At 40.6% G+C, this 60,948-nt stretch overlaps 2 protein-coding genes across 4 annotated transcripts; both read right to left on the reverse strand.

The window, feature by feature from the left end:
- Positions 1-9,546: 9,546 nt before the first annotated feature.
- Positions 9,547-25,706, reverse strand: FKTN (fukutin). Of its 2 annotated transcripts, none has more exons than XM_005154888.3 (9): positions 25,345-25,706; positions 24,025-24,084; positions 20,511-20,714; positions 19,072-19,349; positions 17,510-17,642; positions 16,219-16,348; positions 15,009-15,142; positions 14,001-14,128; positions 9,547-11,720 (listed from the first exon to the last, which is right to left on the reverse strand). In XM_005154888.3, exons 1-9 carry the CDS (start codon positions 25,447-25,449, stop codon positions 11,507-11,509), a joined length of 1,386 nt encoding a protein of 461 aa, XP_005154945.1. In that variant the 5' UTR covers positions 25,450-25,706; the 3' UTR covers positions 9,547-11,506. The 2 variants fall into 2 exon arrangements, with proteins under 2 accessions (XP_005154945.1, XP_030910191.1); XM_031054331.2 differs by lacking the exon at positions 25,345-25,706 and adding an exon at positions 25,200-25,332.
- A 3,456-nt stretch (positions 25,707-29,162) lies between these two features.
- FSD1L (fibronectin type III and SPRY domain containing 1 like) lies at positions 29,163-59,207 on the reverse strand. 2 transcript variants are annotated; one of them, XM_013130552.2, is made up of 14 exons: positions 59,169-59,207; positions 54,351-54,446; positions 53,267-53,398; positions 49,850-49,951; positions 45,888-45,910; positions 43,938-44,059; positions 40,921-41,130; positions 40,535-40,633; positions 38,699-38,825; positions 36,791-36,823; positions 33,206-33,297; positions 32,502-32,753; positions 32,091-32,179; positions 29,163-30,291 (listed from the first exon to the last, which is right to left on the reverse strand). In XM_013130552.2, exons 1-14 carry the CDS (start codon positions 59,181-59,183, stop codon positions 30,169-30,171), a joined length of 1,515 nt encoding a protein of 504 aa, XP_012986006.1. In that variant the 5' UTR covers positions 59,184-59,207; the 3' UTR covers positions 29,163-30,168. The 2 variants fall into 2 exon arrangements, with proteins under 2 accessions (XP_012986006.1, XP_005154944.1); XM_005154887.2 differs by lacking the exon at positions 36,791-36,823.
- Between the last annotated feature and the right edge of the window lie 1,741 nt (positions 59,208-60,948).

Raw genomic sequence — 60,948 nt, forward strand, 5'->3', positions numbered from 1 at the left:
AGCCTTACAAGGAAATGAAAGCTGGACTTCCTAGAAGAAAAGAGATCCAGTAAAACTTAATCCTTCAGTGGAAATGTTTCAATATAATCACCCAAGTCTAATTGTGAGCCTTTGTTTCCAGGAGCAGACTCGATCCCCACAGCTAGCTCTGGAGATGCTGCTGCTGCTTTACATATCCACTTATTCCTGCTGTATTTGTCTGGGGGTATCTGAAGACCTGCATGACAGCTTCCATTCACAGATACCACCTAAACAGATTTGCGGTGCAATGTGTCTTCCTTACGCCTACCAACAGCAGCATGAATGAATAATGCTGCGTAGTTATCTATTTAAATATGGAGGTAGCAGAGTATCATGAAGCCACCCTGCATGTTTGTTTCTCCATTTCTTCCTCCTTTTCTGAAGCAAGAAAATGAAAACACTTCTGATTTCCAGGTAAAAAGCACAAGGACAAAAGCTGGGAAGGAGCCACTGTATGAGACCACGTGTGTACTGACAGCACACGTACAGCCATCTCCACTGTGAGGTTTTGGGTTTGTTTTCCAAGGAGCTGCAACACAGGGAGTTGCTCTTTTGCTCTATATTGAAGAGAGACCAGAGACCACACCTCAGTGCTGCCTGGAAAAAATAACTCTTCCCAGCTGCTGGCTGATAGGATTTGTCTTGCATAATGTGCAAAACTAGACAGCAAATTGCACCTCTGTGATGTAGCATGTCATGCAAGGTGCCCAGTTTACCACATAGTACATTGATATCTCCATGCTCCATGGTAGACATATCACCAAGATATTTCCATGCTCTGGTATAATTCATGTTCCTGGATTTAGCAGCTAACTCTAGTATCAATACAAAGGGATAAACTGCATCCCGGGACACAAAAGCTCTCCTGCTTTGAGGAAGTTCATCTCTGTTGCTGAACTAATCCTTCGTACTGGCATCTGCCCAGATGTCAAGAAGAATGAGGAACTGACATCAGCTCCACTAACTTTTTTATGCGACACATGCTGTGGGAAACCTTCTTCCTAGAGAGCCTTATTTCTCTATACAGCTGTGGCTTTGTGAGGTCCCCTTGCACCAAGTGCTGAATCTAGACCCTTGCCTCTTGAGCAGAAAAGTATTCAAAAGGGGAAAAATAGAGTTAAGGGAACGTGCACATGTTGATGGATAAAATCAGGCCTCTTCTTTCCTAGGTTTTGTCACCAAAGTACAGGCCTGTTCTGTATTTGGAATTAAAGGCTAGGACCTGTTGCAGATCATCTTGCTTCTCATGGTGCCCCAGGAATGGAGGACATCACCACACATCACAGGCAGACAACAGTGGCACCTGTTTGCTCCATTGTGTGTTCCCAGAGATGGACTTTTATGTATATTCCCCAGAGTTCAGCAGTCTGAACAATAAAACTTTCCCACAGCTGCTATTACTTTTTCCATGCTTCTATCCCCAGAAAAGGCAGCAGAGCTATTTAGCTGCTATCCATTCCCTGGGTACACAAACTTGACCCACAGGAGGTACAGAAAATACATACACAACATGAACACAATGAAGAAATAGCCTTCTTCTGAGCAGTGGGCAAGTTTCTCACGATAAATCTTCAACCTACAAATAGCAGCAGCTTCTCCCTGGCAGACAGCAGCTACACTATGGAGCAAAAAGCATGCAGAGGAAACGCATTTAAATGTCAGGGTCTGGGTCCACTGACAACAGTTACAGGGAGGCACGCAGATGTGTGTGTGAGATCATGCTCTATTCACCATTAGAAGCTGGCTTAAACATAGACTGTTCTCAGAAAGCGAAACAAACCAGGGACTTCTTGCCCCTTTTCCCTTTCCCTGCCCCTCATGGCCAGCTCGGGCTCCCTGCACAGCTGAACAACTGTTTCAAAACATAGGACAGCTCAGCTCTAAAGCCTCTGCGTTATTTATGAGTTTGGAAATCAGAGCCACTCGGTTCACTGCCAGTAAATGGCAATGATTGGAAGGAGGGAGGGGTAGGCTTGTGTGCAGCTCTTCATTCTCTATTCATTGTGAAAAGGGGATCACTCCAGCTAACTGGCCCGTGGAGATAAGGATTTCAGACAATCTGCATTAGCCTGATAAGCCAGGTTTGCATTTCATAAAGATCATTTGTTAAGAACCCCAGTAAAATAAAATACAGTGAGAAGGCTTATCAGCACAACTCATTTCCACTCACACCCCTCTGCCCACCGCTGCTGACAATTTTTCTTCCCTATAAATAAAGTCCCTGCTTGTGTACCAGCTCTCTGGGACCAAGCACAGATCAAGGATGAGAGGCAGTGGGGGGGTGGCTGGGGAGGAAAAGGAAGAATAGCCTGAAACCTTCCAGCTGCAACTGGTCACTGCTAGAGCCGTGGTCCTGGGCTGCAGGATGTGTGAGGGCAGCAATGCCCACCTGGTGGGTGCTTTGGATGCAGCTGGGCTGGCATCAGCAGCCTTACTGCTTTGTACTAGGTATGGAGCAGGTCACAAAGGATGATCTGATATTTCCCTCTACTTCATGTTTCCCCCTTTCTTCACATACAGAAAAAGATAGCCCCAAACTTGCAAAGGACTTGCCAACCCCCAGCAGCTTTCTCTCTTTGCAAGCTGGACTTAGCCAGGCATTTTGCTGTAAAACAGCCTTGCTGAATAATTGAACACTATTAGAATGGCCCCCATGCTCTCCTTTTCCCAATTTCCATCTCCAACATCAGCATTAGCAGGGAATACACCAGACCCACGACTGTTCCGTTTGGACAGCGCTGCCTTTCCAGGAGGTAGATGCCCATTTCTGCACAGAACCTGGGCATTATTCAGGTATCACACAGCAATTCAGATTTACGTCCCTGTCTACCCACCTTGGATCGTGAGTTCCAAGGGAGGGGAAACCACACAATACAAACTATTAACAACACAAAGTCTTCTAAATTTTGACAGCCAGGGCAATTACAAAGTCCCTTAAAGCAAGTAATCTGCTGTTTCCAGCTGCCATTGCTGAACACACTTTTATTAGGGTTTGTTGGCAGAAAGATCTTAGCAAGGCAGAAAGTACTCTGGTAGGGCTTAATATTTCTTAGCTTGTTAATATCATGGAGTAATGCAATGAAGTGGCTGTAAAAGACCAGTAATGGATGAGGCCAACAAATGTCTCATCACATTGTCCCTTAGCAGCATTTTGATCTCAGTAGGACAAAACAGGTACTTTTTCTGAACAAACAATGAATGCATCACAGAGGCATCATTAACCTGAAAAGTTCCTACAGTAAGTAGCCTCAGGGGGCAAAAGGCACCAGCAGAGCAGGTAAGTCATCACAGGTGGTCCCCAAGCTTCTTCAGTGGTGGCATTCTTATGTTCCCAGGTATGTTACATGTCTTAATTAGGTTCACAGAGCAAAACACAATACCCAAGAACACCACAAAGTAACCTCCAACTCCCAGCTAAAAGACCTACTGGTATCCTTTTTCCTCTCCGTGCTAGGGCCACGAGTCAGCAATGCACAGAGCAGGACACCGTGGCTGTAGAGGCGTAGACACTACACTATACACTGCTGTAGGAGTCAGTCTCCAGGCCTGAGAAGGCATGTACCAAGAAAAATGCCTCATTTTCTTCCAAATATTGCATGAGAACCCCCATCATCCCCTTACCTGGGGGATACAAGAGTATAGTCTATACTGGTATGGCCCCTCCTTTGTGGGCCAGAATGTGAGTTCAGATTGCAGGTGTGTGCTTGGTTTACTCCCTCTCCAGGATGTAGCCTGTCTGCTCTGGAACAAAAGCCTGCATGCCAGTATAACATTACAGTCATAATGGGTGTGCTTGGGAGCACTATTGCTTGTTCCAGGCAGTAGACTTTTCAATACATAGACAAGACCTTGAGTTTTCTGTGCATATACTCTATGAATATGCCTGGAAAGGAACATGTAACAGTAAGTTAGGAAGGCATCCATGTGTATAGATAAACAGTTTTCCCAGGGATAAGGCACCGTATGGTTGGTCATGGAGGCACAGCCCAAATCCCCCTATGCCACAAAGGTATCTTGGCTTCCCAAAATAAAATAATCAATTATAGAAAGCCGCCCTGGCCTGGCTCCTGTCTTCCCCAGCTGTCACCTATTTAATCTCCTCTCCCTTTCCATGTTTGTTCAGAAATCTCTCTTTGTCAGTGCACCTGGAAAGGTCGCTACTAATGGGCAGCCAAAGCCCAAATGCTGACAATGTGAGATGATTACAAGTGCCTGAAGAGCAAACACGCAGATTTTTCAACAGAAGATTCTCCTGCTGCCCTGGCAGGGTTCTGAGGTACCACTCAGGACAGCAGCGGCAATAAAAAGGGGCTAGTGTCAACTTGAGAGGAGAGGCCACAGAGTTCAACAGTAGCTCCTTGTGGAAGCTGCTAAACTCAAGAGTTCTGACTTTTCTAACAGGAGGCATAAAAGGCACTGAAATTAGTTGCTTGATGTCAAGGAGGGCCACTTGGTTTATTTTCATTTGAAGTGGTGTGAACAGAAATGAATGAACTGGTAGAAAGCAAACAGACTGAAGCACCACAACTGTCCATCACCCCTCCCTGGGCCAGCCAATGACTGTGGCCTCTCTTCCCCTTATAGCATGATACCTGCAGCAGCAGCAACAAGAGGGAACAGCTCCACATCCCAAGGTCCCCCCAGCTAGCCATAGCCGGTGAGGAGCACAGCCATCTCCCCTAGTTGCCTCACTCACCAGCTGGATCAGGAAGTTACCTTCCACACACTGCAGGAACCTCCAGGATTGTTTCCTGTCTGCTGTGTTGCACTTCCAGCAGACATCTGGTAGGTTGAACTCTCCAATGAGAACAAGGGCAAGAGATCAAACCCCTTCAAACAACTTCTCCCAGTTGTTTGAAGAGCACTTCATTCATAGCTTCATCCTGCCTGAGTGGTCTGTAATAGACTCCTACCAGAATACGTGCTTGGTTGGCCTTCCCCCTCATCTTCACCACAAACATTCAGCCTTCTTGCTCACAACATTTATTTCCAGGCAGTACTGGGTTCACTGATCTACAGTGCAACCCCACCACCTCTTGTTCCTTGCCTTTCCCTTCTGAAGAGCCTGTAGCCATCCACTGCAGCACTCCAATCATGCAAATCATTCCACTATGTTTCTGTGATGGAAATTATGTCATGATTTCCCTGATGAACAATGGCTTCCAGTTTCTCCTGTTTGTTGCCCATGCTGTGGGCATTAGTGTAAATGTATTGAAGTTGCTCTTGGGGACTGGCCTCCAGCGCTGAAACGCCACCCCCTGGCTCATTTCTAGTGAGCCTGGTTTTACTTTCCTCCCACTTCAAACATAGTTTCAAGCCATCTCAATAAGCCCTACTAGTTCCTGGATTTGGATTCTTTTCCCCCTTTGGGACAGGTGTACCCCATCTGCTGCCAGCAGGCCTGGTGCTCTATAGACTGACCAATGGTCAAAACCTCCAAAATCCTGATGTTGACACCACTCCTGGACTGACACAAATCCTGGACATGGCTTCACTAAGGGCAAATTGTGTCTGACAAATTCAGTGGCCTTCGATGATGGGGTGACAGCATTGGTGGACAAGGGAAGAGCAACTGATGTCATCTATCTGGACTTGTTCAAAGCATTTGATACCATCACACACAACATCCTTGTCTCTAAAATGCAGAGGAATGGATCTCACAGATGGATGACCCCATGGATAAGGAACTGGCTGGATGGTTGTACTCAAAAGAGTTGTAATTAATGGTTTGATATCTGGGTGGAGACCAGTGATGAGTGGTGCTCCTCAGGGGTCAGTGTTGAGACTGGCAGTGGTCAGTGGCAGGGACAGAAGGACTGAGTGCACCCTCAGCAAGTTTGCAGGTAACACTAAGCTGTGTGGTCGATACTCTAGAGGGAAGGGTTGCCACCTAGAAGGGCCCTGACATGCTTGAGAGGGGGGTCCATGTGAATGGGATCAGAGCAATTCCAAGCACAAATACCAGCTGGGTGGAGAATGGATTGAGAGCAGCCCTGAGAAGGACATAGGGGTGCTGGTGGATTGAGAAGCTGGACATGAGTCAGCAGTGTGCAATTGCAGCTCAGAAACCAACCGTATCCTAGGCTGCATCAAAAGGAGCGTGATCAGCAGGTCAAAGGAGGTGATCCTGCCCCTCTACTCTGCTCTCGTGAGACCTCACCTGGAGTATTGTGTGCAGTTCTGGTGTCGTCAACATAAAAAGGACACAGAACTGTTGGAATGAGTTCACAGGAGGCCACGAAGATGCTCAAAGGGCTGGAGTACGTCTCCGGTTAAGACAGGCTGAGGGAGTTGGGCTTGTTCAGCCTGCAGAAGAGAAGGCTTTAGGGAGATCTTCTAGCAGCCTTTCAGTACCTAAAGGGGGGCTCCAAGAAGATAGGGATGGACATTTTATCAAGGAGCACAGTGATAGGACAAGGAATAATATCTTTAAACTGAAAGAATGTGGATTAAATATTTGGAATAAATTGCTTACCATGAGGGTGGTGAGGTACTGGCACAGGTTGCCCTGAGAAGATGTGGATGCCTAATCCCTGGAAGTGTTCAAGTTTCCACATTTAGTTCTGCAATACACAGCATGATAGAATTACATGAAGAGCAAAAAGTAGGCCTACACAGTGAGGTAGCTGCCCACAAATTTCTCAAAATGCTATGTGAACTGCCAATGGGTAATAAAGGACAGAATTAAGTTCCTGAAAGTGATTGCACTGTGACAAGCCAGTCCTTGGAAGGAATGTATCTGTACCATTATCCAGATGTTGCTCCTTCGGTATCTGTACTATAAACAGATGTTACCCCTTAAGCATCTCGTTCACCTGTGCAAAACAAACAATTCAACTGACAGTGCAAAGCAGAAACTGTTTTTCTCTTGAGTTGACAGACTTTAAGACTTATGATGGAGAGAATTCTAAAGCAGCAAAGGATGAAACTGTTTCTTGGGAACAAGCATGTTCCAGACTCGATTTCAAGGACAGCAAAATCAGCCAATTCTTTCCATTTGGACAGCAGTGGAAGATTCAACTGTATTTTCAGGACTCTCTCCCATCTGTATCATTACAGTTTTGACTACCTTCCACTTCTGACTTTAAAAGAAGAGTAGGGTGGAACACACACAAGCCCTTTCTTCTACAGCCATATTCCTTCTGGACAAAAGCAAACTACCTTCTGTCTTGGCTGACTTTTGTCTGTGTTCTCAGACACCCTAAAAATCAAAGGCTTTACGCATTTACACACATATACAACACTAGGATTCTGCTGTACAGGCGACCTCAATTTACATTCCTCCCCTTTACTTTCATTTCCTAACAATCATGGAAAGGGAGTACATACATCTCTTCCATTGTACAACCATCTTTTGAATATGGCTTTTTATGGTCCCTTCTCTTCAGGAAACCCTATTTCTTCAATCTTACTTTGCAGTTACTCTGGAGCTTTGAACATCTTGCGACCCTCATCTCAGCTCATGAGCATTCTTTGAATAGGCTCTGCTACCTTTAACAGTTACACATATGTAATGAGCTTTCTTTGCTACACAAAGTCAAGGTATTTCACATGTTGATGCTTCTTAAGACCTTAAATGCATGCCATTAAAAGAATTCTGAACTGGCCCTTGTCTTCAAAGAACTTTCAAAGTGAAGGTAGGTAGTAAGTTAGGAATGTAACACAGAATTAATAATCTATTTCACATAAGGCAATTCAGAATAACCTAACAGGAAACAAATGCCTACATCTGTGTGTTTCCATGGGCATGGCAAGGCTTCAAAGCCTCACAGTGTGCCTTCAAAGAGCACCAGTTCTGTCATGTTCACACCATTCCTTGGGACATAGTCCTACAAGCAGGAAATCTGCCATCAGGGCACTGCACAAAATACAACTGGAGACATGCAGAAGGTAAATGTGTGTGTGCAGTTGAGGGATCCTGTTTTCTACATATGGGCACCTGCTTTATTTCAAGTATCTTTGTGGTGTTTAAGTATCTTTATTTAAAAATAAAAGCTCAAGATAAGACAGTCAATAAGATTGATAAATCAGGGCTACAGAACTGATGGAGTGGAGCAGCTGATGTCATCTACCTGGACTTCTGCAAAGCATTCAACCCTGTCCTGCATGACATGCTTGTCTCTAAATTGGAGAGACATCAATTTGATAGGTGGACCACTCAGTGGATAAAGAACTGGCTGGATGGTAGCACTCAAAGAGATGTGGTCAACGGTTCAATGTCTGGCTGGAGACCAGTAATGAGTGGTGTTCCTCAGGGATCGGTGTTGGTACCAGTCCTGCTCAACATCTTTGTTGGTGACATGGACAGTGGGATTGAGTGCACCCTCAGCAAGTTTGCTGATGACACCAAGCTGTGTGGTTCAGTTGATATGCTGGAGGGAAGGAATGCCATCCAGAGGGACCTTGACACACTTGTGAGGTGGGCTGATGCCAACCTCATGAAGTTTAACCATGCCAAGTGCAAGGTCCTACACCTGGGTGGGAGCAATCCCAGGCACAGCTACAGGTTGGGCAGAGAAGAGATTCAGAGCAGCCCTGCAGAGAAGGACTTGGGGGTGTTGGTTGATGAGAAAATGAACATGAGCCGGCTTCAGTGTGCGCTTACAGCCCAGAAAGCCAACCGTATCCTGGGCTGCATCAAGAGAAGCGTGACCAGCAGGTCAAAGGAGGTGATCCTGCCCCTCTACTCTGCTCTTGTGAGACCTCACTTGGAGTATTGTGTGCAGTTCTGGTGTCCTCAACATAAAAAGGACATGGAACTGTTAGAACAAGTCCAGAGGAGGGCCATGAGGATGATCAGGGGGCCTGGAGCATCTCCTGTATGAAGACAGGCTGAGAAAGTTGGGGCTGTTCAGCCTGGAAAAGAGAAGGCTGCGTGGAGACCTCATAGCAGCCTTCCAGTATCTGAAGGGGGCCTACAGGGATGCTGGGGAGGGACTCCTCATTAGGGACTGTAGTGGCAGGACAAGGGGTAATGGGTTGAAACTTAAACAGCAGAGGTTTAGACTGGATATAAGGAAGAAATTCTTTACTGTTAGGGTGGTGAGGCACTGGAATGGGTTGCCCAGGGAGGTTGTGAATGCTCCATCCCTGGCAGTGTTCAAGGCCAAGCTGGATGAAGCCTTGGGTGACATGGTTTAGTGTGAGGTGTCTCTGCCCATGGCAGGCGGGTTGGAATTTGATGATCTTAAGGTCCGAAAGGGTTACCCTAACTATGCTATGATTCTATGAATAAGCAGCATCAGAAACAGTTCAAAATTCTCAGTGCGTTATGTCACGGTACTATGATCAAGTGTGTTAGATGCTGCCCAAGATGACAAAACAGAGGATGAAACAACATCCTGATTTGCAAATTAGATTCTCTTTTTAGTCAGTGTCTTGTGAAGAGAAACTATTTTAACCTGAAGAATAACTTACAGGTATGTAGGTTAACTTCCATAACTTCTTAAGACATCCTCCCTTTCAGCAATATGCATTTTTTCCATTAGCCTTTCCATGCAAAAAGCAAAAAAATTGTCAGGCGTATAGTTTTCTGATAGTATTTTTTTTCCACTCTTAAACATGTATCACATTTGAAAAACTCATAAGCTTGTTGTACATTATTAAACAAAAGTTGGTGAAAACAGAGTTCTGAACACAAAAAGAAATGTATGAACATTGGCTTTTTTTCACTTTAAGGGAAAAACTACAACAACTTCTGAGAAATTATCCTTTATGATATAAAGTCTACTTTACTGAGTAAATGGCGTTAGCAGGATTTTACATCTCTCCTTTCTCAATTAGACAAAAGCTAACAAAGTTACCACACCAACTGAAGAGCCAACATGACAAGTTGTTGCCAGAAGCTGAATAATTTACTACAGTGCTTCACAGTGGCACTGAGCCTCCTGACTGCTGGAACTGAGAGCGCTGGCAGGAGAAAGCATGCAGCACACTCCAGGATGAAAACAGCAGGGAAGCCCAGTCTGCAGCTGGAACGATACAATAGTAAAACAGCTGCACAGCAGTAGCTATTTCATCTCTCCAGAACTGTACACATTTGAATACACAGCAGAGAATTGCAGATCAACAGAACACAAAACACAGACTCAACCCACCTCTTTCCAATGAAAGGTGGAAAAGTTGCAACCCACAGATAACACCTTTCTGATTTAACAGGGACAGAATGGATACAGGTTTGGTGCAAGTAAGCGTAAGCTCCATTCAGTACCTTGATTCACAAGTACTCCTGGGTCTGTACTGTATATTACAGTCATAAGTCACTAGCAGCTCTAGTGCCCTTGTTTTCCCCACACAACAGGACCACAACAAACTTGGGACATACGTGCTCATATGAAAGCTATTATCCCACTCAAAAATGCTGAAGCAGCAAGCTTATTTCATTGACCAAAAGCACATGCAGAAGAGTTATCAGGCTTCCAATTCCCTCCCACCCAAAGCCTAATGTTGCAAGTAGAGTGTTAGTGTAATTACGCTACTGCACATTTGATGAAACAGTTGGCATCTTTACACATTTCTGTTTACAGAGCCACAGTTCTTCAACATCTCTGTTCTGTGGGCCCATGTTAAACAGAAAACAATGAATATCCCATTTCCATCAGCTTGTAAGAAATCAGAGATAGCTATAATTCTCTAAAATCCAGTCAAAACTGTTACAGGGAGAACACACTGATTGGGACACTAAACCCAGAATGTGTATTTTTTTCATGAGAAGACATCCCTACAGCATACACCTTCATGTTCTTAAAAAAAAAGGCAAATAACACTCCCTGTCGTAACTGCATGCAATAGTTCACAAAAACAAACAAAAAAACCCCAACCTAAAACAAAACAAACAGCTATTATTTGGAATATGCCCAATGTGGATAATTCCTCCTTCCATTAATTCAGTATTACACCATTACCCAATACCCCCTACATTAAACCTGGTGAGTCACATGGGTTCTGTGTAATAGAAACATTCACCTGAGAAGAGCAACCCGTTGTGTATCACAGGAATATACCAGTCTCAGACCAAGCACATCTGAGGTACTCATAACTCTGGTGTTTTAAAGTTGAACATTCAGTGGATCTCCTCTGAAAGAAATGAACTTCTCTGTGATTCTTCCATCCTATCCCTCTATTAACCTTGAGAAGTGAACAGTCCCATGGTTTTGATGATCTAAGGAAAGCCTAAACCACCTTGACATTGTTTATAATTAAATAGTGAATTAAATGTCAAATAGCTGTTAAACAGCCCATAAATTTACTGCAACATTTCTCTCTATTCCCTTTGAGCAGTTTTTCTTTCAGGTCCTCTTTCTTTCAGTTGTCTTCAATCTTTTCCTGGAAAATGCATGATGAAGGTGAAAAAGATGCCTGTTAATAAAAAAAAAATGTAAATAATCTCCTCAGGAAACAGATGAGAAGTTACAAAAGGAATGGATCTTGATGCCTTTGGGAAACGGGAAATTACAAACTGATGGTTCCAAGGATAGTCAGGTGGTCAGTAGATCTGAATAACATCATCCCATTCCTCGACAGGCCAGATACCATTGTACTGTACGTTGGATGGTGAGCTCTTCCAGTCCCATGTCTTCACAGGAACCTTCCAGTCTGGGCCATAGTTGGCTTCAATATACTGAAGGGTTTCACAGGGTACATGTACCCTTAGTTCTACAAATTCAGTCCAACACAGAGTAAACTTTGGAAAGAGATACCTGTGTCGTAACAAAAGAACATGGTCACTTGTAGAAGACTGAAATACAGCTCTAAAGTTCACAGAGAAAGCAAGCAACTGCAGCAAGTGGGTATTCATATTTTTTCTTATTTCACATCTTTCTATCTATGAAATGCTACTTACATACCGACAGTTTTGTGGTGACACTGCAACCTAGAGAGAATTGAGTCAGACAATGGGACTCATTTCTGAAAAAAACAGACACCTGTGCCAAAAGGCACAGCATCAAGTGGGTACATCACATTCCCTATCATGCACCAGCCTCTGGGAAAAATCGAATGGTACACCATCACTTTTCCTGGTTATTAGTATATACATACAGCTATCATTCCCTTAGTCTATGGACCTCCCCTATAAAAGTCTGTTGAGTTCATTTAGTCCGCAACTTTGGGTTCTACCTTTCATAACAGTCTTTTTGGACAGGAAAGATGGCATGACTATGACTCTATGATTAAGAAGTGTGAGATCTAACATGTCATAAATGATATGGAATAAGGGATGGATACTGTCCTGGTTTCAGCTGGGGTAGTGTCAATTTTCTTCCCAGTAGCTGGTACAGTGCTGCTGTTTTGGATTTAGTGTGAGAACAATGCCAGGAACATATCAGGAACACTGATATTTTATATGCTGCTCAGTAACACTTACTTTAAATAAAGGACTTTTCAGTCTCTTATGCTCTGCCAGTGAGGAGGAGCACAGGAAGCCACGAGGAAGCAGAGACAGGGCATGTGGTCCAAACCAGCCAAAGGGGTATTCCATACCACAGCACATCATTCCAAGTATATAAGCTGAGGGAAGTCACCCAGGCCAGATCGCTGCTTGGGTTAAGCTGGGTATCGGTCAGTGGGGGGTGAGCAATGGTATTGTGCATCACATGTGTTTCCTGGGTTTTATTCCTCTCTCTTTTTGTTATTATTATTGTTGTCATTGTTATTACTATTATTAGTAGTACTATTATTACCATCATAATCTTTTACTTTATTTCAATTATTAAACTGTTCTTATCTCAACCCATGGGCTTTAACCTGTTTCTGATTCTCCTTCCCATCCACTGGGCGGGAAGGGAGAGAGTGAGCCAGCAGCTGCTTGATATTTGGTTGCTGGCTGCAGTGAAACCACCACAGTATGTTATTATTATCAACAGTAACTGGTTAACATTTGCCACAGGGTCCTAGCAAGGAGCATTTCTAATTATTTTGCAGTTTATTTCCATATCATTCTGGCACCTCTAGGAAATCACTTAGTCCCTGTCTCTACTTTTTCTCACTTAGAAACTAGATTTAACAGTTACATCATTTAGAATGGTGTCAAGATGATGATACATGGTAGAGAATTGATAAAAGCAGCATTAAATACTTTATTGCAAATCAGGCCTTTCTTAAAATCTAGTTTTTACCTTTCTTCAATCTTGCCAAACAAAGCATGCAATTCCCCTTCAGGACCCATGTTTAAACATGGTGTGCCAGACTTGGAGCAGCTGCAAAGCATTAAAATACAGCTGCTACCCTGTACTTTCTGAAACCTCCTCAGCCCATTTAAATTGAAAAAAACCCAAATAAATTATTCTATGAATCTGACCTGTTGTTTCCCGTAGAAGGGCCAACATAAGCCCTACCTATAGTCATACTTATGCCCATGGAAGTTAACAGGTAAATTTCACAGTCTGATCAGAAAGACATCCTGTAGGATCATAGTGTCAGAGTCAACTTGTTAAACAAGTTAAGCCTATGTACTATTCCTGCAGGGGACTACTCCCACTTCCAAATCTGTGAAGTCTTTCACAGGAAAATACAATCTTAAAATTCCTTTTCACAGGTTAAAATAAAACACAAACAGTTAAGACTTTCTGAAGAAGGCTAAAAGATTTATGCATTTGCATCAATTAGAACCCCCACATGTTCCTCTAAGCATAAAGTTAATTTTACTTCTAAGCACTGAGAAAACAGTATCAGCAAATAAAACAACCTTGCTTTTATGCCTTAAATTGATAGAGAGAAAAAAGCAACCAAGCACTTTCATATATATATATATCCAGAGACTGCTGATTATTTCTAGACTAAACTAAAAAGGAACAAAATGCCAGCTACCAAGAGGAAAATAAGCTAAACTCATCAAATAGCTTTTTAGCTGTTGTCAACAACTGCCTTTCTCACAAAAAGCACAGACTTTGTCAGGCAACAACACACAACACACGAAATGCCAACACTGAACATTAATCGTTCAATTTCCTTCCTATTAGAGGTATAAATCCAGTTCATACTTAAATTTCTTGCCCGATTTGGCCTGAGTTCCTCCATTCCATATGTGGTCATCCTCTTCATAGAAGAAAAAAATATCAAGTTTCACGTCATCATCTCCCTGGAAAGAGAGTTCTAAGCTGTCTTCTACCTGTAAGACAAAAATAGTCAGTGTATATACTCATAAAAACACCAGGCTATTTATGTCAGCAGGTGTCATAAAACAAATTTATTTTGGTCAGGTATGAAGAATGACTCCTATCGTAACTGAAGAAAATACACTAACTCTGCAGGTTTTTTATTTCTATTTTTAATGCCTTGAGAACATTGAAATCTTTCTGCCCTTCAGTAGGACTACCTTCTCTGGCCTCCTTTTAGCTCCAAAAGCTGCAGCAACATCTCCCTGCCCTCTGCCACAGGCAAAATAATCTCAGTGAATAAACACGTAATTAGTAGGTGTCTTCATTTAACACGCTTCCTTTACAATAAAACGCTCACTAGCACCAGTAACACTGTATCACTTGAACTATCACTGAAAATTCATATTCCTGCAATTTCACCCTGAAAAAGCTAAATAAAGATCCACATTAGCTAATAATGAACAAGCCCAGTGCCCATCTCAAGCCATCCTCTCCTTTCTGAACACTCTATTTACAGGGCTACAGATTATCTCAGAGCTATTACCAATGTTCCTGTATAATGACGCCCATCCGATCTCAAAGACTAAATTCTACCCTGATTCTCAGGTTTCCCTGAAATCACTGACACATATTAGACCCCTTTGAAATCTAGTAAAAAATTAATCTGAGGTGGAATTCAGAGGCCCCAAACAGGGCAGACGCTATTAAGAAGGGTATTTTCTCCATCCAAGAGAACACACAAAATCAACAAGATTATATGTTTAGGTAAAACCTTAATGAGTAAATATGTCTGACAAGGAGACTTCAGATACACTTCTACCTAACTGATCTACAGCTGTACTCGAACTTACAAATGTACAGAAACACATAAGAAGCAAATGGTTCAGGTACCTTGCCAAATTTGTGCTTCAGTGGTAAGCCTGCTTTCTGAAAGGCTGGAATGATATCTGTTTTGTAGTCCCTTATAAAGATTCCCAAATCCACATCTCTGCTGTGTGGAATGACATTGCACTGTCTAAACCAACCTAAGGGGATAAAAAACAAAAGAACAAACCCAAACTACTTAATTCAGGAACACGAGGAATACATCAATATAATAAAGGCAACATAAAAATGAACTGATGGAAAATTACCAGGCAGAGATATCTGAGTGAGGTCATAAACAATAATGCTTGTTTTTCCCAGCATGAAATGAACCACATCGAAGAGAAAAGTATTCCTGCACTTATAGCCAGCTCTTCCTCCAGTCACGAAGGAGAGAGAAAATGCTTAACTCTTTCAAAGATACAATATTTTCAGTTTTCTAACCTAAATACCTTTAAGGAAAAGGCATTCTATATCTTGGCCCTAGACTAATAGGGCCAACAACTATGCTTTAATTTGAAACTGTTATTTTAAGTAGTATCTGAGATATTAATCATCTTTCAGTCACTACTGAAACCAGTAAGACAATAAATGGGACATCCTTCTGTCTGCTTGATTAAAGAAGCTTTTATTAACTGTCTATTCAGAAAATCATATTCCCTAGGACTAAACAGATATAAGTCAAATGTGCACACAGGAGTTTTCACAACTTATTTCAGTAATAAAAAACTCTTCACCAGTGATAATACACTACTTCGCTCTTCAGCACAATTTAAAACCTACACTAACAGGCTGACATTTTATTAAAAAGATGTATTTTACAATAAAGAAATATTTGAACAGTGAGTGATAATCACCTAATTGCATGGGAAGAAAAATCAGATGAGAGCATGCATGGACAGCAGGGTATCCATCACTGTGTTTTCCAACTAGCATTTTAGTAAATTCCAACTAACACAATTTGGGGAACAGCTGATTATTTCCTAAGCAGTGATCGCAGTGAACACAACACAGAAAAACGTTAACCACACTAAATGCTTCACTGGAAATTTGCTCAGCATCTCCAAGGCTCAGGTTTCTAAAGAAAATGCATTTTGAAGTAGGCCTTTTTGCTCCTGACAACACACCTAATGCCATGTACTACCTTCCAACATGAGTTAACATCTGAAGCAACAGGGGATGAAAGGTCTAACATTTCAGATGAGTCTAAGAACACAACATAATACAGATGTTTTACCAAGGCATGTTCCACTGCTCAGCCAGAACTTTACCCCTAATTTATTCAGAGTCAGGGCAGCCAGATGGAGCAAAGATTTTGCTTTCTTTCTGAACTCCACTGCATCAAGAGAGGCATCATCAGGATACAACTGAAAGACAAAGAGTAAGCAAGCTATTAAGACAGCAAACTTATCCATTCATTTTTCAGTGTCCTAAGAAAAAACAACCTTTAAAAAGTTACTTTACTAGTACCTGGTCAGTATCTGTTTTTACATATACAGCCCAGTTTTTGAACCTGCACTAGAATGACAAGTTAAAATTCAAGCCCGAGATATCAATCTTAAGTTTTTCAGACTAACATAATGTAAAGCCATAGTAAAATAGAACCATAATATACATATTCGACACTCATTCTCAGTATTTGACAACAAACACAGACGAACCCTTGCTCTGCACATGCCGAAGTCAATACCCAGAGCCCAGGATGAAGCTGGGACAGGATCAGCGACTCGCAGCACATTAGTTTATTTGGCGCCACCAAGTGTTACAACTGGACATTGACAATTTCTGTCCCAGAATAAAACAACGCGAACAGAAAATCATACCCACCTTCCAGCTAAAACCGTGGCACAATCTTTTGGTAATACTAAAAAGATGGCAGTCTGGGCAAACGTTACCAAATCAAACAGAGGAACAACGCACCACACAGCTTCATGACTGGTTAAGAGCTCTCAGGCAACAAACAGCTGAAATTACTACTTTTCAAAACAAGCCAGTTGCTTATTTCAACATTAAAGCTCCAGCAAAGTTCAATATACCTTCTAAGGCACATTTTCTCTGCCTGTGGTGAATACCACCTGACGATTTTCTAGCCAAGGTAGCAACCTGGACTAGTTGGAGGTGTCCCTGCCCATGGCAGGGGGTTGGAACTAGATGATCTTAAGGTCCCTTCCAACCCTAACTATTCTATGAGTCTATGACTCAGAACTTTGAGAATTGCCATAAGGAAAATTTCCAACCACAAAACCTATTTAACAGTAACAACATGTGAGAACTGTGGATGTGTTGGTTACCTCTTTTTAAAGTTTTGAAAATGGAAAAAAATGTGCTAACAACTTAAAAAAACACAGTAATTTTCAGTTACAGTTCTAGTTTTATTAGCACATAAACTGTGGATTGAGTCTCAGAGGCTGTATTTAGCTTTATGTATGCAAGCAGTCCCATCTAAGTAAAAAAAGTAAACTGTAGGTTTGTGTCAAGCAATGAAAACATACATTACATCTCAGAGACACTACCTGATTACCACTAACCTGAAAGAAAGCCCGAGCTTCTCTGTACCTACATTCAAGAAATCTAGAGCGTGACATCTCCTCTAGAAAACTGGATGGGTTTTTGGGAATTTGAACTTTTAAGTCATCAATGGAAACAAGCAGAAGTTCTGGCCTGCAGGGAGAGAAAGATGATCTATTACCCCTTTCAATTGCTCTACAAAATCACAAGCCACTTTTTCCTCTAGTTTAGGTTAAAATCTTAATGCACACAACTGGCAGTGACATCTATGTCCAAATACACCCAAACCTAATTATAAAAGGAGACAAACAAGAGCTTCAACAAATTCCCAAGCAATTCAAAATTTTGTTTAAAAAGAAATTCCATGCCTGAAAGCCCATAGTTACCTTGTCAGACCACTGACTCCTTTACTGACTCATGATTTGCACTGAATTTATTCAGAGCTGTTATGCAGTGCTGTTTATTTAGTTGTCTAAAGATGGGATGCATTTATGAACCAAGTTTTACCCTGTACTTTGAGGTTATTTGCATTTAAAATCTAAAAAATGATCAGCCTTCACAACTAATGAAATGTGCTATTTAACAGTTTACACAGTTGACTTCAAATGTTTAGGCACATAACCAGCACAGATTGCATGTTTTAAAAGGAAGAAAGAATGGTGTCAATTTTAAGGAGAAAGTTTAACACATTTAAGTTTGACCTGTTTGTCTGTTTTTCTCTAATTTATGGTACATAAACACATCCTACAGGAACACTGCTCCCAAAGCCTAGTGGCATATGCTTGGATTTGAAAACGGCGACAAGACCTGTATCTCCTAAAATACTCCCATTGAAAGCATTGTAAGAAAAGGCAGACATTTACAGTAACTTTACCAAAGTAATGCAAAGTTTAAGCATAAGACTATGGACAAATAAACCAGCAATTCAAACATTTATGCAAGAAAGGACTCCCCTCAGCATGTTACAAACATAGTTTAGATGCAATTGCTGGCACGTGTCTTTGTGGTATTAGAGTCACCTTTCTTCATTCATGTTCTTTAACACTGATTATTTGTACTGTTATGGAATGGATGCCTGTTGCTTCTCCTTTTTATTTAATGTTCAGTACCTGTATTCAACTTTTGGAAATGTACTATTATAGAATGAACATTGAATATCTATCAGCTAGTACTGAATCTCTTGCCACTTCTACTTTACCCCTGCACTGATAGCACATAGCTATCAACAGATTTCAAACTTTGAAATACATTAATGATAAACCACTGATTCAAGCAGAAGATCCTGTGGTACACTCAACCTCAGCCATGACTTCCACATCCTTCTCCTTGCTTTGACCTGGCTAAATAGCAACTTACTCTAAAATGCACTTCTTAATTTACGAATGGTGGGAGCTCTTGCTGCCAGGTAAACAGAACTGGATTTACCTTCATGCCTTAGCTTACATGCAGTTTGAGGGCTGAATCATACATAAGCTAAATTCTACAACTTGACTTCAGGAAAGAGAGTAATTTTATATACAGGAGAAAGGACTTATTTTGGAAGTGTCATTATGGCTTTTTCTCTCCCTTGTTTTGAACTCACTTTTCATATGCTCCAGGGTAGCGACCAAAGTGGAGTTTCCGGAAAGGCACAAACTTTCTGTCCATATGTTGCTTGAGTCTCAGGGGGCCATGCCAGAGATAATTACCACTCCTCTCATAGAAGACCACCAGGTGAATGGCATGAGATGCCAGTTTAAATATGTAGTGCAAAGGAATTTCAATTCCAGACAAGTCATCCATCCCATCCAAGCGGGGGTCCTTGTTTATAATTTTTAGCCACTGGAACCCCATTTTCTCAGCAGTTCTAAAAAGGCCCACCTGTAATTGAGAGAGAGGGGTTAAAGTTTAGAGAAACCAAAATTAAAAGCTTATTGCTTATTAAGTGACATTATTTGCCATTGTCACTTTCTAATTAGACTTAAGCACAAACTACTCAAAAATATACTGCAAAAATATTCTTTTATGATGTACATAAATATTTGTCTAAATCTCATGAAACACTGCACTAGGTAACACGCTTTCATATTTCCATACGAAAAGGGAATTAAATTCTGGCTGACAAGAAAAGAACCAATCAGCATCTGAACATCCTTTCAATTACCCCCCTTGAGCTGTTTTATTCAGGCACATCAGCTTCTCCTCTGGATGCTACAGATATTAACAATGAGCCACAAAGGAATGGGGAGATGGATTTAAATTAGTGTGCTACATACAACCTTATTTTCAGTTTCTTTAATTTGTTTACAGCTATGCAGTAAAAATAGTCACAGACCATTTTAAGGTCTCTTGCTTTTTCCTGTTTGCCACTGGTATATTTAGTCTGTATAGAGTAATAAATATTTCCAGCTGATGCTTAACTGATGACATAATCTTGGATTTCGCTCTGTCCTTTACTACCTGCTACACCTCTATTTTTAACACACCCATTTAAAAATCTTAGAACACCAAAGAAAAGCAGAAATAACAATATATTGAGTAAATAAAATGCTGTCAAGTACAAGGACGTACTAACAGAAATGTAAACTGTAAAATTATGGTTTAAATGTCTTCTAAGACTAAGTTAATCTTTCCAGCCTTGTCACATTAATACCTGCATTCCTCCTTGAATCGATTCCCCAAACTCAAGATTTATTACAGCTATATCTAGAATACAGACTTAAGGTTTTCCTCCTTTCCTAACAGACCACTTTTTTATTTCTTTCTGGTGTGGCCTCTTACTACCAGTGTTTATGAATATTGCAGACAGCTCCCAGATACTTTTAGTAAATTATTCCTCATGTATTCAGAGTAGTGCCTGGATGCCTTCTACTATTAAAACCAAATTTCCTCTAGAAGTACCCTTTACAAGATTTCCACACAATGAATTAAGAGGCCTTAATATAAACATGAAAGCACTGTGTCAAAAGAAAAAAAAAATCACTGAACAGTTAAATACATCCAAATACACAAATGTGAAATGAAAAAAAAAAAGGCACTTACTTCATGTTTCCATGTTTTGTCCAGCAGTGCAAACGTAGTAAAGTCTCTTGGAGCACAAAAGTACTTGCATTCTGGACTAGGGCCATCAGGAGAACTTCTGATCTGTTCAATATCTTTATCAACCAGTCCCAGAATCAAAGGATCGATCAAATACACTGGTATATTGTGACTGGATATTAAGGCTAGGAACTTCCTAACCACGTGCTGTTTGATAGAGGATAAGATTTTAAGTTAGAAACATCATCTTTAAGCATACAAAGGTTAATACATTAAAATTTTTTGACAGAAGGGAAAAAGAAACCCAACCAGCTGACAGAAAGAATTTTTATTTCCCAATACATTTTCTGAGTATCCACTTTACATCCATGAACAATTGTGGAAACGGAGATTTTCTCTCTTAGAAAAAAAGGCTGCTTTCAGCCCTTCCAGGTCTCTCACACTAAAGTAAAAACCTTTCAGCTTCAACGAGAACTTTCTACAATTTACAGCACTTGAACTGCAGAGTGCTAGACTTGAAAACAGACTCTAGGCTAAACTCTAGATCCTTTGCAGTTCTAGAGCGAGTTGGAAAGCACTTAAATAAACCAGAGATTACAGGATCAGATGCAATACATATGTGGGTGCTGAGGGAGGTGGCTGATGCCATTCTGAGGCTGCTCTGCAATATCTTGAAGGGCCATGATCAGAAGCAGTTTCTCAAGTCTGAGAAAAGGCAAATCTCATGCCGCCTTCAAAAAGGAAGATCTGGAGAACTCTGGTCACATTACTCTCAGTCCCCATGAAGCTTCTGGAACAAAAGGCCCTGGGAAGTCAAATCCAAGCACATAAAGGACACGGATGTGATTGGGAAAGCCAGCCAAAGGCAAACTGTACCTAATCACACCAATTGCATTTGAAGAAGTCTGTGGGCAAATGCAATGAAGAAGAAGTCTGTGGGCAAATGCAATGAACACTGTTCATACCTTGATTTCAGCAAGGTTCCTGACCCATTCCCCAAATCTTCTGCATGAAGCCAGCTGTATATCATCCGTGACCCAATGAGGAGGTAGGAACTGAGTGCTATGCAGTCTTTGTATACCTGTGTACCCAGAGCACTCAGCCATTACAACACTGCATAAGGGGTTAAAAGCTGTAGCAAGAAGATTCTGTGCTTGATGAGAGGATTTATTAAATTGACTCAGCAAAGGATTTTAATTAAATACTTTTAAATGGTCCTGGCTGTTGTGGTTTAAGCCCAGGAAATAAATCAGAACCACACACTCTACTCCCTCCTTTCTTCACCCAGCTCCCAAAGGGATGGGAAAGAGAACTGAAAGAATGTAACTCCAACGGGTTGAGGTAAGAACAGTCCAGTAACTAAGGTATAATACACACCACTACTGCTACCACCAAGAATAATAATGATAAAGGAAATAACAAGGGAAGAGAATACAATACCACCCGCCGACCTATATCGATACTTAGCACAATCCAGCAGTGAACTAGCCATTCTGGGTAACTGTCCCCAGTTTTCCATCCTGGGCATGACGTGCTGTGGTATGGAATACCTCTTTGGCTAGTTTGGGTCAGGTGTCCTGTCCCTGCTTCCTCCCGGCCTCCCCTCCTCCCTGGCAGAGCATGAAGATCAGAAAGTCCTTGGTCAGACCAAACATTTGAGCAGTAACTAAAAACATCGGTGTTATCAACACTGTTCCCAGGCCGAAAGTCAAAAACACAGCACTGGACCAGCTACTAAGAAGGAGAAAAAATGATTGCTGCTGCTGAATGCAGGACACTGGCACACAGAAGCCATTTACAACAGTCACAGCCACCCTGCTATTAAAAATGTAATGTTTTTACCTTAAGATTTACTTAAAAGTACTGTTCTAAAAATACCCCAAAACATTTGCTTAGAACAGAACTGACAGGCTTTATGACTGTTACATCTCCAGGTTTCTAGAAGATGTGTGGTAAGCCCAAGCTACCCACCCAGCAAGATAATTCTGGCTTTTTTTAAGTGAAGCTCTAACCTTCCTCCTGCCCAGCTGCTGAATCTCTTCAGTCAGACTCCACAGGCCAACCTCCAATTCTGGCATAGTGCTTTGGTTTCAGAGGGATGTAAAAACGTAAAGACAGAATGTGTATCAACGAACAGAATTCAGGCAACAGTGCTACATGTGCTGTACAGGCAGAAGCAAAACCACTCTTTTAGTGATTTCATCTACATGGAGCTGAAAGGTGAGTGATGTGCTAGCACTATTTCTGTAACTAAAACTAGCAGATCAGATTGATAGGTACATCCCCCTACCCCCTTCTTCACTTCTCCAGGGACAAATGCTTTTAGTTGAAACAAGCAAGTGGCAGAAAGAGATGGTGATCATGTCAAGCAGCTAAGAGAAATGCATTCAAACAGAGCATTTTGGACTCATCACGCAGGGACTCTCAAGACAGTTTGGGGTGCAACATTCTGCTTTGTTACTGATGATCTTGTAAGCGCAAATTAAAGCTTAATGAAAACTCTGCCCACAGACTGGAAGCCCACTATGACCATGTCACCTAGCATGGTAGGTAGTTCCAAGGGGTGCCCCATCCAAGAATAGTGAGACATTCCAGATGCAATCCAAACAGACCACAGGGCGGTTGATCAGGATTACTCCTAAGATCAGCTCTTAACCAGTGCACACTTCCTCTTGCTCAGCAGAAGCAAGGTGTTTAAACAGCTATTTGCTAACTAGTAACGTTAGCATCCAAAGAAAACAGCAGCCAGCTCCCAGCACAGCATTATTTAACCATCTGTGCTGTTTTTTCTCTGGGAGATCTGTTAAACAAAAAACTTCTATAAAGTGTTCAGAAAACAAATGCTAACTATGAAATCATACTGAGCTTCTGATTCCCTGAGACCAACATGATGCTTTGGTTGCACTCAATCCTTCAAACCTTAAACAAGACACAATAAAAATTATCTCATTTCAAGTATTTAATGGCACTGCTATCACTGCTCCTGAACCCTGGAATACAGAAACTGATGAATGCTGAAATGTAACATTTTCTTGCTTGTGAAGAGCTTTATGATCCAGCATAAAAAAGTAACAGAAAACACTGAGCAACAGGTTAAACAGCTGCTGGGGTGAGTGAGCAAAGGGGTATTCTGTGACCTGCGACCTGCAGCTGATTTTTACTATGCTACTGACTATCAGCAAGCTGCATGCCAAATAAGCCAGTCTTTTCAATACTCAGTCTGAAAGAATATAAAAGCCTGGATCAAAACTTCTATTGCAGAAAGAACAAGTTTTGCTGCTGCTTAGAACTTTAACAACACTAGTAAGGACTGCACAGAAAAAGCTGCTAACCTGTAGCTGCTTCTCAGCTCTATTTTAAACTGATGTTCTGAAAAACTTCATAACTTTACTCAGTGAAGAATCTTTTAGTCCTTAATACTAGAAAACCATCAGTGAATTTGAAAGAGAACTGCAATTCCATGAGAATTCTCTGAGACTGGCAGAATCACCGTATGAACCAGTAATGTTGTACATACCCATCTAGTGCTGTCTTGGCCTGACAGGCTTCCTCTGACTTTGGAAAACACTGCTCCATTCTGTCAAAACCAAAGAAGGGAAGTGGGAAGGAGAAAGAAAAGGAAGATAAAGTAAGTTTCAGTTGAATTCCTGCTCAGGATTTCTTACCAGGACATTCAGGGACATTTATTCAGTCAACATTTTACAGTTACAGCTGTGGTTATTTATGCCTCCAGTCACTCAGCTACATTACTGAACATGAAATCATAAACAACTGCTCTGGCATAGTGTATTCAGAAGGACAACACAAGCCTTGACAACTTCCAGACATACAAAGATTGCATGATCAGACTTCAGGTTTCTAAGTCAACAGAAGTAAAATAGGAAGATGACAAATACAAAACCTATTAGGCAAATATCACTAGGCAAAAGACAACAGGATTTTGCCTCAGTCTTTCCAGGTGTAATCCTAGAGAGTTACATTTTAAAGAGAATATATTGATATGACAAAGCCAAGGTGGTTAGTGGTTTGGCTTTTAGCTTTACAAAAGCATGAAGAATTTCTCATTCACAGGCTTATTGTTCACAGTCAGAAACTATAAGAAAGTCAAAGGTTGTAGTATTACCCAGCACTAACACTGCCTGCATTTCTTAAGAAAGTCCTCACCAAAAGAAAACAAACTCAGGAAGTATGATACCTATGCAGCTCTTCCATAAAAATAAAATTAAGTTACTTTGTTCCATCCGCACTGCAACCGTAAACTATGAAGCCATAAAAAAATTCCAGAGTATTTCATTTATAGTAACACTGAACACCTTTTTCTATTACAGAAAATCAGCCTCACCTAAACATCCCACTCGCAGTTTAAAAGCATGATTTAATCTGTCACCTAGAAAATTACAAACCCTAAATCACAAAACACTAAGGCAACTGCAATTCTCTTAAAAAAAACACTGCTGGAAAAACTTGCAGCCAATAAAGGCTGCCTTCCTTGTTTCTTCAAAGCTCCAGGATAGCAGCTGGTCTGATTTTACTTTCCACAAAAGTCATTTAACAACACGAGTAAGAAGGTTTGTGAAGATTAAGCAGCGAACGACATCCCATTTTAGAATTAATGGGATGCCTCCGGCTGACACCACGAGTTGAACCTCACCTGATTACCCCTGCCATCAGTACCTTGCTAGGGCTACCTACCTGCTCCACGTCAACACTGCAGGAATTGCTAGCCACACGAGGGCAGTTCGGAGGTGGCTCTGGCGCTGCTAATGGACTCTGAAGAGAGCAGACATTACATCGGGTTATTCCACAAAAGCAAGCCTGTGCAGCACAGCTCTCTTACCTTCTGCGACAGGTAGAACTTGTAATAGTACAACTGAAAGAGAAGGAAAACCAGGCTGAGCAGAGAGAGGAGCGCCAGAACCACGTTCTTGTTGATTTTCTGCATCAGTCTTCGGGGCGCTGTCGATCACCGCCTGGAAGCTGCGCCGCGTCGCTCATCTTCGGCTTCCTAGCTCCTCCCTGCACGCCGCCGGAGGGAAGCGGGGACCGCAACAGGCCGCAATCAGCAGGCCCCAGCCGGCCAAACTGCAGCTCCGAGGCCAGGCCCTGGGAAAAGCCTCCCGCACCGCACGGTCCTGCCCGCTGCCTGCTCGCCGCACCGGGACACAGGCCCCGCACCCACCTTGCTACGCTCGCTGCAGAGCGCCTTCCGCGGCCGCCCGCGCATGCGCGCCTGGGCAGAGCACGCCCACCCGCTGAGCCTGGGGCTCGCCTGCAACTGATGACGGGACCGGGTCCTCCCAGCCAGCCGCCCTCCGCGGAGGAAGGATGAAACAAGAACACGGGCACGTCCACTTCCAAGTGTCTCTTTAATAGTAAAAGCTCTCCTTCACACAAGTCACAGACCCCGAAACACTGCGCGGCCCCAAAGCCACGCCCGGGGGCCGCCTTCCTGCCCTTCCCGGCTGCGCTGCGCAGAGCCGCGGTGAAGCACTGATGGAGAAGACCTGAGGTAGAGCCAAGGGATGACCGCGTCAACCCCGCGCCGGCCGCAGGACGAGGCAATGGAGGACGCCGTTGCTCGGCGTGAGGAGGGAAGACTACATTCAGGCTTCCCCTTCCACAGGGCATCCAGAGTGTCCGAGTTCCAGTGAGGCTGGGTGGGGCAACGATGAGCAGAAGTCGATGCCGTTGTCTATCAAGCTAGGCATCATTCATAACCTGTGACCGTTATCAGACTAAGACACTGCTGAGCCAGATGTTCTTCCCGAGGGAACGGGTTTCTATAGTCCTTTAACAAAACTCTAATTACACGGGAGGGTGCAAAGCAGGAGGAAACAGGATTTGTACATTATTAGCCTCTACTTTCTCTGCTGAAGAGGATGGCTAAAGAAATAAGCCTGTTACCCTCTGCCATTCAGATTTGGTATCTGGAGGAGCACCTACTACCTGGATGCTTTTAAATGCTTTCTGAAAGCAGCATCCCTTGCTGCAGTCCATACAGCTTTATGTAGACGCAGTTAAAGTTACACTTTTATGATGGACTAAGAATTCCAGAGAAATCTTCAGTCTTCACAAGTCATCCTTATTTTAAATTCATTTTGGTCATATATCAGGAAATTGCCTAGCCACCAGACAGCATTAACCCCACAGGAGAGGCTCACGGAATATTAAAGTCACCAGGCATATTACATTTAGCATTAATTGCAGGGCAAAAGTTACAGACATTCAAAGGTCTAATCCATTGCCAAAGAACAAGCCCTCCCATCCCCAGAAAAAAAGCGAGTAGCTTCACCACCCACACCCCTCTCTAGCTGTAGGTACAAACAGTGTACCAACTGTAACAAAGCATCACTAATACATTGGTACCCCACAGACACTAGCTCATAAAAATTGTCAAAAAAACCCAAAACCCTAAAGTGCTTAAGGCAATTCTTTGTATCCCCATTTACTAGAAACAACTGGACTAACTGTTAGCAGCAAAAACCTGACATCTGTGCAAACTATTATGTAACAAATTTATCTTTTAAGGGTAAAAGTCACATGTTAAGTTCACCTAGGGTATCAGTTAAACTTGCAAGTCACAAGTCAGAGTATGAAATACTTCAAGCTTTCTTCTAAGTGTTAAATTACATTTTTACTTGTGCATATCAAATTTACCTTGCAGGTTGCACAACATCTTGCTAGAAAAACTTCATCATTTAAATTCTCTTAGGAAGGGTTGGAGATTACTCATGGTTCTTTCACATCCACATTAACTACTGTAAACATCCCCTTTCTTTTCAAGAAGGGAAATTTAAATAGTAACTGTAGCTGAACACCCAAGATGAAGCAGATGACTGGGCACTGTGAATAGGTACTAGCCTATTTCAATGTCTATCGCAATCATTCAGTAGAACAAGTCTCAAAACACAAAGCATCTGTCTTAACCATCCTCATTCTAAATACCACCAGGGTCCAGGCATGCAATCTTCCCGCACATACCACTGAATTGATAACAGATGAGCCCCTAAACAACCAGTCAGCTACAGCTGAACCCAGGACAATTGCAGCAAAAAGGAAAGGAGTGAGGAAGAAATATTGAAGATTACTACACAGACTATGTGAACAACAACGTCTGTAGATAATGTGTGAAAGATTCAATCACTTTTGATTTTAAAACCATGTCACCTTCCAGGATTTTTGTTTCAACACCCAAAACACTTAACTGGTAGACAAAAGTGCAGTTCAACTGGGGATTGTTTTGCACTTTCGTCTGCAAGAACTATTACAGCTAACTTTGTTCAAAATGCAAATATTTAGAGATGCTCAAGTTCCAGATATGAAATGAACATTAGGGGTTCAACTGTCCTGTTAACTTTATGATTTCTCAAGGGAAACAAAACTTTCTGGAGCAGGTATTAGGAAAAAAATTAAGTTTTCCACGAAAAAGGAAAACTTCAGTTTTCCACTGAACATCACAACCAGTCTGTTACTTTTAAGGAACTTCTCCTCTTGAGAAATCTTGATGGATGCAAAGGACCCATACTAACACAATTTAACACAATTATATGGTTATATTTTTTATGGACTGAGAGATACACACAAAAATTTATTCCTTTCCTACTTTGGCGCTGTAGGAAAGGAGCCAATTCATTATGGACCCTATCACAATGAAGTAGAAACAGTTTTCAGGTGACCTTAGGAAAAAAAATCTTCAGTTAGGAAACAGTCAATTCAATTGTGTATCTGAAAATTGCTTCTAGGCTCCTGGACTTGATTAGAGGGAAGAAAGCAAATTTAAGCAGTCCATAATACACAAGTTATTCTTGTTGAAAAGCTGAGATTTTCCATGAAGAATATAATTTTTTTTAGCTCTCCCATTGTTAATAGTCATTTGACTGTGTTTACTAAGCTTCCAAATAGAAATTGAGATGATGGAACACCAAGGCTCAACATTTGATTTGTGAAAGAAAACATAAACCTGTAGATCCAGCAGCAGATTAGGTTAGCTGAGAAAGCACTTGCTCACTGTACACTTTGTCCTTGCCCTTAAAAAAAGGAAATGCCCTAAGTTGGAAGCTATAAAGACATCTTCCAACCCCTCTGCCAGGGGCAGGGACACCTACCACTAAACCGTATCACCAAGACTTCGTCCAACCCAGCCTTGAAGACTGCCAGGGATGGAACAATTACTGCTTCTTTGGGCAGCCTGTTCCAGTGCCTCACCACCCTCACAGTAAAGAACTTCCTCCTTATACCTAACCTGAACTTCACCTGTTTTAGCTTAAACCCATTGCCCCTTGTCCTATCACTACAGTCCCTAGTGAAGAGTCCCTCTCTGGCATCCCTGTAGGCCCCCTTCAGATACTGGAAGGCTGCTATGAGGTCTCCACGCAGCCTTCTCTTCTCCAGGCTGAACAGCCCCAACTTGCTCAGCCTGTCTTCACACAGGAGGTGCTCCAGTTCCCTGATCATCCTTGGGGCCCTCCTCTGGACTTGTTCCAACAGTTCCATGTCCTTTTTATGTCCTGTACACAATACTCCAAGTGGGGTCTCACAAGAGCAGAGGAGCAGGATCACCTCTTTCGACCTGCTGGTCATGCTCCTTCTGATGCAGCCCAGGATACAGCTGGCTTTCAGGGCTGTAAGCACACACTGAAGATAGCTCATGTTCATTTTCTCATTGACCAACACCCCCAAGTCCTTCTCTGCAGGGCTGTTCTGAATCTCTTCTCTGCCCAACCTGTAGCTGTGCCTGGGATTGCCCCAACCCAGGTGTAGGGCCTTGCACTTGAGATGGTTAAACCTCTTGAGGTTGGCATCAGCCCACCTCACAAGTGTGTCAAGGTCCCTCTGGATGGCATTCCTTCCCTCCAGTGTATGAACCAAACCACACAGCTCGGTGGCATCAGCAAACTTACTGAGGGCACTCTCAATCTCACTGCCCATGTCACTGACAAAGATTTTGAACTGGATCGGTCCCAACACCAGCCCTTGAGGGCAATTGGACATTGAGCTGTTGACTGCCAATCTTCGCATGCAGCCACCCAGCCAATTCTTTATCCACAAAGACAGTCTTACAGCCACATATACATAGTGTACGGAACAAGGCAAGCAGGTTATGCATGAAATTCCATGTTTCTGCTGGGTAAAAAATGTCATGCAATTTTTGGAGTTACCTAGTTATTCAGAAAGTTCCAGGAATCCTCGCCAGGCTTGCTAGTCAAAACAGCTAGAAAAAATGCGTGCCTGGCCTCAAATAAACATCCTTTTGAAATGTATGCTTCACATCACATGTTCTAATAGGAAGCCCAGTAATAATATAGTGAAGTAATTTATGTTAGGACAGCTAAGAAAATGGTATTATATTTATACTTCATAAAAAAATAAAAATACTCAAGTCCATAACAAAATGCTTAAATACAGTATTAGAAAAGTACACAAGTTACAGCTTTTGATTTCTCACTTTTCTTTTCAAAAGGGCAACATTTCAGTTTTCTGACATTTGTCTTAATTCACAGTAGGTTTTATTAACACTATAGCCCTAAACCTTTGCACTATCAGTACCCAGGCCTTAAACAATAGGCAGCAAATCCAGTGTAATCCAGTGCTCACAAGCTTCTGTGAGTACCAGCTACACAGGAAAAAAAAACCATTCAGCAACAGAAGTGTTTATCAGACATTAGCAGGCAATATTGTTTAGGCTATTTGTTGAACCACTCAATCTATTCTCACTTTTCTGGACCATGCTAATAGCACTTGGCACCTGCAATCCAGTACTCACTGTAAGCCCACCGCACCAGGTCTAAGGAGAAGGAAAAAAAAATAAAAATATCAATATTCTGAGTATTATGAAACATCTTTATCTCTCTTCTCCCATCCCACAATGGAACTAGCACAAAACTTATCCTGCAGCTGCATCTGTCTTCTCTTGTTCACTAGTCACAGCACTCTGTAAAACATTCCGACATAAGAGAAGCTAACTTTTAAGATGATAGATGATAAAGTTTAAGATGCTTCACATGCTATACTTCATTATGAACTTAGAGCAACAAAGTCTAAGATATAATACAAAAAGTTTTCCCAATAAGAAAACTTCTTTGAAGACCAGTGTGCTAGCAGCAAGTAGTTAGAATGACAATGAAACAATACTCTTACTATGCTTCAGTGTTTGAAAGCAGTGCTTACTTTCAGTATGACACAGCAGGATTATGCCAATTTGTGTAATATGTTTACATTAAATTGTGAGAAGCTTCAGCAACACAGGTGCCAGTGACCTTCATTCTACAACTAAGTTGCATGAACAAATGTATCTCTGTGTTTATGAATGAATTTGAGAACTGTAATTAGCTTCTTTGTTTTAACTGTTCAGGCTAACCCAAGTAATGTCTGCAAGACCGCTGTCACTAAGTACAAGGGGCTGTATGAGATGCAGACTAATAGGCTGAAGAGCAGTAAGCAAGTGTTTCCTTGGATGATTTAGGAACTGACTCAAAGAGTCAGTCTTCACAATACTAAATGATGACTAATACTTGTATCTCAACAGTTCTAAAGCTATTAAGTTCCCCATATGTTGGAAGGGATCAGTAAAGCAACTTGCTCAGTCATCTCCAAATAGCTATCTATTAAAAGTCTAAAATCCTCTTGTCAGTACATCTAGCTAGCAGTAGAAATTGTGAAAAATATTTTGTCCAATAGAAGGAAAAAACAGGTGTTTGGAAGTGCTATATATATAAAGGCTGCTGAGGCAAATTACTACTAAATTTTCCATTCATCCTCCATGCCCAAGAGAAACCCAACTTTATTAATTGGCCTAATCACACTTCAGAATTACCATGCTGTGTTTTCTATAGCTGAATTATAAACTAGAGATCAGTACCTAGGCAACTGAGTTGTTAGTATGAACTAGTATGCTAGTGTCCTCCAGATTCCCAAGTTTTCCTAGACCTATACTCTGCACCCAAAGTATGGCGCACTTGATGGCAGCCTATAATGCAACTGAGGCCACCAGATTTAGTTACTGAAATCATTAAAGGCAAGCATAAATACAGTAATTAACGCTTCTCCTGTGCATTTTTTTTTCCCTGCATAGAATTGCAGCAAGTTTCCACTGTTAAGCTTAGAAACACGAAAAAGTTATGCAGACCGGTGAAACAACTGAGCTTTTAAAAACTTGAAAGCTAAGAGTCTTGTATCTCAACAGGGAAGCACCTGGTGGTGTTTTGTCTTGTGACAACTATTCTGACAGCTCAGAGCATCTTGGATTCCCACCTGCATTGATCTGGATTGGTTACTATAGCAGGTTCATCAGCTACCAGAATGTGCTGTTAATTTACCCTACAAAAACTTAATGGCTTTAATGTACATAGCCAAGACATCCAGGTGCAGGTTTCTCCTACTGGAGTGCTATTGTAAGCACCATATGAAATCAAAGAGAAAAGAGTTAAACATTTAAAAACCCTACTAGTTAGCCAAAACCAGTGCTCCCAGTTCTTTTCCTCTAAAAAAAAAAAAAACCCAAAAAAAACCCCACCCAACAAACAAACAAATAAACAAGTCTTCAATAAACTTAATTGACTGCAGGAAAATTTTATGAATACTGACCATGAAGCCTGGTAATAATGGCTGGGTAAACTTTGTTTTGAAGGTGTATAACAGCTCCTTTGAGTTTGCATTATAAAATGAAAGCTGACCTAAAAGAGACAGAAAACAAACTGAAATACATGCTTAAGTTATTATGTGTTACTGTATAACTTTTTGTAAAGTTCACTGTTCCACAGGGAAAGATGTCCAGAACATACTAAATACACTCTACATTGACTAGAAAATTCTCAGTAGCTCAGTATCTATATAGATGAACTCAAGTAATTTGACATTACAAGCATTATTACACAAACAGCTCAGGGCCTTATTTTCATAAAAGACTATCAATCTTGAAGCAATGTACTACTTTAGCCTTGTACTGTTTCAACTTCACACAGGTAGCCAAGTTTTTAGAATAAGATTATAATTTACCTCCATCAAAGTCACAGTATACTCCTACCCTGTCTGGAACAGATATATCTAGAGTCTTCGCTTTGTTATTGTGTTTTGCTGAAAGTATAGTTTGCAGCCAGTTGTTGATATGGATGCACCAGCTTGAACTAGTCTTTCCCAGCTGATCAAATTTCCCCAGGTTTCTATAAGTTACTCCAACACTGTAGGATTTGCAGTCCTTTTGGGCTTTCACTTCCCAGTAGTGCTGTCCACTTTCAATAGTGGTGTCTCCTACCAAAAAAATAAACAAATTAGTTGCTATAATTAAGTGCACCTTACAATGCTTGCTCTCTTGTAGACACCAGTAATGTTTTCTCTGTTTTACTTTAAGATTAAATACAAAAATGTGAACTATAAGGAACAAAATTAACGTACAAGACAATAGAATACAAATGCAAAGTAGAATAATGAGACAGTTTTACTTACACTCATTAAGATACACTTAATATCAATTCCACGTTTAATTGCAATGAGTGTCAGTGACTAAAAACTTTGTAATAGAAAGCTTCAATAGACTTGAAAACCCTTGCTGTAGCACCAGATTCTGGTATTATATAGGCAAAACTACCTACTGACAGCATCAAGTATATAGCCTTGAACAATCACATATCCTAATCTGCCATTCCACAGCAGTATGCTGTGAAATTTTGTTACTTCTAAGAAAAGTAAAAAGTTCACCTTACCTAATACTGTGTATGATTCACCAATAAAACGATCTCTGCTGCCCCTTGCAGAGGGTCCAACAGATGTCCTCTTTGGAGACAGTGTAGCACTTCTAAAGAAGAAATTAATTGTTCATGACTGGCACCATTACAGAAACGCACACTCAAATTTTCCCCAGTCAGTTAGGGGGCAATAAACGTACATAAAGCTGACACATGAATTCAGCCACATAACACCTCATAGTATGCATACAAGAACATAGAGAAAGGACAGCCAGAAAATATACAAGACATTGTAACAGACAAGTTTGGAGGCAGGTGAGAAAGGAAACAGTAGGAGAAAAAAAAAGCTGATGTGGGGCACATGGTTTGAATGAACACCTGTATAAAAGTTACCTATGCTACACAGTACCTTGGAAAACACATTTGTGGTTCTCCACATTAGATTTCTGAAAAGTCTTGTAGACCAGCTACAATTAGGTAAGCATGAACACACCAGGGCAAAATGCCTGATTATAATTGGAATCTTAATAGCAGTGAATTAGAAAACACCATTTCCATTAACGGTAGGTTTTTCAGAACATGTATGGCTTGTATAAGCAGTGACTGAAATCCCAGGAAAGAGTGTAACCCAATGAAGAATAAAAGGAATAAAATTGTAATAATTTCATTTCAAAATACACACAAGGGTGTTGAAGCTAAGCACAGTTTATACCAAAAAAAAAAAAAAAAAAAAAGAGTGAGACTTCTGGAGTTTAGTTCATCAGAATTCTCAAAAAAGAAAAATAACCCAACCCCCAAAAAAATCCAAATCACCCAAACACCAAAAGGGTGGGGTTTTATTTGGTTATATTAACTCTATCAAAGACTACAGAAAATACAACTGTCACAACACATTGTGCTAGGAAGCACACAGCAACTCCTTAAGAGTCATTATAAAATTTAAGGAGTCTAATCCCAATCAAGAAAGGCTTAAATTTTATAATCATACTTTTCAAAAGCATTCTCAGGATGCAACAGCAAAGTAAATGGAGACACATTTTGCTCTGGAGAATATTCTAATGAGTAATCAGATGCATAAAAGGATAATTTTAATATAATGAGGTTTTCAAGCATTCTATTTTACCTCAGTTATGTCCTCAAAAATAACTCCTAGCAATTTAACCACTAAAGAAAATGAAAGCCATTTGCAAGTTATAGCAAATATTAAGCCTCAGTAGCCAGGGAATTACATCTGGTTATTGTTTTAGAGGCACTTCTTAGCAAAGAAGTTTAACCTCTCAGAAACAGCTATGCAGTTTATGCAGTCTACAAATTGATGAAAAAGTTGTCCAGTTTAGCATCACTGTTTACCATATAAATTTCCCAGTACTGATCAGAAGATTCTAAATAACCTGTAAATTACATGAAGGGGATAAGAGTATATACTGCAGGTGCACCACATCATGATTTTGAATTTTGTTAACATGGAAGAAGCTGTAGTTTACTTACCAAAAGTTGAAAAATGATAGCAGAAACAAAAAAGCAAAGCCAAGAATTAAAGCATAATTTCAGGGGGAGACATAACTCTGCAGAATCCATCCTGCTTCAAGTGCATCAGAAATCATTCACTCACCAACAAAAGCTGCTGAAATTTTTGTTAGATTCAGTATGAGTTATGCAGAAAGCAATGTGGTCATTTAAAGAATCACCATCAGAAAAAAACGCCTGTGCTTCGCTATTTTCTCAAGGTTAGTTAGCAAGACATTAAAACATCCTATCATTTACTTTGCTCAAGTCTTCTGTAAACAGCCACTGCATGTGCTTTGTCTAATCCAAATCTAATAACCTTTAACAGTTTAGATAATGACATCAAATATTTGACATAAAAGTTTGTGAAAAATAAAAAAAAAACAAACAAACCCCAAACAATTTTGGGCTTGTTGCTGTAGGGGTTTGTTTGGTATTGGGTTCTTTGGTTTTTTTTTTTCTGAGCACTTAAAGAAATTTAAGGCAGTTTTATAGCAATCCCAAGCACAAATACAGGCTGGGCAGAGAAGGGATTGAGAGCAGCTTTGAGAAGAAGGACTTGAGGGTGTTGGTCTATGAGAAATGAAACATAAAGCCAGCTTCAGTGTGTGCTCACAGCCCAGGAAGCCAACCACACCCTGGACTGCACCAAAAGGAGCATAACCAGCAAGCAGCTCAAAGGAGGTGATCCTGCCCCTCTACTATGCTCTCATGAGAGCCCACCTGCAGTACTGCATTAGCTCTTGGGCCTCCAATATAAGAAGTGGACCCACAGGAGTGAGTCCAGAAGAGGACCATGAAGTTGCTTACTGGGCTGCAACAGCTGAGAGACAGGTTGAGAGAGCTGTACTTGTTCAGCCTGGAGAAGGCTCTGGGGAGACCTTATAGGAGCCTTTCAGGGGCTATAACCTAAAGGGGGTATACAAGAAAGCTGGACATGGACTTTTTACAAGGGCATGTGATGACAGGACAAGGGGGAATAGCTTTAAGGTGTCAGAGAGTAGATTTAGATTAGACAGGAGGAAGAAATTATTTACTGTGAGAGTGGTGAGACACTGGCACAGATTGCTCTGAGAAGTTGTGGCTGCCCCATTCCTGGAAGTGTTCAAGGCCAAGCTGGATGGAGCTTTGAACAACCTGGTCTAGTGAAAGGTGCCCCTGCCTATGGCAGGGGGTTGGAACTAGATGAGCTTTAAGGTCACTTCCAAACCAAACCATCCTATGATTCCATGAAATCTATACACTTCATGTAGCAGAGCTCTCAGCACTGGAGATTTACTGCTGGTACCAAGTCAAAAAACAGATCCACCTGATGGATTAATAGAAAGGAGTAAAACCTTCTAGAAATTAGGAACCTGAGACCTTGCTTTGGTCCCACAGCTTTTAAAACAGTGAAAATGTAAGACAGCAAAAGCAGGAAAAGTAATTTTTCTATCAGGATTTCTGTTAAAAAAATTATGGGGAAAACTCCACTAAAAAAACTGCACAACAAATAGGAGAGTATTTTAGCTGCCTTTACATATCAAGAAGAGAAATGCTCTTATTTGAGCAACTGGTTCCACAAGTAGAATTGCCATGAAGCTTTTCACACATGCTATTAGGCTACATTTTCTCGTCTCTGAAGTGTAAAAATAGCGATTTATTTTCATCCAATCTCTAATAACAGTTTTAGCACAAGTTCAGAGGCAAAAAGGTAACAAAATTTAAAGTTCTCAAAAGAATTCTTTATTGTGTTTGTAAAACTTGAGTGTGCCATAAGGTTAACTAAGCATCAATTGGTCTGTAACAGGGATCTTTGTATCAACATTAGAATACATAATGCTCTTTCAACCATTGCAAATCACGTCTTCTACACACTAGGTAGGAAGCATACTTCCAGGAAGACTGTTTTCCAGTCACTGAAAAATATATACATAATCTGTGAACAAAAGTAAGACTTCAGAATAATTTTAAATGTATTACTGATGTAATGTATTTTAAATATATTTAGTCCTGATAAAGGCTATTAGACTTCTCACTACATCAAGCAATGCAAAGCAGAATGGACTCGCAACAAAATCAGGTGCTAGATCCTGCAAGTAAGGGGTATATTATCACCTTCTATTGCTCTTCAGCAGAAGATTCTGGCCACTGTCAACAGAAATAAATAGCCATTAAAGAACTGCTCTACTACCACACTAAATTACACCACTTTTAAGATGCCACTAAAACTTACTCTACCATGTTTCTGGCAGCATATGCCTATAGGGAAGGTATTTGTTCATAAATTATCTCAAGCACCATTCTTTATACCCCAGAGTGCATGTTGAAAGTCAATTAATTGTCTTTGAGAAAGTAGCCAGGTCAGTGAACAAGGCAAGAAAGAGGGACACTGTTCACACCTTGACTTTGGCAAGGCTGTTGACCCATTCCAACACAGTATCGCCAAACCTCAGGAGTTGAGATACAGACTGGCTAGTGGGCCGTAAGCTGTGTACAGAACCAGCTGAACAGCAGGCTCACAGCTGTGGAGAGTATTGTCCAAATGACAGAACCCCATGCAATAGGACAGGCTGGGAGACAACTGAGGGAAGAACAGTTCTGCAGAAAGGCAGCTGGGAGTCTTGGTGGACAACAGGAATTAACAATATACTGTACTGTGCCCTTGTGGCAGAGGTGACCAGTGACATTCTGGGCTAGCAACAAGACAGCAACCAGGATGCCAAAGCAAGTGACTGTTCCTCTCCATCTGCCAATGAGCCTCGCCATTTACTAAGCCTTAAGTCCTGTGTCCAGGTCTAGGCTCCTCAGGACAATATACTAACATACTAGAGCAAGTCCAGTGGAGGGCCAACAACACAACTAAGGGACTGGAGAACAGGAAGACAACTGAGTTTGCTCGGGATCAGAAAGAAGAAAGCTAATTGCTGTCTTTAACCATATAACAGGAAGGTACAATGAAGATCAAGCCAGGCTTTTCTCAGAGGGGTGCATACTGATAGCTGTAGGGCACCTGGTACTCATTGTACCACAGGAAATTACAATCAGGTATCAGGATATTCATTCCCTTCCATGAAGGTCGCCTGGACTAGAGGGCCAGGGATAACATTTAGGGAAGGGTGAAAACTGCTGTGCAAGAGCAGCTGGGAGAGAGGAGTGCGAATATAGCCACCCTGCTATAGCCAGCCCACGGACAACTCCATGCCAGAGCAGGCAGATGTGCCCTGAAGAAAGCTGCAGCTCGTGGACAGAGCCCACACCGGAGCATGACTTGTGGCCCCACAGGGAACCTACACATGAGCAGTCTGGTCTTTTAAGACTCCACCACATGGAAAGGGCCCAATGCTGGAGCAGTTTGTGAAGGACTGTCTCCCTTGGATGGGACTCCATGGTGGAGCAGGGGAAGAGTGAGAGTAGGAAGATGTAGCAGAGAATGTGTGATGAGTTCACTGCAACACCTACACCTCATCCCCCTGCCCTGCTTGTGGGGAGGAAGTACAAAAGTTGGGAGTGAAGTGGAGCCTGGGAAGAAGAGAAGGATAGGGGGAAGGTATTTTTAGATTTGTTCTTATTTCTTACTATCCTACTCTGATTTTTGATATGCAATAATTTAAAATTGCCCCAACTCAAGTCTGTTTTGTCCACTACAGTAATGGCAGAGTTTCTCTCTGTCCTTATCTCAACCCACAAACCATTCACTATGTTTTCTCTCCCACTGTTTAGTTGAGTAGCGACAGTTTGGTGGGCACCTGGTGATTAGCCAAGGTCAACCCAGTACAAATAGAATTTAGTAATTTTTAAAATAGACTGCATGATTAAGGCACATTTCTAATAGCTTCCATAAACAGCCTCTGCATCTCTCTGACAAAAAAAGGGAAATAAAAATTTCTTCCAGATAAAGATTTCTGAATGAAAATCCCTTTTGTGTCCCACTGTCCTCAAGTGATTTTATTCCTCCTGTCCACTTCTTTTAGCTGCCAAATGTTACACCCCAGACAATGTAAACATTTACAAAACAGTTCTTACCTGCTTTTATTTTCCTTCCCTTTTATTTTTAATTGGCCTTTGCCTCCAGTAGGGTCCCATTCAACATAGGTATCTTCAACTTTTAAGTTTAGATGAGATGAAGTACTGTCCAAACCGAACACAAATGCTGATCAAGAGAAAATGTAAGAGAGTGAAATGGTATAATGCTCTCTCCCAACCAGTGGCTATTCATAGAAAATGCCAAAAGCACTAGTAAAGCTGTAGCAGAGTACTGTTTGACTTCATAGAAACATTAGCTTTTTAATCTGGTACTTGTAATTGTAGTATCCAGGACAGTAACCAAGGTAAGGAGCTTTTTAAGTGAAGCCCAACTACCTACCTTCAGTGCACAGGTTAAATCAAAGTAAGGTTTTCTTCATTTTTATAATGCTGCAATATCAGCAATTAAATTCAGCTAGTGCTTTCTACTAGTTACAGCTTACTCCCTACATTCTTGCAATCATGAGTGATTTAAAATGGTATGCTTATTTTCTATACTCTGCAGTACTAACTCTCTAACAAAGTGTTTATGATTAATTAATAAGGACTGTAAACTTGAAGAACACTGAATTGACAGGGTAGCACATGCAGAGAGAGTTGAGCTGTGAAGTCGACTGCAGATACAAGACAGCACAGGATGCATGCAGCTAGAAGACTTTGTATTCATTGCAGCCAAGTCCTTTATCCAGTAATATGAAACTAATACAACATGCCAAGCTCCCTAAAGATGTTTATTTACAGACTATTCTGCAAGTGTCCTAATATCATTAGATACTATACTCTGATTCTGAAAGAAAGCATACTTGAGATTTTAAGAGTTCAGAGCTTAACAGTACCCAGATCTGAAAAACAATACTGTAAATTCATAGATAAGGATACTGAATTCCTATGGGCTGATTATTAAAGAAGGTGAACTAAATGCTCTAACAGAAATAATGAAAATATGGAAAGCATAACCGCCCAAACAATCAAAATCAGGATTATTTTTCTGGTACTGAAGTAAGGAATGCAAATGACTATTAAACGGATACTATAAATTTGACCATTACTGTTGCATTTTAGAAAAGTTACCAAAATGCCCACCAGTTTATTCAAACTCCATACACCTTTGTTTTTATGAAGTAACCTTCACACTCAGCTTACATTTTAGGTATTTTATACCATCCATTTTCCCTTCACACTATAGCTTTGGCTATAAATTAAAGCATCAAGACCTTTATCTCCATTGTAATAGTTAAGATATGTTCTGCCAAAATATCACTTTCAAGATACTTTTCATTTAGTTGATTTACAAAATGATGTTAGGAAGCCACTGCCCTCAGACCAACTGATTTCTAACAAAATGATTTAATAACTTGAGCAATTTGGAACTGCCCGTTTTTTTTAATATTGGCAGTGATTAGAATCTATAGCTAAAAAAAAAAAAAAAAAGCTTTTCAGCCCTTTCTATTTACAGGAAGCTATTACCCATCATATGTTAAGTTCAACTATACCAACTGTTTAGATGACCCAAGAGTCCTACCGATGTTCAGCCACAAAGTTCCTCTTCTTTTGCTATATCATGATGTGGCAGCACATAGTCAATCCACAGTTCAAAACTACCATGCCAAGCTCTGTTAGGGAAGTTACATCACTATCTCATTTTTAGTGTTTGAACACTAAAAGGCCAGCTTTGTGCCAGTAAGTTTCTTTTAAAGACATGGTTGTTTTCCTTCTCACTTGGGACACATTTCTGCATGAGCCCTGCTGAAACATGTTTAGAAAGTTCATATATGAAGACAGAACAGTAAATATATGGTTTCACTACATCTAAGGTTAGAGTTTCTCAGATTTTACCTTTGGTTTCCAGAGTCACAGGATCGGAGTATTCCCCTGCCACAGCTTTGTTGCAAGCTTTTACTCTAACATTCACGTATTTCTTATCAAATTTCAGACCTAAAAAGCGAATGTTCAGAGACTTGAATTGATATTAATTACTGACAATTTTCACAAGACTAAGATCTATTGCATGTAGCTGTATTTCATTCATATCAAACTACAATGTTTTGTTGGGTTTTTTTTACAAGATCTCAATACCAAAATAAGAGGAAGAGCTATTATTATACAAAAAACCTAAGAGTAATGTGAAACAATGAAAGCTTCAGTACATTCTGCAAAACTTCCAAGCATTAAGAGTTGTATCAACATTTCTGATTTTTTTTAAGTATAAAACAAACCTTTACCTGATACTGTATATTCAGTAGCTTTAATATTGTCTATCACTTCCCAATGCTGTTCATCTTTTACCCGAGGAAAGCCTCCGAAGTTGGTTTTCCTATACTCCAATACAAAATGATCAATTCTGCTGTCTTCTTCAGGCATTCTCCATGATACTGTTACGCAATTATCAGCAACCACACAGGCTGCTATATCTATCTCTGGAGCTCTAGGGACTGCAGAAAGACAAACATACAGATCAGTTTAAAGAAGAAAATGGACTGAATATTTGTTTTTCTCCTTGGATTTATAGAGTTCAGAAGTCACCCTTGGCCCAGTAACATGCATTCCTTTTAGATGATTTATTCCATTAGCAAAGCATCACAGAAGACAAAGTATATAATTTGCACTTAACACGCAGTTTACAGAACAAATTTGCATTATCTCTATACTGAACATTTGCATCACATTTTCCAGATGTTTTGTCAGTAAGTTGGGCTTGATGCCCTTCTGTAAGCAGTAGGAAGGAGATGCTAGAGGGGACACACATTCAGAATAATGCTACACAATAAGAACAGTAAGAAGCAAGCTTACTTCATTCTTCTGAAGTTACGTCCCAGTGACCAAGTCGTAATTACAACTGCCTTTATGCAGGTGAAACTATTTCTTGAACAGACTGTCACCCTTAATTCCCCTCCACAATGACTGGTGACAATTAGCATCACACTAATTATGGTTGAATCTTGTACAGATGTGTGATTTTATCACCCAGATATCAACACTTTCTAGCTACAGCAGGTCCACCTGAAGCAGGAAATATACTTTGTTTCACACATACCATTTCACACCTATCCAAACCTTTCCTTCATGATCTGTTCACATACTTTAACATAGCAAAATGCACCTTTTTACCCCTCACATCCTTGTGGTTTAAGCCGAGCAGGGATTACACTGAAACTGGTGATATAGGTTGAAAAAGCTTTGGGACAAAGAAGCAGCACAGAAGAGACTGAAAGAAGATACATTCAAATCCATACTGGTTTTTGCTGGGACAAAGTTACATTTCTTCATAGAGGTTGTATGGTGCCATGCCTTTTTTTTATATAGTTTTGATAACACAGGTCTTTTAGTTATTGCTGAGCAGAATCAAGGCCTTTTCTGCTTCTCACACTGTCCACCAGCCAGTAGGCTGGGAATGCACAGATACTGTGAGAGGACACAGCTGGGACAGCTGGCTCCAAATAACCCCAGTGATATTCCATACCATATGACATCATGCTCAGCATATAAAGCTGGAGGAACAAGAAGAACAGAAGGAACCCTCAGAGTTATGGCATTTTGTCTTCCCAAGTAACTGTTACACACAATGGAGCCCTGCTTTTCTGGAGAGAGCTGAACACCTGCCTGCCAACAGCAAGTGGTAAATCTCAACCCACAAGTTCTCACTTTTACCCTTATTATTCTCTTCCCCTTGTTATTCTGTTACCCCCAGCCATGGCAGGGTGGCATGAGCAAGCAGCTATATGCATTGCTTAGCTGCCTGACAGGACTAAACCATAACGAATTCTCAAATGCTAATCACATGCCTTTACCATAAAATTTCAAAGTCATCCAAACATAATTTGAGAATAATATTACTAAGATCCCTTCTTAGGCAAAATCAAAATTAAGATGAGAAGTATTTCAGAACATATACCTGAAAATTTAATTAAATACCCCAAATATTTTTGTTACTGTATAAGATACCAGATAAAGAGCCTCCCATGTGTCTGACATAACAAAGTCTTCAGCATAATTCTGGCAAGCAGCGTTCAAATACCTGCATTACCACACCACCAAACCTGTTTCCAACTTTCCAAACTAGCAGATTAGTATTTCCTGATTTTTGAAGGTCTACCAGTGCTTATTGCCATTCTGCCTGCAACAGTGAGCTGCTGGTATTTAGTGTCAGAGTAATTTGATAGCTTGGAACTACAGTAGAATAAAGCAAGACTGATAACCAGCAAGTTCATTTTCCTGTTTATAATTTAAAGGCTCAAACAATATAAATTCCCACATATTTGATAAGGAAAATGCATTTATAAGAGGGACATACTAAATATCATCTTCGCCTATATGCAAGACTTCGTTCATGTTTGCTGTTAAATCTTTACAATCCTGTTCCTGTTAAAAGGTGCACTGGGATCAGCTTACCTACCTTGTTCTCTTATCTACGAAATACAGACTCTGGGTGGCAACCATTGCTCTGGGACTAAAAAGTGAATTTCTGCCTAGAGACTACTAGCTGACCACTAGGAATAATGCTGGTCATCTACTACACCTGCTACCACATACTGTATCTGCAGCATACAAATGTGCAGAAATGTAAACTGAAGCTGCCAAGTCCTTAACAGATTTGGATTAGTGACCTATAGATGAAACAATTTATATCCCTGCCAACAGTATTCTTGTCAATATATTCTTGGTAACAGTCAAGGGCAAAGGGAAAGGAATATGAATAAAAAGACATAAAAGATATATAGTGGTATACTGCACCTAAGTTTACTTTCAAACAGTAATACATAGATGCATCAATACACATTTTGTCTTATTGCAGTATTACTGTCCTAGAAGATTGTCCCTGTCTTGCATTTCAGACCTTACCACTACTCTTTAAGGGATGTATTAGCTTACAGTTCCATGAGTAACACTACTGCAGATGACTAGGACTTTGGAGTGTCACCACCAAGCTGGCAGGTACAGTCCTGAGAAACTTAAGAACTTCAGGAAATATAGAGGGACTGGCAACCGCAGAAAAAAGTCTGGAAGACTCATCCTCACTTCTGAGATCAGTTATGTTCTGAAGTTATGTAGAAAAATAGGTAATAAAATTAGAAAACTCTTACTTTCAAGGTATTCAGATCAATACCCAGTAAGTAAGAATGAGTTTAGGTACTCTGAAAAATTTGCTCATTAGGATGCAAAAGGTGTGTTTTTCTTTTGTTTAAATATGGCAAGTTATTCCCACAGTAACAAAATCAAACTCACTGCATACAGTTTTTACCTGGCAAAAACTTTATAGCCTGGAGCATGTGTCTTTCTATAGAGAAGTCCACCATCAAGTGAGTCATACTGTCACTGACCTCTGGTTTCAGAGACAGGCGGAACGCTGAAGCCACGGTGACTCTAAAGTCAAGAAAGCAGCATTAGCAAAATAGATTTGCATTTAAGTCCTGCAGCCATATTCAAAAACAGACAGCAGTCAGGTAATCTGTACTGTTAATGTCAAACTGTTAGCCAAAACACTGGTCAGTGACCAGAACATTTTTCTAAAAAAAAATATTTACCACTTAGCCCAGAGTCTAAAACAAAGTTTTCTTAATGTGATTGTCTCAGAATATGGTACAAGCTGCTCCCAGTTCTTCCATATTACTACATAAGAAAATGACAGAAGTAACTAACTTCTTTTACCAGGGAAAAAAATTGGAAAAGTGACAAATCAAAATTCACACAACTTCAAACGAAGTTAAGAAGCATGAAATAATCTAAAGCACTGTAGAATCACAACCATGTTTTATGTACCTGGAAATTTGAAACTTTAACCTTTAGTTTAAAAAGGACCGAAGACTTTTCTGGTCAACAAGATCCACTCATTTATCTCCAAAGTGCATTTTCCACATATTAAATATTGCTCAGAAGGCATTTGTAAGTAGCAGCGAACAAGCTGAGTATTCTGATTTCATATCTTCCTCTGATCTTACCAGAGGATGAGGAAACACTTAAGTTGCAGACAGCGTATTGCTCTGGAACATGCAAGTATCTGATCAGTCTTACAAGAATACACTGAACCACATCTTCCATTTCCACTTCCCAAATCTTTGCTCAGTACTTATTCTGGACCCTCCTAAGACACTCCTATACTCCATCAATGACACCGCCAAAAAAAAAAAAGATAAGTCTCTTGTATAGCACTGTAACAGTGAAGATACCAGGCCATGCAGAAGAATCTGAATACCAATTGTCAGAGATTGTGTGCTAACTCCAGGTGCATTAAGGAGAAAATTAAGAAATTCAGGTAGTGAAAAAGGGGAAGAAAACATGAAGTTGAGCATTAAAGACATAAGCACGTCAATTGACAAGCATTACAATTTTGGGATATAAGGCAATTATAACACTAAACCAAACATCTTAAGAAAAACAGGTCAACTGATTTCCCAAGACAGAGCTGATGCTCTGAAATTCAGTATGGGCTGCCTAGCAGATTCCACTGTTTGGCCAGAGAGGTAAATATCACCTTAAGAAAGCATCATTCTCTGATTAGCAGTAAGACAACATCAAATAGCTGCACACAGGTTTTTAGCTTCTGTATAAGACTCTCACTAGGTCATTATCATTCCTCCAAATGAAGACAAAAATGACCTTAGCTTTTTTTTTTTTCCAAAACAGTAATGTTTTGCTTTCTAAACAACAGTTTGAAAACACAGTTAAAAGAAAAACTAGTAGAAATAGCAATTTCCCTGACAATAGGCAGTGACTTCACCCAAAATATTTCAGCAGCTACAGGACTTCTTATATTCAAAGAGATATTAGCTAGAAAAGTCTGTAAATAAAAACCAAACAGCAACAAAATTCTTATAATTTAAAGGGCCAGAGTCAGCTTCAAAAATTATTAAATTTCAGCTATTAAGTATCAAAAAAAAAATCAGAAGTTTATTATTAATAATGTGAAAAGATTATGATGATAATAGTAACATAATAATAATGGCTACTGCAGAGCTCTAGTTCCCTACATTAAAAACATCTCTTTCTTTACTAAGGCCAACAGCAAAAAAAAAAAAACACTATATGAGAAGCATAGAAGTTTTTAGTGCTCTCTCAAAGTTGTGACATCACTACAAACACTTCGGAAAGAGTCAATGAACTTGATTTAAGCTGACTTTGACCCTTTCAAAATAAATGCATTTTCAAGGAAAAGATTAATACAAAGACAAATGCGACAGACTTTGTACTGTACCTATCTTTGATCTCTCTGCCAGCCTTGATGCATGTCAGGGAGAAGAGAGAGAAAGTAGTTAGTATTTCCATGCATTTATCCATGGTGGTAACATGCAAGAAGGTTGAGAACAATCTCAGATGTACTGCTCAGATGTGAAGATCAAAATGAGTTTAACATCTTTGTTAAGATAAATTTTCCCATTAAGTACATGAATAGTATTGGTTAGAACTGCAACAATTAATCACAAAGGAAAAAAACCTGGTATAAAGAACCATACCGAACTAATTCCAAATGACTCAGCTTTCTGAGTATGACCATCTCTTCAGATTTCTCTTAATCAGCTAACTTGCTCTCCAACACATTTTGAAAGACCAACTCAACTAAGTCAGTAAAACTTAACTATTATGGTATTTTCTTTAAAATATTAAGCGCTTATTAGTGGCATGTAAACATACCTGAGTTGTTTGTATATACATCACAGAATGTACACTGACAAACTCAAAAAAAAAAAAATTAGGGTTTGTTTTCACTTTTCTTCTGAAAGTATTGTACTATTCAAGAAATACTTCATAAAAGGCTCTCTCCTTATGCCATCACTCAAAACTACAGAACCTAGTTTTCCTAGTATTTAAATGCTACCACTGAAGGAGATGCAGAAGTGGTGATGGCATATTTCAAAGACAAATATTAAATGTCATTTGGAAGGACAAAATCCCTGTCCTTCACCAAGAGGAACTGCAAACCCAAGATAAAATGTTACTGTTGAAGTAGTGATGGCTTAGTTAGGTCTGTTGAATCCATGCCTGGAGCTGACATTGCTATTTGATCTAACTGCTGTTCAGCTGAACCTCTCCCCTTCAAAGGGGAGACAAACATCAGGTAGTTTTCCAATTTTAAGTCAAACAAAAGTGGAAGAATTCCAATTATTTCACTAAATACAAAACGCACAAAAAAAAGAGAAAAATTAAAATTGTCCATACATCCCTACCACAAAACCAACTTTATATTCCCAAAGTCAGAAGCAGAAAAAAACCCATGGGTTTAGAAATAATTTAGCTTAAGAGTTAGCTTTGTTTTACCTCAAACCAATGTTATTGTAAGAACTACTGACTAACTATCCAAAGCTATTTTAAAACAAAGGCCTTCTTCATAACCTCTGTGCCTTGTGGAATGTGTGGTAGCCAGGACTGAACAGTCTACTGTAAGGCAGGCCTGACTTAACTCCTTTGAATTTAGTTTGTTTCCAGGCTGCAGATAATTATAGGTTTCAGCCCACCTCACATGACCTGCCCAAAAGTGTCAAATCACATCCTGTCTAATCACTAGACCCTTCTGTGTGCTGGCATTCATGTTCTTTTGACTTTCAGGTAAGTCAACTCATCAAATAAAGCCACCAAAAACCTAACACAGGAAAAAGAAATTTAAAATAATCTTAGTTCAGTCTTACGCTAGTTTCTCCTGATTTACCAGCAAAAAAATCATCAGGTCTGAAGCTGCCCTCTGTTCTAGGAACACTTGGTATTCCTATTAGCAGAAAAATAGATTTAGCCGGCTAATAGCTAAGGCAATATTACCTTAAAACACCATATCCAAATGCGTATTTACAAATGTGACTAGAACAAGACAAGATTCATATCTTAAACGGATCAGATTTCAGTATCCTAAATACAAGACACCAAATTTGAAACTCCAAGCAAACAGTAATTTTCCTAAATGTATATCACCTTAAAAAAAAAAAGATGTATTAGATACACCTGAAACAAAACAACTTCCAATAAATTCAAAGCTACATTCTGCCTAGTGCTCAAGAGCTAACTTAAGTTTTACACATCAGAATGAAAAGACAGAAAGGACAACTCAAACTGATGTGCTAAGAAAAAATACTCAGTTTCAGAATTGTCACTCTTCAAGGCAAATAAATCAAAGATGACACTCAGGACACCACACAAACGTGTTGCCAAAAGGTATAACTGACATTAAGACAGCTTTCCTGCCCACTCTTTTAGATTGATTTATGTCCTTGTTCCAGTTAAAATTCAGAAATACAGAAGTAATTGGGTCTTGGATTTGGCCCCACTACTAATGAGAAGATTATGCTAGAAAGCCTAGGGTACTGACTCAGTCCATTTGTAGAACTGTTTCACTAATTTGGAAGTATATTCTTCCAGTCAATAAATTGCCTTGTTTACAAGTCTGTTGTAAAGTACACATGTGTATTAGAATCGCAACATGAGGCCCAAATCAGGCTCTCACTTACACAGTATATAAATACATTAGAAGGTTGAGGAAGACTTGTCCTGCATTCAGTTTCATAGGACCTTTCAGTACAGCCATAGAGTTCAGGCTTGCAAATTAAAGACCCATACATTGCATAAGGTTCTGCAAAACAAACAGCTTGTCATTCACAGATGGTTACAGCTAGAATCATAGAAAGTTTTAGGTTGAAAAGGGCCTTAAGATCATCTATTTCAAACCCCATGCCATGGGCAGGGAGACCATGTTGCTAAAGCTAGGTCCAAACTGGCCTTGAACACTGCCAGTGATGGAGCCTTCACAACTTCCTTGGTAGCCTGTTTCAGTGCCTCACCACCCTCACAGTAAAAATATTCCTTATATCAAAACTGAACTACCCCTGTTTAAATCCATTGTCCCTTGTCCTGTCACTACAGTCCCTGATGAAGATTCCCTCTCAAGCATCCCTGTAGACCGCATTCAGATACTGGAAGGCTGCTATGGGGTTTCCATGCAGCCTTCTCCAGGCTCAACAGCCCCAAATATCTAAGCCTGTCTTCATACAGGAGGTGTTCCAGCCCCTTTATCCTCCACAGTGACATCCCTGGTCACTGCCCTCCCTTTAATCTTGGCCCATAAACTTTCAGTTGGTTCATCAATCCACCCCCAGGCAGAGCTCCACAACACTCTATCTACTCACTGACATAAACGGCTATACCCCCAGATCTGTCTTGCCTAAGAAGCCTGTAACTTTCCATTCCAGCACTCCAGTCATAGGAGCCATGCTACCATGTATTCCTCATGCAAATGATATATCCTTACAGATGAGCACACACCTCTAATTCCTCATTTATTCCCCATATTATGGGCATATGTATAAAGGCATCTTAGCAGAGTTCTAAATAAAGCCGACTCACTGGCTGGAATGGCTGGATTAGCTCTGCATTCCTCCAAGCATTCACTGCAGGTGCTGGCATATGACTTGGAGTTTTGTGATGGATCGGTCCCCCCTCCCACAACAAATCTGATTTAAAGCTGCCTTCGTCAGTCTGGCAAGTCTCCTACCAAAGATGCTCTTCTCTTCCTTGTCAGGTAGACCCCATCAGCCCCCAGCAGACTCAGCATCCCAAAGCAAGTCCTAAGGTCTAAGTAACCAAACCCCTGACTATGCACCACCCCTCTAACTGTCTGTTAACCTGCCACCTTTCCTTGGAAGCACCAGTAACTGTCTTCTTTAGTGGCAGGGCAACTGACTTTTCTTTTGTTGTGGAGAGTTGTCTTGTTGTTAGCCCTCTGCAGAGCTGCAAAGCAAGTGACTCTCTGCAAGTGTCATGTAACAGGACTGGACAACTGACAGGTCACTTGCCACAGCTTTGAGTTCTGGCCATCACACACTTTATATGTCTTGGTTCAGTTTTAGAGACTTATTTTACTCTCACTTTCCGGGTTCACTTACCTAGCATGAATGCAAGCTTGCTTAACACTGACTGCTGCCCATGAGAAGTCATTACTTTCCCCTCCCCCATCACTCTAAGAGAAAAAAATTTTATTTTACTAGAGATTACATAAAACTTCAAGACTACAGTGCCTGACTCTGCCTCCTTAACAGAGGATTAACTCCACTTTCATATGCTTCTCTGTCTATATTCTCCACATTCCTGGGAAGTTCACAGTACAGTAATGCAAGCATATTTCAAACAGACAAATACCAACATCTGCCTCACACATGTTTGTTCAAAGTTTTCTACCTTTAGGAACTCCACAGGGTCCTTTATGTCCAATGACTGAGTAGCAAGTTCCAGCAGCTCTTCAGAACTCTCTAGGGCATTACGACATTGGCTAAGCTGATCCTGAAGCAAAAAAAGAACGTAAGAGTAATTAGATGTATTCACGTTAAAAAAGTGGTTTATAAACTACCAGTACTAGAACGACATGGCTTTGCTATTTCTTTGTAACAACTTAATACCTTATCTGACCAAGGCTATTACCTCTGACACATCATGTTAACTAGAAATTCACTGTGCTTGACAAGTGCACAGCTATATATGGCACATCTTATAAATCCAAAGGGGAAAATGTTGGATAGGTGCTAAAGTCAGATTTAAAAATCAGATTTCTTTTTAAGGCCTTTTTCTCACATCATCAGGATTCCAGAAGCAAAGAAATGTTTACATTTATATGCACAATTTTATTTCCAAAACTGTGCTTTATCAATGAACTGATAGTGCTTAATGTAACAGTAGTCTTGAAAAAGACAATTATTATATCCCCAACAAGCTCTACAACTATCACAGAAACAATCCTGAAAAATCAATACTGCTGTATAACAAATGGGGATAGTAGATGAAAAGGAACAAAGAAGTACAGTGGAGAAATTTTTCAGGATTAGCTGAAACTCTATTCTTAGTAAACTATCAATCCCAGTACATAAAACAGTCCACAGAGAACTTCAAGTATTACATAGCATGTAAAGATTAGTTCTGAATACACTGCAGGATCCTAAACATACCATAGGTTTAATGATGCATACTTCAAGCCTGGCAGCAGCTTTTGCATCAGCATTCACCCTACAGCTGGTTTTATACTCATGTTACACTTGCTATAGTATCTTAGAACAAGTCAACAGCAAGTAACATTTTCTTTAAATACTTAAGAAAAGACAGCTTGTTCTAAGGTCATCACTGCCTCAAAAGAAACCAACCGTTACATCAACTTCAAGAACAGACCTGTCTGTGCACTTGAGAAGCACAACAAGTTTTGGCAATTGTGCTGAGTTGACCTGGGCCAGTTGTCCCTCAGATTTACTGTTCAGAGATAAAATAGCAGCAAGGAAACAGTCCAACAGCTAGAAGTTCATACACAGTTTCCAAATAACTTCTGAAGCATGCCATTAATGCAAGTTGTAATTCATCTACTACAGCTGCTCTCCTCTTTGAAAGATATCCCATGCTAACAAACTCAGATGCACCACAATACTCCCAAAACGTCCCAGGCAAACACCCCAAAGCAGAGATGCAAATGCCAAAGCCATTTTCAAACAGATTTGCAGGACTGACACAGTAAGTGGATGCTTCCATCAGCATCTTATTGAGATGCACCTGCACTTCCATTAAAAATAAATACTTTGTTATTAAAATACACTGCCCCAAAATATAACAATACTTTCAAAGCAAGGGTTTAAGGAAAACTTACGGTTTTCAGCCAATCCAAGTGAATTATTTTTGAGGGATCAGTTTAAATATTAAACCATCACCTTTCTCCACCATATGTAGCCCCAGTATTTTAAGTTACTGCTTATTCTTCACAAGAGCATCTTGTCAACGACAGAAGACTAACTACGGCACAAGCACAATTAACTAAGGACACAAGTACAATAAACTAGACAAGTCAAATCATTTAAGCAGGATGCTTTATCTCACTGAATTTCCTTGGTTTCTTCATACAAAGCTAATTTTCAGTTCCAGACAAAGATAATGGTTTGAATTAATACATTCAATGCAATAGTTTTCATGTGTTAGTTTGGTTTGGTAGACTGTTGCGAAAAGTACTCTTGCAGTGTCTTAGAGGAAGCTTGGTCTGTTACAGAGCAAAGTGAATGTCCTCTGGGTCCCTGACTAGAGAACAGCCTCAGCTGAAGAGCAAGTAAAGCACTTAACTGTGTCAGTGATTTGTAACATCCCACTTCTCCTCATCCTCTTCTGACTAAGCAGCAGTTCAGCTGTTCAACACAAACACTGGGCAGCGGTTCTTGATACAACTGTACCACACCAGCAAGCTTTCAGAATAATTTGGTTCAAACACACCTGAGCTTGATCAAATTAGATTAAATTTCAGATATTAACAGAACAGATATTAGCAGAAAATTTCAATGGTCAAGTTAAGGTGTCAGATGAGTAACTGTCAAACAGTTTTCAGTTCCAGAATAATTGTTTGCAAGTTTAACGTTAGGTTTTCTTCACTAGAAGGCAGAAAAACTGATACATGCCACAGCTGAATTTCACCTGCAAGCTGTTCATTGTTCATTCTTTAAGCATTTAAGTCATAAGCATGCATGGATATGGGCAGACCTCTGTACTTAGAACAGACATACTGGGAGATGAAATTGGAGGTTAAAAAGTGCACTTAGGTACCTAACTTCAATTGTGCACAGAGAAGTTCTGGAATGTTTTACACCCAGTCTTTAAGTATGGACATAAACAGACCGTATATAAAGAAGCCTGTGGATTTGTTTCAGGAAACTGCTCCTAGAACTTCTTTAAACTGACTAGACATGAGGTGGTGAAGTTTTTCAAGAACAAGTATCTTCCTAATTCATCTACATAAGGAGAGCTAGACAGCAGAGTGCTGCAACTAGAATAATTTCAAGAAAAAAGCTGGAGAAGCAACTTCTGCTTAGAAGTTTTAACTGTGCTTTGGCCCCAGCCAACCAGACTTTGTGAAAGCTAGAGCCAACTTGCTACATGCTACTGGGAAAAAAAAAAACAACAAACCAAACAGACTTTATGCATGTTTCAGAAAGTTAACATTTTTCCTCTCTGAAACCCATCACAAAGATTCTTCTTCATGAAATTATAAAACTACAAACTGACAAAACTCACATAGCAGGTTTAGTAGCAGGCACCAGTATAACCTGCTCCCAAGCAATTCCGTATTTCTTTCACTGTGCACAAACTATTTCCTCCATACTAGCTAGTGGAGTGACCAGTTCTGTCAACAGGAGGAGAGACTTTGTGCTTAAGATATCTGATGTGACTCTCCAAGTTCAAGCCTGAGTAAATCACTCTGGTGTGTATATAGGTTCAGATGCCAGTATTCCAAACTGGAGAAAGACACCAACTTCAGCCCAGAAAGTATTCATTAATTTGAAAGTATTAAACATAGATTGAAATCCTGCCCCTCTGCAGCCACTCTCCACCTGTAAGCTCTACAAGTAATATCACTTCCTTTCTACATGATAATCTGGAGAACATAAAGACACTAGACATCATTAAGCACCCTAGAAGAAGGGATCAGAGAAACACTTGCATCAAAGAAAATATGTAGACTGCACTTTCTGCATTTCTTGTAACAGTACCAAAATATCACTTTCAGCTGAAGTTTAAAATAGCACATTAAAACTGCTTCTATTCAGCTGCAAAGATTTGCAGATATAATTACACAGTTACCTGTAGAGCCTGAATTCTATGAGCGGCCTCTTGCCGAATAGTATTGGCCATAGTCCCGCTCATCTCATACAGTACAGAATACAGACGATCAAATTCTTCATCCAACTCACTGATGGCACTGGAAGAGTTCATCTGAGAAGAGAATTGAAACTGATTCAATTTGTATTGACAACAGTTCAGGCTAGGCTTTCAAGACTGTAACTTACATGGTTTGCCTAAACATGCTTTGACACAGCTACTGGATACTTTGTCACTGCTCTCTACCTTATCAAAAAACATTAGGAATGATGGACACCTACTAATCAGACTTTACATCAGGACACTGAAGACCGAAATCCATGCAAATTCCATGACACTCAAACTTGCACAGAACCCACATACTTGGCAACTTTGTTCCACACCAAAAGACCTTGACTTCATTGTCTCATACACATATATAGAGATGAGACTGCTAGATGTTTTTAAGGAGGTAGTTATACAGTTCCACATAAAAATGGTTTAATTTGATTCTAAAAACTGCACTCAAGAAGCCATCTTGAAGATCTGCTGGATGATTTCTATTTCTGCTGTTAACTTTGCCCAGCTTTAAACACAAAATTAGTTTACTGATAGGCTAAAGGAGGCAAAGCCTCATCCTAGTGTAAATGCTCTAAAAACTAGGTCTAACTTAAGCCTGACATTTGCAGCTACTAAGAAGAGAAAGAACAGTTTTTTCTCACAAGTATCATGTACATGGTCTCATTTTTCAGTCTGCACAGCAAATCAGAAATTTAAAGATATAGACTATTTCTAAATTACAGGATTTGAAAATTTTGCATCAAAACCCATATTCTCTTCCACACAAATCAAATTGCTTTTCACAAGAAAAGTAAAACCATCATGCCTTTCTACTAGAGACAGACTTAAAAAGTAAAATGTTTTTTTATTTGGTTCCAACATGAATATATATTTTAAACTTTATTGTTATAGCCTTACACACTACCTAAACAGTCTGAAACTGATAAAACTGGAAAGTTACTCCTCTGTCAACTACAACTTATAAGCCTTAATATATATTTTTATATATATATACATACACACATACCTGAACATTCTTTATTGTGTCATTCAGGATGTCAATAAAGTTGTGAATTTCATCATTCTTGTTTGCTAGGGTAGAGACAATCCTTTGCAGAGTTTCCTAGAATTACAAAAACAAGTGAGAGAAGTTGTAAAAGAGCCTTCCAATTGTGTTAACCACCAACATTTCACCATAGATAGAAATTCATTATACATATTCTAATTGTGGCTAATTCAACTGTTATTCTGATGGGATTAAGAATAAGAGTTTATTCAATAAAAGAAAAAATAAAAAAGGTCTAAACAGCATTCCACCAAACTAAAGATAGCCACTTCTTAGTTTAGGAGAAATCGTGAATCTATTTTATGATACACCATTGCACATGTTTTACTGCAACTTCCAAGAAATCTAAGACCACCTAGTGACACCACACTGCCATAAATAGCTTCTCTAGATGAGAAAGCTAATGCTTATGCAACCAAATGCAGAACCAATAGAGAAAAAAGCTGGTAAAAATTAACCCAGAAGAAAAACTAGTTATTTCCTACAGTCAAAAGAAGCTAGTGTTTAATAATTAAGCTGACAGTTCATTGTATAGACAGAATAAATCTGTAATGTTGATTTTGTCATGGGTTGAGCAGTAGCAGTCATTTTTTCTCCTTCTTGTAGCTGGTGCAATGCTGTGTTTTGACTTCTGGGCTGGAACAGCTGCTTGATAGCGAGCATGTTTTGAGGGTGTTTCTGTTCAAGGCCTTTTCTGAGCATGTGCTCTGCCGGGGAGGAGGGGAGGCCGGGAGGAAGGAGAGACAGGACACCTGACCCAGGCTAGCCAATGAGGTATTCCATACCATAGCACGTGATGCCCAGGCTGCAACTGGGAGAGAGAGCTGGAGGGGTGGAGCTCTGGAGGGAAATGGAGGAGGTATCCGTCGGTGCTCGGCTGGGCAGGGTGGAGTGAGTTATGGGTCAGTGGCTGGTGGGGTGTTGTATTCTTTTCGCTTGTTATTGGCTTTATCATTATTATTTGTAGTAGTAATGGCAGTAGTGATTTGTGTTATGCCTTAGCAATTAAACCGTTGTCTCAAGCCATGGGGGCTACATTCTTTGTATTCTCCTTCCTAACTCTCTAGGAGTTGGGGGAGCAAGGGGGGAGAGAGTGAGCGAACTGTGCGGATTTTGGTTTAAACCACGACAATTTGAAAATTTGTCATTTAACAAGCAGCAAAATATTTTGGTGAATAATTTCTATATTCCACCTAAAAGTGACCTCAAAGAGAAAAGCCTACTGGTAGCTGAGAAACAGAATCAAGGTTATTGCTGTGGTATACTATTCCAGCTACTAAAAACAGTAGATTCAGCTTAGAGAACACATACTAAGCAGGAAAACAACATTAAGCACATGAAAGTGCATTTTTAAATTAAGTAAGACTACCAAGTTCAATTATGTTGAGTACTCAATCACTTTCTAAGAATTTTACACCAATGCTTGGTACTTAAAACTACATCAAGTTGTATAATTGCATAGTAAGTTCAGAACACATCAGCATATGCAAGTAAAAATAAAGGACAATGAGAGGGAGTAATTAAGAATTTTGTAATTCAATTCTGGCTGGTTGATAGTAAGTTCTATAAACAAAACTGATTTCAAGTTGCTCAGCTTAGCATTGTTATTTGAGAACATTTAGCAAATTAAGGCACAGGGAGCAAACAAGCACACCTTAAAAACAGACAGACCACTAAGAAGATGTTGCAGAAGTCCCTTCCATAAGGTTTTTAATAAACATTCACTGCTTAGATATTTTTTTCTGAAAAGCAAGAAAAATATTTTATTCTTACACAGCATCCACAGCAAACCCAAACACTACGTCCCATGTGAAGAATCTCTACACTAGTCCTAAGCTATGCCCATACCTGTCCTCACCCCTTCCTCTGCAGTTTTCAAATCTGCAGTGATCTGGTTAGTGGCACTCCAGCCCACTGTCTGTTTGCATACTGCCATGCTCACAAAGTTAGAGCACCAGCAGAAGTGAAAATGTACTGCTTTTACCACATACACTGTGATAATGTTATGTAAAAATTCAATGGGCCAGCCATGACTGCAATAACTGAAATTAGGATTTTGAGGAAAAGAAACAAAACCAGATTGGCTTCTTTCAGAAACAAGGGGTACAGCAAGTCTCAATCACTTCATTAAAGAATCCGTCCGTTGCCTGGTTAAAGAGAACATATTTAAGGCCAATTCTGCACACATCAAAATGGCAGATGAAACAACACTGTCCAACCAAGCTGCTTCTGCATTCATTACTGACCAGAGGCAATTGTTTCGCCATGTCAGACAGTTCGCAGTTAAGCTGTAGATCCTATAAGCATAACTGTCAATTTGGATGAACAAGAAAACTCCCAATCCTCTTTCAGACAGGATTTTAGGGCTTATTCAGTTACACCACATGGAAAAAAAAGTTGGTCTTCTTGTACAGAGTACTACTGAACTACGTTTGGAGGCTTTATAGCTTCATATGATAAAAGGAAAAGATCTACATGTGAGAAATGCTTAAAACGGTTTTGCACAGCAAAATGCACAGTGGAAACCAAAAGATGCCCACCAAACAACATTCTCCACTACATCTAAAGTTGAAGTGAACTAACCAAGCACATCAGTACAGCTCTTTCGAAGTAAGCTACCAATTTTTCTGAGCAAGAATTTTACCGTGTTGGGTCAAATTTGAACAAGTTTGGACACCACCCACAAATGAAGATATAAAAGGCCTAAAAATATCCACCAACAGTAGACAGATCTTTTTCTTAAACAGCAATGGACCTAAAGTCAGCTGCTAAGAATCACTAATATACAGTATCTTCTAATGGAATTTTCTAATCATCAATATGTAATAGACACACATGCCAAAATCAACACACTGCACTGTTGCTATTTCCTCCTGTAACAGGAATTTCTGAAAAGTCACTACAATTACATGTACTGAAAAGGATGCTAGGAATATTACAAGCATAAGCAGTAGCTGATGCATGTATTCTAAATTACTTCACAAAAGGATTACAACAGCACCATGCTCTGTAAAGCTTCTTGGTATTTCTACACTGAATGAAATTTACGTCTATTGCCCACTGAGGGATGTAGTATTTCACAGAATCCTATTAAAACTAATTTTCTCCTAGCTCACTCTAGCTAATACATGTCAGATGAGGTCAGTTTCAAATTAACTTTTAAAACATTACGGCATGTTTATCACAGAAGTGATTTTTGGTGCTATCAATGAGCTTTATGCTGCTTTTCACTTTTACATCCTATTCTCACTCTGAATCTTAGTACATTCTTGGCAGAAAAACATGCATGGCATTTGTAAAGCAACGGAGTTGATGCACAAGAGATGAAGACCATGAAATGACATGAAAAAGGACAGGAAGCGCTTTATTACAAGCTAACATGTGGTGGCTTGTAATCTTGCCAAGAGTATAGAACTAGACAATATACCCTCCTTCGAACAGCTAGTAACTAATATCACATAGCATATGCTGAAGCAGATGGGTACCTCATGAAAGTTGAGTAAACTTTGATAAAATAAACACTTTACATCAGTTCTGTTTAAGAAGCAAGTTACCCACTTGTTCAAGATCATACTGAAGCCTTATGACACAACTGGATGCAGGACAGAGTTAAGCATTTCTGCAGACTCAGGACAAAATCCTGAGTCGTACCAACCTTCACATGCAGACTGAATTTCAAACTCATTTAGCCACTATCAATTTAATCTTCTGCACTTGTCCACACATTGAAGTCACCAGAGTTAAGGCATACCTAAGACAATACAGCTGACAAAAGCACATTAACAAAGAACTGTAAAATAAAAGATAACTGCAAATTTACTACTGTATTAAGAACCTCAGAGCAGCACTGAAATTCAAATAACAATGATGCCACCCAGGAACATCAACCTGGAGCATCCGCAACAGATGTGGCCCTCATTTACTCCTTCTCAGCAGAGACTGATCTCGCATAAAACAGGCAGAGGCAGGCGGACAGGAGCACACTTTTTTTTGGCATTTCACATCTCACTTTCTGAAGCGCAGCAAAGTTTCAAGTAGCAGCACACAAACAACCAAAGTAGTAAACATCTGTAATCTGTAAATTTCAAGCCATTAATTACCCAGACCCTACACAAACCAGTTGCCAAAATAGGGAAAACACCGAGACAAGAACAGAAGCCCTTCTGCAGCGAAAGCCAAAAGGCTGAGTCAGAACTCTTTCTGACAGCATCATTTTTAGAAAGCCCAGTCCTCTGCCAGGCACATCCCTGCTCCTCAGTGATTTCCCTGAAGGGGCAGATAGCAAATTAGGGAAAGAAACAATTACAGGGCAGCAGCCACAGGGGAAAAAAATAACATAAAAACAAGAAAACAACTACAAAACGTTTTTATTAATTAGTTCCCTTCAACCCAGGATGTCATCAGCGAGAAACAGGGCCTCAGTACACTCATAATTACTTATGACAGGAATGCATAGCGTGAAAGAGCTCTACAGCAGAGCCGCGCCTCTTCACGGTACAACAGCCGTAGCGCCCGCGGAGGAGCTCCTCCCCGGCCGCGCGCAGGGGGCATCAGCCCGGGACGAGGGAAGCGCCTTCCCAGTTCTGCCACCCTCCCACAGCGCGGCCACCGCCCCTCCCCTCCCCTCCGGCAGCCAGGCCGAGCGCCGGGGCAACGCCGACGCCACGGGGAAAGGCCCTTGCTGCTGCCCGCCGCAGCCCGGCGGCACGGCCGGCTAAGGGAGTGCAGGCCCGCCTTCCGGTCCGGTCCGGTCCGGTCCGGGCTGCCGCCGGCACTCACCCTCTGTTCGTCCATAGCGCCGAAGGGAGGAACGCGCTGCCGCCGGCACCGCCCGCAGGAAAATAAACCCAGGGCCCCTCGCGCCCCGCAGCGGCATACGTGCTCGCGCGGCCCGACCCCGCCCCCCTGCGCACGCGCTCTCTGCCCCCTCGCCCTCCGCCCCGCCCCTGCCTCCGCGCACGCCGGCGGCACGTGCCCCTCACCTCCCCTCCCGGGGAGGGGCCTCTGGGCACGCGCAGCCCGGGCTCACTGCCCAAGCTGCGGCTGGGATGAGCTGTCTTTGGGTTCGAGTCCCGGCAGGGCTTGCGGGTGGTTACGGCAGTCCCTTGTCCGTGGGGCGGGACATGCCGCTTCTGTCCTTTATTTAAAGTGCTACGGAGCAACGTGATAACTGGGACTGCTCCATAGCAACCCATCTAGCCATCCTTCCTGCCATCATATACATCCTTTCTGTTTCACACCAGACTGGCAGCAAGGGGTGTCAAAGCTGGGCAGTGGTTTCATCTTCTTAGTGATGACATCCTTTCAGAACAGAATTTATTTATCGTATCTTTCAAAGGGTAACAAAAGTGCTATAGCTTTTCAAGACGACAGCTATAGCTCTTGAAATTAACTCAGTGCCTGTATTTCTAAACACAGCTTCTTGAGGAGACTGCAGACTTACCATGACCGCAATTCCATGAATTAAATATAAGAGGCATCAACGCCATTTTCCACAAACAATTCAGCAACAACCTACTAAACTCAAAAGGATTTTTAATGTCTTGGCCAGGGACAGAAGTTGGCAGCTGGGTCAGAAGTGGTGCCTGTGGTCAGACACCAGGGAGCCAATAACACCAGCCTCAGGGAGGCACACCTTTGTCTCTGAAACCCTTTACAGCGTGTTTGATTGGGTGCGTATGCTGGTTTCTGAAGCTGTGGGCCCACTTCTTAATTCTAGGTATGGATTATGTGGAAGGATTCAACTATACGTCTTCCTGTGTGTTTTGTCATTTCCAAACTGCAAACGCAAGAGAAGGGTCACTATCAGGAAATTATTCCATGGTTTTATGGGTTCTTTCAGCACTCTTGTGAACATATATTGAGCAACAAAGTATCTACTAAAAAGATTTTCTCTGGAGTTGTTCTAGAGAAAATGTTCTTTATTTTGCACAATGAGAGAGTTTTAACAGAGGAAGGTCTGGTGAGGAGAAATACTTCAAGTTACTAGAATTGGTCCTAACAGAGGCTGTAACGACGTATTACTGCTTTATACACCAGGAAATCAGTAAACAGGGCAGGAACATGTGTGGATGCTTGGCAGCCCCTGGGAACCTGGGTCCTGGACAAAAACCCTATTAGGAGGGGAGCCTGGCAAGCAGATGGTCACTAAGCTAACATATGAGCAGAAGTGCTGCTGGCAGGATGCTAGAGGGGACAGAGAATATCTTCCAAGTTAAGGCTGTTAGCCTATGTTAGGATAAAAAGAGGTATCACAGTAGGAAGATTCAGAGGAAAAAAATGGTAAGAAGTTGGAGGAGGAAGAAATAGTTGAGCTCCCTAAAACAAGAATGGACCAGCTTGGGTAATCATAGAATAATACAATTGGAGGTTGTGTTTAATCTGTCTCTGTACATTAGGCACATGAATTTACCAAATTTGTCTTTAAAACAGAGGTTAGAAATTTAAGGAAGGAATTTGCCCCAGAGCAACTTTCTTCTGGCACCAAGCACACTGCTTCCTTACAGTTTAACACCTGGAACAATAAAGCAAGATTTAGCTTTACCTGTCCACCTCCTAG

The sequence above is a fragment of the Melopsittacus undulatus genome, chromosome Z, assembly GCF_012275295.1.
Source record: "Melopsittacus undulatus isolate bMelUnd1 chromosome Z, bMelUnd1.mat.Z, whole genome shotgun sequence".
In the NCBI taxonomy this organism is placed as follows: domain Eukaryota; kingdom Metazoa; phylum Chordata; class Aves; order Psittaciformes; family Psittaculidae; genus Melopsittacus; species Melopsittacus undulatus.

Bases quoted from the DNA above. Each gene is read 5' to 3' on its own strand.
- FKTN (XM_005154888.3), bottom strand. From the start codon at position 25,449: ATGCAGAAAATCAACAAGAACGTGGTTCTGGCGCTCCTCTCTCTGCTC. The intron at 20,715-24,024 runs GTATGTACAACA...TCTATCAAACAG, and splicing joins GCCAAGACAGCACTAGATGG to CACGTGGTTAGGAAGTTCCT. The intron at 14,129-15,008 runs GTACCTGAACCA...TTTGTCTTACAG, and splicing joins TGAAGCACAAATTTGGCAAG to GTAGAAGACAGCTTAGAACT.
- FSD1L (XM_013130552.2), bottom strand. The intron at 45,911-49,849 runs GTAGAAAACTTT...ACATGCATCAAG, and splicing joins ACCCTGTGGAGTTCCTAAAG to GCTGGCAGAGAGATCAAAGA. The intron at 32,180-32,501 runs GTAAATTATAAT...TGTCTCTTTTAG, and splicing joins ATACTGTGACTTTGATGGAG to GTCAGCTTTCATTTTATAAT.